This window comes from Dermacentor albipictus, chromosome 7, assembly GCF_038994185.2.
Source record: "Dermacentor albipictus isolate Rhodes 1998 colony chromosome 7, USDA_Dalb.pri_finalv2, whole genome shotgun sequence".
Taxonomy (NCBI): domain Eukaryota; kingdom Metazoa; phylum Arthropoda; class Arachnida; order Ixodida; family Ixodidae; genus Dermacentor; species Dermacentor albipictus.
Window position 1 is genome coordinate 113,222,996 of NC_091827.1, and position 59,884 is coordinate 113,282,879.

The 59,884-nt window shown below is 46.8% G+C and overlaps 1 protein-coding gene across 1 annotated transcript; it reads left to right on the forward strand.

The window, feature by feature from the left end:
• The first annotated feature begins 8,104 nt into the window (after positions 1-8,104).
• Positions 8,105-33,769, forward strand: LOC135907306 (uncharacterized). Its single transcript, XM_065438994.2, has 5 exons — positions 8,105-8,261; positions 13,659-13,813; positions 29,667-29,734; positions 32,223-32,309; positions 33,626-33,769. Exons 1-5 carry the CDS (start codon positions 8,160-8,162, stop codon positions 33,751-33,753), a joined length of 540 nt encoding a protein of 179 aa, XP_065295066.1. The 5' UTR covers positions 8,105-8,159; the 3' UTR covers positions 33,754-33,769.
• The last annotated feature ends 26,115 nt before the right edge of the window (positions 33,770-59,884 follow it).

Here is a 59,884-nt window from a genome sequence, read left to right on the forward strand (position 1 = left end):
CAGGCACAACCTAATCTGGATCCCGGGTCACGTAGGCATAGGGGGGAACGAAAGGGCAGACAGCCTAGATCGAGGCCAAGCGTTCCGGGCAGCGTGGTCGAATGCCCCGGTGACCCACCTACAGGCTTGCGAGGGGGGATACGCAGACACCCTGAACTTACATAGAGGAACTAGAATTTGATATCCGCCACCACACAAAGCCCTCACAAAGGAGGAAGTGACCAGCTGGCGCAGACTACAAACAAACTCCTTCCCCAGCTTACACGTGCTCAATAAGATGTTTCCGACACAATACAGGGCCACCTGCCCTTGGTGTGGTGCCACACCTACACTCTCCACATCAGCTGGGAGTTGCGAACGCAACAAAGCATTCCACAAACACGAACACCCGAGTACGGAGCAAATTGGAGAGTCGGCTCACCACCAGCGAGCGCACGGCCGAAAGGGCCCTAGTGCAGCACGCGAGCGATGCAGCACGACTCAGTGGAGCCTTGGAATAGGGGCCCACCCTTGCTGAAGAGAAGTCTCAAGTCGCTAGCGCCAAGAAGATGAAGACGACCGAGACCTCGTAACCGCGAAACTCTTGAAAGACTCAATAAAAGTTTTCACTCGCTCACTCACTCCTCAAAAATAGCCATCACACTTTTTCAAGCGATCCATCTCGGATAATATGGCTTTACAGCGCAAGAAGGCAATGCTGGAGCACATAGCTTATATATGTATCATGCTGGTTCTCCAACCGCAGTGATCGCTGTGTTGAGCAGCGCCAACGGCTTCATGCAAGAGGCTAGCGCAGACATACAGTGATTTCAAGCCTACTATACTTGAAATGCGTCAGAAGGATGCCGGTGTATCACAAATATTTCATAGCGCCTGTCGCTTAGATGTTTCGGGGTGGCCTTAGGTTGGTCCTACACGAGCATGCGCTCTTATGTTTTATTCCCTACGCCAAGCGATCAGATAGTGAGCACATTTACCATTTAATGCTGGTAATAGGGAGACGCCGGTTCTCTTCATCGAATGAAAACCGATGTACGCAAAATAGTTCACAACACATACAGACAGCGCGGCTGATAACGCGCCTCGCATGTTTGCACCCGCAAGAGAAATTTCCGCGTACTGTAGTTACCGATGCACCAAAAGGCTTCCCTGAAGACCTTATACGACCGGACATTGAGTAAATTTTCCAAAGTACAATCTAAAACATCGAAATCGCTCCGCAGCACGCGACAGCAATACTTTCAAGCAACGACGCGCCGGATCGCCCATGCCAGAGAGGAGGAAAGGCTCGCCGCATACCGTTTCCTCCATGCCCGATGAAGAGGTCTATAACCACGACAGCGGTTGCGGGCAAACTGAAAGTACGCTTCTGGTAAAACTTAAAAATACACGCCATGCTGATGTGTCAAGCTGACAAATGACGCAGGGCGTGCACACGAAAAGCCGCATTAACGCACCGTTGGGTCTATTCTACACTATGGTAGCGGTGGCATGACAAATCAACTCTTCTCTGCCCGCAGCGGTAGCTTTGCAGCCATGGCGCTGCTCGAGGTGGTAGGCTGATCAATTCCAACTGTGGCGTCCATGTTTCCACAGAATCAAAATACAAAAAAGCGCATGTGGGCTTTGATTTATCTGCATGGTAACGAACCCCAGGGTCTAAAAATTAACCAGGAGTCCGCCACTATGGCGTGCCTCATAATCTGATTGTGGTTTTGCTACGTACAGCCCCGTAATATAATAGAAGCTTAAGAGGATTCGGAACCAGTCTTCGGGCTTGGTGAAAGAAACATAGCCTGCGAATAGTATACGCTTCTGTGAACATTTCAGCCAGGTTTTGCTGTTGTACGCGGTGCATGAAGCTCGCAAGTGGAGCGCAATGTCACCTTTTTCTCGAATGGTCTCTTTTCAACAGAAGCCTGCTCCTTACTCTCTTCTGGAGGCTTTATTTCTGGGCGCTTTATAATAAAGCGGATTCCCATACGAGGCTTCTTTTGACCAGCAGCTGACGTCACTGAAAAAGTGTGTTTGGATCACTGGGCTTCTTTCTATTGCTACTGAGTGTATTGACGAAGTTCAATAAACAGGCTGAAATAAGCAAAGAATGCTTTCGAATTACGATAATGACTACACACTTCCAAAGAAGCCGAACATCGTCTGCTTACGCACGCTCGACCCCGGTCGTCCACGAAAGAATTGAGCTTTGGGCACCCTGCTTGTCGCTGTCGTATCCGGCGGGTCTCGCCAACTTCGACTACTTTCGTTTGCTCAACTACCCTCGAACCACGCGAAACTTAGACCAAGCGCCCACTAACCGGCGCCCACTCACGTCTGCCCGCTCCTCGTTAGACGCCTTGGCAGACTAATTGATACCGCTTCGGAAATACACAATTTGGATGTGGATACTATCCGACGGTCAAGGAGGTGAGACAAGTCAGCACCACGTAGCATAGTCAGATTGTAGCATATACACGTGAGAAAGCACTCAAGTCCTGTCGTGCACAAACAAACGCAGCTGCACGTAGTCGTGGTCTTCTAGGTAGCCTGGACACCGCGGCTGCCGCGGTGTGCCGCCACGAGCCCGCTGGCTAAATGTGCGGCGGTTCGCTAAGCACAACCGCGCTTGACTTGCATTTGGCCCGTCAAAATGGGAAGTAGAAGCATCATGTTAAGGGGCCCTTAAATAACCCAGAAGTCGATATTTAGTTTGCACGAGTCTGCAACGAACACGTAGCCGCGAGAATATATTGAAACGGTGACGTAAAAGCTGAGTTATTCCCGTTCGATGATCTAAACGCGACCTTCGCTCGTTTTGCTCTTTCCTTCGCTACGCTCCGTTCGTCGGCTGAGCTCTCTAGGTCGCTCCTCCTGGTCGAGCATTGGGTTAATGTAACCAGCTATGGGGAACCAGCGCTGGAGTTTTCACGACACCTACAGCGCCGCCCTGGCGTTCAGAACGTTCACAACCCAGCCGCTCCTGCGGACGAAAATTGCTACTGGTAGTGGCGTTGCGTGCGCTAAAAGTCGAAAGAAAACAAAAGGACGCCGACGATACTGTTGCGCATACAAGTGCCACAACTACGTCGGGATGAGGGAAAATGTATCCTTCTGCATCTTTCCATCTAAACCCTACGAACAAGAACGGAGGCGGCATTGGATCCAAGCAGTCAGGCGAGCGGAGTAAGTTCCTCTCTTGTCGCCCTGTCAAGCGGTGTCGGGCCGGTTTCTAATTCGAATTTCGCGTGTCTGCTTGGTTTATTCGATAGTGAAGACGGTCAGCCGTGGCAGCCAGTACCAAACAGCAGAATGTGCAGTCGGCATTTCGTCGGAAACAAAATGAGCAATAGCATGCAGCATCCGGCATATGTACCAACCATTTTTCCTTCGCAATACCACCGCCAAGCCCCTTCCAATGCCACCACACGGAGCGAGCGATACGAAAAGTAAATATTATCCATTCATTGCCAAGCATTATGTGGGAGGGAAGCTGCCTTGTAATACGAGTAGTGTGCGCATACTGCCGGCGCACGCGCGACTAAGCCGCCAATGTGTTTTTTAAAATGCGTACGCGGATGAGAACTCGGCGCTGAGATGCATCCGGTAAATTTATGTAATTAGTGGTAAATGTTGCCAGCGTTATGGATCCAGCAGCGGAGCACTCAAACCCTTGCTTGCGCGAGTCAGCTGATGCGATAAAGCTTTCTTCTCCATTGACTGCTGCGGCGAAGTAACATCAGAATTTTTGATGTCTAGCCAGAGAAATGTGGAAAGCCTTCTAGCCAACTAATACTTCCGAAACCATAGCGCAGCCCGACCGGAGCCATAGCTGCTAGATTTGCGAGGCAGGCTGCCCCGCACGCATGGCAACGGCACACAGCGCAACCATTAAAGAAACACACATGTTCGCCGCCACACACTGTGAAAAATGTATCACGCTTGAAAAGCTTCTTTCGTCATTTCTTCACTTGATGGCGCTAGCTTCTTTACGAAAACTGTCCACTTGAAGCGGCGCGAAAACGGAAACATACGAACTATAATACGGCCACGCACGTGTGTGTCGTCTGGTCGAGCGGCTGGGATATGCCGCGTTTCGTCGCCAGGGCGGCGTGCAACGCATTTTTTCGACGCGCCGCCTATCCAGCGCTGGTTCCCCATAGAGGCAAAGCAGGGCCGAATAGAGGGGGAACCGCTAGGGTGCCCGCCTGTTGCTACTCGCCAATGTGGACAGCGCAATTACTATTCAAAGAGCTGAAAAGAAGTACAGGTCATCTTAAGCTTTGTCATTAAAAAACGCATATCTGATGGCTTCATGAAGGTGATGCGTGAATATTAGGTTTACAGAAAGCGCTTGCTAAGTGCGTAATTTATGCAAATCACGATGTACGCGTTTATTCAATAAAGCATGGCGAGAATTTCGGTTTCGAATCTCTGTGTTTTTGGATGCGTTGTAGTTTCGTACAATTAGGTTTCACATGCGATCGCGCGATGACATCAGACGCTATAGCACCGTCGTGCCTTTTCGTGCCACACCCAAGCCCCAAAGGGCTCTGGCCTTTACCTTCACATGCAAGTAAGCGAATGCATCTTCTTGTTGAGAACATCCCTCGAGTAGACAGCTTTTGTAATGCATCAGAATAATGAGAAGCATCCCAACAGAGCATTTTTTTTTACCTATCGCTCTGTCTGCAAAGCAATAAAGAAAGAAGACACTGAACATGCGGAGTGGGGTTTTTATTAGCAGGTTTCCCTTAAGTAATAGGCAATTGCTGTACAGGTGGATAAGCGCAACCGTAATTGTACTGGCGAATCTACAAGCAAGTAATATAATCTGTTGAATTATTGCACTTTTTTTAAGGTTGAATAATTGCACATTCAACTATCATGCTTCTACAAAGGCCACAGATGAAATACATTGAAGCCTGATATTGTGCCCAGTATTTTTGTTCTAGGAAGCAAACAACAGGTGAGTGCCTAATGCGGACGAAATAGAGGGCATGAGCCCACGTAATAATAGAGTAGGCGTTTTAATAATTGTGCGATATTTTGAACACTTCCTTGCATGTCATTGCATGCGACATATCATTTCTGTTCACAAATGTGTGCAGCGAATATATTTGCATGATCGACACCTGTGAGACCTGTCTGGCTCGTGCGGACGGCCTGTGGACCATTCACTTGCACTGGATGCCGAGTCTTTTTCATGTATCCATAAACTGCAGGTACGCACATCAGAGCTCTGCTAGCATTTTCAAAATTTCATTATTTTATACAACACGCACATATGCAATACTGAAATAATCACAAATACCACTAACCAGCTGGGGCACGAATTCTTTACTTGCAGGTAAAATAAGTAGATCATGCGACCACCTCCAGCTCATTTTCCTTAAATCTGTGTGTACAAGGGTTATGCAAAAATAAATTTTGCTCGCGCACCGATTATTTTGCTGTATAAGCCAGAGAACCCACCACAGTAGTGTGTGATATATCGTACATCATACTAATGTGTGCGTTATTTTACTAAGTGAGATGAATTATTTTTCTTAATCATTCAGTCAAATTACACTGCAAGCTGCAGTCATCAACCTTCTGTTGGATTTTGCAAATGTCCAATGAAATATGTTTCCCTGTTATGCGGATATGCAATGGCAAGCCCCACTATGTGTTCCAAAAGTAAAATTTAAGCTCTAAATTAGAGAACGCATTTCTAGTCATAAACAACTAGCAAAATGATAAATGCATAGTATCAGAAGCCCGAGGTGCGGAAATTATGAGAAGTTTCAAATGATTTTAAGGAAAGAATGGTATTTTAATATGCAAGACTCTTTCGTGGAAGTCAAGGAAGAGTCAATATAGGTAGACTACTTTGAGAAATTATGCGAGTAATGAGACAGCAAACAATGGGTGAGGAAATGTGTTGTTTTTTCTGAAAAAAAAAGCTGAGGATTGTCATTACACGAGTCATTTTAGCATCATGAGATTGCTGCTCGATAAATTCGGAAACAAACCGAAAAACAAGCCACACACACAAAAAAAAAAACAATTTAATGCTGCTCTTTCCACATAAAGGTAAATAACAATACTTATCACGTCTAATGTGCACATATCAGACACCTTGTGAAACAATAAAGGAAAAATTCAATTTCGAGCTTTGGAACTTGCCGCATAGCTGCGGGGGGGGGGGTTGCACCAATAGTGATAGTTACCACTGCATTTCGAAATTGAAAGCAATCATGCATACAAGGACGATTGTTTAAAATTTTGGCTACCACTTCCAATGCCTCCACGAAGTATTACAATGCTGCATGCAGCCATACCAAAGATCTCATAGCAACACTTGCAAGTCAAAACTAAGAGCAGTCAAAGTGCTGGTGCATTCTGGACACTATCTTTGGCAACCTTTAGGCAAGCACAGTGCAAGAAACTGACATAAGGACTGCATTTATTTCCATGATTCCACGTTTGAATGGCCTTTTCTTCTTGCGTAGACAATGCCTGCGACTACCCACTGCAGCTCCCTCATGCAGACTCCGTAAGCCAAGACGCCATTCAGGCTCATGCAGGTAAGAGGTACTGACATTCATCCAATTTCTTTCTTTTTCTTACGCTTAGGCAGCCAGCACACCTCGAACAGCCACCTTGACTGCGGGTCTGTCACCCTAGTCGCGAAGGATGCATTTGAGGGAACGCGACAGGCAATGAAAACATCCAGTTCTCCAAGTAAACGATACTCTTTCTCTCGGACGACTCCTACGCCTCGCCACGCCAGCTAAGCTGTGCACACTCCACCAACAAAGATGCCACGGAGCCACGTGCAAGTCGGAGACAAGAAGTAGTGGCACTGGTGTTGACATTCACCCAATTTCTTTCTTACGCTAAGGCAGCCAGCACACCTCGAATAGCCACCTTGACTGCGGGTGTGTCAGGAGGTTCCTGTTGTAGATATACTGATAGTAAACTCGATAAACTTGAACTTGATAATGAACTTGATTATAAACTTGAACGCAAATAGGACATTGATGCATTGCTTTTTTGAACATTTAATGTGCACATACAATATGTGTTATACTTTGCAGCACTACACAACGTATTCAGAAGCTTCCCTCTGTTTTTTCCCTTTATGTATATACTGTGTGGCCCTCAATGCTGCAATTCATGCTTTAGCAGCTGCTTTGTCGATGTATTGGGCAGCATTAGGCAGCCATTATTATTAATATTATTACTAATCATTATTAGCACTGGATACGAAAAGAAAGAAAGGGGGTTGAGGAGTAAGGAGAAGGAGGGGGATCGCACTTGGTGGCGTGCTAGGCGTGGCGGATAGGTGCAAACCCGTACGCGGAGTTATGCCTACCAGTGATCCGCCCAGAGGAGAAAAAAACGGTGGGGGGAACAAAGAGAAAAACCCCGTGAAGGATGCGCAACTCGAACAGTGGCGTAAAGCAACGCCTCATGCAAACACGCCCCCCTGCGTGTTCTTTGCACTACGCAGACAAACGACAGTGGTACATTCGAGGTAACGTTTAACATTAGCTTACCACTCTCGTATTGGACTAAACAGTGAAGACTTAAACATTTGTCGTCGGTATAAGCGTTAATTATCGTCAATGAAAGCAAACAGCACAGCAAGCGTTTTACACTCATATTTTATCGGTCTCATCGCGTCCGATTTTCAAGATATTGAAACAACAGAAGCTTGTGTGCCTTGTTTCTAGACACTGGCCAGTAAAACGCCCTAAAAATGATTAACAAGAGCAAGAAATGGAAACAAGGTGACCTTAGCAAAAAAATAATAGAGACAGGAAACGTGACGAAACAAATGAAATTGTATGCCCGACAGCGCGGCACAAATAGGCAGCGTGTGCACTCTTCTTGAAATGCTAAACCTTAGGACTTCTCGACTTTGCTCCTCAGGAAAAGGAAAACAGCAGTTTTGTGTGTCAGAGTGGCTCCACGCGTAACTGAACTGATAATCTCGGGTCAGGAGCAGAGCTAGAATTCTCGTGCGTTCTCCGCACGTCAGCCCGTGATACTGCAAGCGTTCATTGCACCCCTTGGGCTAATTTTTCAACACCGTGTATCGCTGAATAAAAGGCACGTCGCGAACCCACGAGGCCTTCAGTGTTGCATCTCGCCCTGCTGTGGAAAGGCGCCTCAAAATGGGCTGGCTCAACATTGGAGCATGCGTGACGCTTTCAGTTATAGTCACTGCCAGCGTTGTGACGAACCGCCCCCTTCGCGAACCCACAGACGGATTTAGGGTAAGTCCCACAGTGTTTGCGATCCTTTGCAATCCCGTTTGCAATCCTGTGCGCTTTGCGTTTCATACATAGTGGTATCTACCGGAGGGGGAGGGGCAAGGGGGGCACTTGCCCCCCCTCCACCCTCTCAAAAATCCCCGCCGTAACAAATCTAAGCTTGCGCAACTTGCATCGCACCCAGTTTTTTTACTGCTATATCCGTATTCGAATCAGCTTGCTACATTTAACCTACACTAAGGATAAAATTTTATAATCAGCCACGCCCAACGATTGTGTGCCGTCATAAAGTCATCGGATTATCAAATGCTGGAACTATTTATCTTTGTTCAGAGACAGCCTACATAGCATTGGAGTCTCAGTATCTTATCATCATCAAAAATCTAATATACCTCTTACAGGTATAACTGTCGAATTTCAATGTGTTCACGCGACTTACCATAGATATGTTCCTGCAAATGACGCTGGTTGAACGTGCATAGCCATTTCTATACAAATAGAACACTGTCTTGAATTTCTTCTAAAGGCACGTGTCACTTCTGACTTTGACAATTTCATTTTCAGGCAGTATCTAAATAAGAACACCCTATTACATGTTCCGCGCCAGCAGGAAAACAGCAGATATTTCGCAATTTGGAAAAATGAAGGATGCTTTTTGATGACGTGTGCTGAAAATTTGCACGGTGTAGGTTGCTTATGTGCTCTGAAAACAGTTACTGAACAGTTGCTTTCTACCAATATTTATAAATTGCCATTTAGTTTGCTGCTCCGGTATCCTTAGTAAAATAGGCAGAGAAGGGTATATATATTTATTGGATGTACGAAGCAATATTCTGAGATACCTGCGAGATATGTTTATTTTGTGTAGGTTAATTACAGCCTTTGTAGCAAGTTACTCATTAAAGCGTTCTAGGGTGTCATAATGCCGCTAATCGAAATGGTTCCCACGCTCCCAAAACAACAGCACGACAGACGTTTGAATTCCCTTGAATAGATTTGGCTGATGCTGAAGCTTCACTTTTAGCAGTGGAACGCGATAGCATTCAAAGATCTCTCACTTATTCTCAAGCTCCCCGGCAACTGCAGCTTATGTAACCGTAATGTTAACCGGGAAACGCTAGCGGCAAACGCACTGCACGAAGGCGAGCTTTCTGGTAGAAAGCGTGGGCCAATCTCCTGTTATTGGTTCGCACTTTTAATATTTTGGTCTGGGAAGATCATAAAAGATATGCGTTGTCGGTGTTTCTTTTTTATTTTCATGAAATTTGTTTGGGGGCTGTGATCTTCAAATTTCTGAGGAATAACTTTGTAAAGAATGAAACAGAAGGTATGAGCAACTTTGGAGATAGAAGAGTGATTGCATATGCGTGGTCTGAATGAAGTTTTTGCTAAAAGACGGCCGACGCGGAAGGGGGGACGCTGACGCGGGATATTGTGAGACAGGAGGCTCTGAACGCTATCACGTTTTTCGAAAGAGTTTTAAGCGCAACGCGCAGGGAAACTTTCATTTTCCTGCTTTAAATGCAAATGTTGCATATAATTACTGAACCCCTGTTTTTCCATGTGATTTCATGCATCATACGAGCTGGGCAGTTTGTTTCGTTTGTACTGCCCATCATATACGAGATGGGTAGTAGTGATCGGGGGAAAATTAGGGACCCGGTATGGCCAATGTGTAGGCAATGTACCAAATGGGTGTGTTAAATGAACATCGTCTAGTAGAATATGCATACAAGTGGTCGATAGCGTTAGATCTGTTATACGAAAAGTGTAAAACATGCGGCTGCGCTAGCATAACTACAATTACGACTGAGGTCATATTTTGCAAACATAAGGGTAACAATACGCCAAGTTTATGTGCGAGGGTAAATGCATGTTGAACAAATACCAGGGTAAAAAAATTATAAGAAAACGTTCGAAAGTATCAAGCTGTTGCTATTTGCTAGGTTTCCCGATGTCGCAGCAGAACTCTGCGTTTCAGATACTTCTAATTTGAAGAAATAGCCAGAACCCACCATGGTTGCTTAGTGGCTATGGGATTGGGCTGCTAAGAACGAGGTTGCGGTATCGAATACCGGCCACGCCGACCACAGTCCGATGGGGGAGAAATGCGAAAACACTGGTGTACTTACATTGAGGTGCACGTTAAAGAACTCCCGGTGGTCCAAGCTTTAGGAGCCACCCACTACGGCCTCATTATCAGATCGTGGTTTTGGAGCGTAAAACCCCACAATTTAATTAAGGAATTGTCAGCATTTTAAGTGCAATGTGTCGCGCAGCTTTCACGTTTCTGGCTCATTAATAAGTGGTACGAACACCTATTAAACATTCGCCTTTCTTTTTACTTTTTCATGCGTGATACATTAGTTTCGTCTGGTGTCCTCACTGAGCTCAAGGAAGCCGCTCCGTTATGTTTGGTGACTGTAAGAAGTTAATTGGTAATGTGCAGGGGAGGTTCAAGATAGATGGGTAATTGGGGCTTTCACATTAAATTACTTATGCAAGCAGTTATGCGAGCGTGTCTAACGAGCCGAGAAGGATTTGGCTCGCTGCCCTGGGAGAGCTATGAAAACCACGAAGATAAAATTTAGCGAGAATTGGTGGTAAGCTATGAAAACTGCCTGTGCGAAGACAAATCCGGTTGGATAAAGCAGCCTTTGTAAAAAAAATTATCTGTCAAGTGTTAGAGCGCATGACATGGCCGCTATCAGCTACGCTTTTCAGTGTCCTGATGGCTGTAGGTTACATATGTTTATATATAGCGGAAAAGGAAGGTGAGTCATAGCAAAGGCAAAGTGCAACAAAATTGTTATGTTCCTGGTGCACTTAAAAGCGTTGCCAATAATTATTGAGCCATCGTTTTCCTTTCTCTATATTTCAGGCATCATAACACACTCTAACTTGGTTTCAGCGATGTTCTGGTTGAACTAAACAAGACTTTTCGTGTTTATTAGGCAAAAATGTAAAGCGCCTTATGGACAATATGTGGGTGAACTTCAAAGACAGGGGTATAATTATGGCATCTTCAGTAAATCACGTATGCAAGCGCTCTGGAAAATTATTAATGTGTTTTGCGAACAAGGAATTATGCCGTTGCCTTGAGGAACTGTGAACTCTAGTTTCTAGACTGCGAAACTTGCACGATTTATTCGAAGGTTGTTGAAAGATGAAGAGAAGAGAATGAAGTGATCGAAAAAGGTACATTTCGGAGCCCCTAAATAGGGTCTCTACAATAGTGGGAGGAATCTTGCTTCCGTCGACGTCACGTGACCGGCACAGAGTCTGATTCGTGGAAAGAGGGCCTTTCCTCCTCTGGTTATACCGAGCCTCTGATTATACCGAGCCTGCTGCAAGGAGGAGGGCGTCCCGACTCCGGTTATACGAAGCCTCAGGTCCGGGAATTGCAGACGCTTGTCCATCCCTTTTGGGCGTTACTGGTTCGCGGAAGTTCCCCTGTGGAGATGGATGGTTCGAGGAAAGGGTACGGCTAAAGTCGGACGCACACATACACACAAAAGAGGCTTGAAAACACTGCGGGGCTTCCGCCAAACCGGCAGACACTCGAGATGACCATGGCGAATTAGGAAGTCACGCTTCATTTCGACGAGGCATGGTGGGATAAAGTCCTCTCTGCACGAGGTGCCAACCGTAACAGGAGAAGTCACGCTTCATTTTGACGAGGCATTGTGGGAAGGAGTCTTTCTGCACAAGGTGCAAACCGTAGCAGGAGAAAATACGCTGCATTTTGACGAGGCATGGTGGGAGAAAGTCCTTTCTGCACGAGGTGCTAGACACCAGCCATAGCACCGCCTAACCGGCTCTTCTAATGCCACAAATCATGTCGCCAACGACACCTCTGAATGCTCCCTAACCTCCCGCTTCCCCAACGCCCTCCCATGCCCCCTTCCTTTATTTTTGTTGTTTTTCACCCCCTTTCTTCCCCTCTTGGTGTACCCCCCGTTTTTTCTCGCTCCTTTTCTTTCTTTTCTTTTCTCCCCACCTTTCCACTCCCCCGCTCTTGTCCCCTCGTCTTGGGAACGGCACTCGCAGATGTTGGGCGACAGCGCTAATTACCTCTGAAGTCTCTCCCTTTATAACCAGCCGCCACCGACGACGAACGCACGTAGCGTCACTGCACTGACCCGTTAAATCTAACATGCCGAGGATGACGAGGCCACCTTTGACGAAGATAGGTCCTCCTATCGAAACGTTGGCCAGCTTTCTGAGGCACCTTATCCCTCTTCACAAACTTTCTAAGACAGTGTGTTATTCCATCTGTCAGCCCCTTTCTTAACTTTAGACCATCTATTATGTGCCTTTGACAGTTGTTTCCGTGCTTCTCTTTATTGAAAAAAAATACTTGGGTATGTCTTGCATGCGTAATTCCAATAGAGATAGGCACTTTTTGCCTCAATTCTAGGAGTGGTTTTCTGCGGACTGCTCTGTCGGTGGAGACGAAACAATCCCAGGCTTCGAGTTATATACAGCTTCGCTGCATAAACAAAAGGTGGATGGGAGGAAAAAAATCGACCTGTCTAACGAAGTTCCTTTTACATATTATTGGGTACACAAGCTAAGCCATTTTTTATTTCGTCCAATGAAAGCTGCTGTACAGGGAACATTGAAATGAAAAAGAAAGAAATTATTCAATCACTTTGAGTCACCTCCCGTGACAAAAGGTAAAGCTTCTCTATACGATATCATTTTTATGCGGGCTTCACACCCATAACATCTGCACCAATGCTACAGCAGAGAACACTGATTCTGGATATCGCGATTGCAGCGGCAGCAGCCATGACAGGCTCGCACCCATTAAACGTCTTTGCAATTGAAACAGCTGGCATTCGCGCCTTGTTCGTTGTCTAGCGCGCCGCCTTACCTGTTGCGGAGGGTCCTGAATTAACTTTTCTTTCCTTTTGCACGTAATGGCAATGACTGAAAGCATCTGAATCATCTTTGTAAGGTCTTTTGCTTCTAGCGCTCGGCTTCTTTCCAGGTTAAATGAATGACGCATTCATCGTCTCTTTTATTTTTATTTATTCAAGAGTGGCATGTGGTCTTTTAATGGTGCAGTTCACATATAAACTTTAGAAAAGCCCTACAAATAAACCAGTCAGACGCTAAAGAGTTGTATAAGACAGGTGGCTTAGTCCAGATAGGTAAGAACAGGAAGAAAAGCAGAGTTCTGTCACCTTAATACTTGGCCGCGCAACTTGCTTAAGTGACTACGATTCGTGTGTATTTTACATTTGGAAAGCAGATTGCTCGTTCGTACCTGCGAATGTTTACTGAGATGAACACCACACGGAGCTATCTAGGCTTAACTGCTGAATAAATTTTACTAGATTCCTCATCACTGCTTCGCGTTGTGAAAGTACCAACTCTTCTTTGTGCCTGCAGATGCTTGGTGCTTTTCCCCGAGTAGTGGCAATCTCCTCTTCGAACAACGATACCTCGTTCAAGTGTCTCACCGCTACTAGAACTCATTTCGACCTGGAAGCAAAAAGGGCTACCTACGTATGGCACTTGGGAGGAAGTCGTGCATCCACTGCCAAGTGAGTAAACTTAGCTACATTTATTCATGAAAGGCTAGAGATAATTCTACAAAACAAAGAGTTTGTTCTCTTTCTCTGTAGACGTATTGTACCATGCAGGTAGAGTTTTTTCACAACCTATCCATCCTTGTCGTAAAACTCGAAGAACCCGGCGCGCACTATACGCAAAGCAATGTGCTCTTTTTGTCGAAAGAAAATAAAAGGAAGGATGCAGTCGCCCCATAATTGTGACTGTACACCTTCTCACATAGCATCAACAACAATACAAAATATATATGTAGTAAAAAAAGGAAAAGGAATAACATCATAAGGCCGAAAATCCATAGCGCACATTCGTATACGCACACGAACATATATGTATAAAAGACAAAGGCAAGGCGCAGGACAATTAATTCGTAAACGAACTCACAAAAACACAAACATAAATATTATTAGCCTTTCCACTCTGTGAAGGTGCACGACCAGCTAATCTGTTTAGCACACGACACGAAAGTGACAGAGAATTTTGAGCAAAGGCACGAACATATTTACTGTCCTGGTCGATGGTCAACCTCAGTCAAATTGTAAAGAATCAGAGGGACTATAAACTATCAGGGTCAAAGGCGTTTGACGAATGTTCTGTCACTTCCGTAGGCGCTGAAGCAAGTTGTGTTAATCCAAATGTTAAGCATGTGTCAACGAAATAAACTTCCTCATCGGACTTAACGTTAACGCCGGATCAGCCTAAGCAGTATTAGGAAAATTGAAATCCCCAAAAGATTGATTTGAGCAGTAGGGTGAGCGTAAGAGATTGTATTCTGAATTCAATTACATGAAATACCAACAATACCTGAATTTGTAAACTCAATATTAATAACAAAGCAGCGTAAATCCCTGTGGGTAGCTATGAGCACACCCCTCCCCCCTTTCCCACTGCCGGATTTCGCAGTCCCGGCGGAATATGTTGAATTCGGGAAAATACGATGAGAGTTCAATATCAGAAACTGCCGATTTTAGCCACTTTTTCGTAAAAAGAGCAAGTTTACGTTCGGTAAATTCAATAATACTTCTAACTCAGTCCCGCTTGGGTATGGCACACCTGATACACAGAGGACGGAAATGGGTGTAGGCGTTAATTAGGCGTAGACAGGACGACATGGTGACGGCTAGCATGGAGAAGAAACCACTTTTTGTGGGCAGTGATCGTGCACATATGTGTCTTTATCGATAAGTAATCTGCTTTGAAGCAGTCTTAATTGACTTGCCCTGAGCTTTTGCGAATTCGGCTAGCCTTTTCCGATCAAGGCAGGTGCTCCGTAAAAAGTCTTCGCTAACGCGGTAGTTTGTTCCTTTAACTCAGCCGCGTTTAACAAAATGTGCCCTTTGTCTTTTAAATGTGAAAATCTAATGATTGTAGGCATGTTTACTTTAATGTTTGGATCGGCCTAGGCAATGTGCTCTTCCGATTTATTTATGTTCGATAGATACGATAGATAGATAGATTCCTGACAAACGTCAATTACTAATTTTTGTCGAATTCTGCCCTCGACTCAGTGACGCAATCCTTTAGGCTGTAGAACAACAGATTTGGTCGACAAGCTCGATATTACTCGTCGACTAATCTGGCCGTAGGCGAAGAGGTTACCTGTGAATTTTGAGATGCCAGTGCACGCATGTTTCCTACTTCGCTTCGGGGCAAAATATGAGCCGAGCCATCGGATTCTATTTTAGTTAGCCTTTCCGTGATGTCTTAACTCATTGCGTATAAAGATTTTAATTCGTTCAAAAGTGTCGCCTGACCGGCTTGCAGTTCGTGCAGGGCGGTTAGATCGGGCGGTTAGGTTAGATCTAGTAGAAGGGCCAGGTTTCTGCTTGACATCGCCAGCAAGGAGCAAAAGCTCAAGTATTACAGATGCACAGTCGCATAATATAGTAGCTCAACAGCTGGAACTTGGCAGCGCTAACAATGCCACATAACGAATACGTGGCGCACAGAGCGAGTGGAATTTCTTGACCTGTAGCAGCGACATGCGATGCGGGTAAGTGCCGGCCATCGCTGGTGTGCTACTAAGACTACTGGAGTGCACGCGGTTGACATCTGGCCTTTTATCCAACCATAATAACGTCATGCTCGCCTCAGTGACATGCGCTGAGGTTAGCGTTATTATGCGTACTTAAAACGAAAGGCGGAAAGAACTGTTTTTTTAGGAATGACAACAGTAGACTTACAGAACTTATTGTCAATTACCAGTCGTTGATGGTATGCTTTATAGGCTCTTCCACTTTACTGCCGTAATTTCTTGCTTCAATCATTAATTTACATTCACTACAAACTGGCGAAGGCAGAGGTAAATGCTGCATAAACGCAGCTTGACGTTATATCAGTCCCCATATGACAGCAGCAATGAATCATGCAACACCGAAGCAAATATTACATATTAACATAACATATTTTACAGAAACAGGATGCCGCTGACTGAGATATATGCGTTGCCGTATGACACATAATGGAAGGTAAAATGCTAGATCATAGAAAATTTGTGAGCTGTGATCTTGTGAAGTGTTAAAATACGGGATGCGTTGTGCGAGCGGAAAAGTTGGGGCAAAGCGTTTCCGATCATTTGTTCAGCATACTGTCACGGAAAGACAATTGAAGATGTAGCCGACGTTGGCGAGACAGACAGTTGTACAAGATGGCGTATAAAAAACTCAAGTCGGCGTCCTCAGCATCTACTTCTACTTCAGTGCCCCCCTCTTTCAAAGCGTGCGTTCTAGTCACTCCTTTCTCAGTGCTGGCGCGTGACACCTAGCGGCATTATTCCCCCGCCAAAAGAAAACCATCACCCCGATGCTTACTAAACTACGACACTTACTCAAAGAAAGTGGAAGTGCGGAAGTCGTATGAGATTGGATTGGCACCGCCTTTACACACGAAATACGGTTTCAGGCGAATAACATGCACTATCTCTGAGTGGTGCTGTCGACGCCGAGGTGACGTGGCACCGTTGGGAATGACATCATAGTTCACTTCACTAACGCGGCGTATCACTTTGTAGGGTCTAAATTATCTACTCAGCCGCTTCTCAAACAACCCCTGGCGGCGGATTGAAGTCCACATCCAGACTTGGTCACCTGGCTGGTACTCGACTTGCCGATGTCGAAGGATGTAGCGTCGTGCGTCTGTACTCTGCTGCTTCGCGATGTGTATGCGCGCCAGTTGACGAGCTTCCTCAGGGTGTTGAGTAAGTTGGTCGGCGTCGGAAGTAATTGATGCGTCAGTGTCGTGCGCGAGCATTGTGTCTAGCGTGGTCTGCACCTCGCGCCCGTAGACAAGACGGAACAGTGTGAATCGTGTTGTTTCCTGATTGGCCGTGTTTTAGGCGAATGTATCGTACGGCAGGACTTGATCCCATGTGTTATGGTGGACGTCTACAGACATAGACAGCATGTCAACAATGGTTTTGTTTAGTCGTTCCGTCAGTCCGATGGTCTGCGGATGATAGGCAGTGGCCTTGCGATGCTGCCTGCAGCTGAGCTCGAATATGTCCTCTATCAGTTGGGCTGTAAAGGCACTTTCTCTGTCGGTGATGAGATGTGATGGGGCACCATGTCTGAGGACTATATCATCAATAAAGAACTGGTCAACTTCGTAGGCCGTGGCACGTTGTACATCTTTCGTCTCGGCATAGCGTGTTAGATAGTCTGTGGCGACTATAATCCACTTGTTTCCACTGGATGACAAGGGAAAGGGTCCCAAAAGATCCCTACCGATTTGATCAAACGGCGCTCTAGGTGGTGCGATGCGTTGGAGTAACCCCCCGGGCTTCAAAGACGGCAATATCCTGCGTTGACAGTCACGGCAGTTTTGCACGTAACGCTTCACCGTGGCAGAAAGTGTGGGCCAATAGTACATCTGGCGTACTCTTGCAAGAGTACAGCGCCAAGACCGAATTTGCTTGCGTCGGTGTGCACTTCGGTGTCAGCGTCCTCTTCAAAGTGAGCTAGTACGGGTGATTCCTGCAGGCGCTGCCATAACTCGTTGAAAGCTGCGTCCTGTTCATCCGTCCAAACGAAGAGTGTCTTCTCGCGTGAGGCGTATGAGTGGTTCGGCGATCCGGGAGAAATTAGCTATGAAGCGCCGATAGTAGGCACACAGACCGAGAAAGCGGCGTACTGCGTTCTTGTCACGAGGAGTCGGGAAAGCAACAACAGCAGATGTTTTGTCTGGCTCATGCTGGACGCCGTCGGCGTTCACGACATGTCCAAGAAACTTCAACTCTTCGTAACCGAAGTGACACTTTTCTGGCTTTAGTGTGAGATTAGCAGAGCGGAGCACCTCAAGTACCGCCTCCAAACACTTCGGATGTTCTTCGAAGGTCGCCGCAAACACGACGACGCCATCTAAATATACTAAACAACCGTGTCACTTCGGACCCGTCAGAACAGTGCCCATCATTCTCTGGAATGTGGCTGGTGCAGAACACAGGCCGAATAGAAGTACTGTAAATTCGGACAGTCCATCCGGGGTAAATAAGGCAGTTTTTTTCGTGATCTCGTTCGTCAACTTCACCCACCGTGGTTGCTCAGTGGCTAAGGTGTTGGGCTACTGAGCACGAGGTCGCGGGATTGAATCCCGGCCACGGCGGCCGCATTTCGATGGGGGCGAAATGCTAAAACACCCGTGTGCTTAGATTAAGGTGCTTGTTAAAGAACCACAGGTGGTCAAAAATTCCGGAGTTCTCCACTACGGTGTGCCTCATAATCAGAAAGTGGTTTTGGCGGGTAAAACCCCATCATTTAAATTTTTTTTCGTGAACTTCGATTTGCCAATGTCCACTCTTGAAATCTGCGGATGAAAAATACGTGGTTTGCCGCAGTCGATCTAACGAATCATCGATCCGCGGAACAGGATAAACGTCTTTTTTTGTGACGTTATTCAACTTTCTATGAACACAGAACCGAAACGTTCCGTCTTTCTTTTTGACAAGTACCACCGGCGACGCCCAAGGGCTTTGGGATGGCTGTATGACGTCATCGTCAAGCATTTATTTAACTTCTTCATCACCCACGTTGCGTTCTTTCGCCAATACGCGATAAGGCAATGGCCATGTGTAACGAGAATCGCCATACGTGATTATTCGGTGTCTCATGATGGGTGTTTGGCGTACCATAGAAGAAGATGCGAAGCACTCCTTGAACCGAAGTAGCAACTCGCGCAGCGCTTTTTGCTTTTCTTCCGAAAGGTCTGAATTGATGTCGGTATTGCTGAGTGTCTGGGGTGGGTTGTCCTTTTTCATAGACGCAAATCATTCAGCAACGTCTGCTATGGGCTCAGCAAAAGCAATAGTAGTATGACAAAACAGGTGCCGATGTTCGTGGCAGAAGTTCGTCACGAGGATCGCAGAATGTCCACCTCGAAGCATAAAGAGACTGCGGGCTGCATATACACCATGAGTCAGCATAAGCGAGAAATTGCCATCTGCAACAGCTTCGCCGTCACGCAGATTGTCGCATATGACCGCTACCAGGACACTTGTGCGTGGTGGTAAAAGTACAGTGTCGGCGTAAACTCTAAGTGCGTTACGTCGGCAATTGCCGCGGCTGTTCGCTGCTCTCCCTGTCGAAAACGTCACTCTGCGCTCCCGAAGGTCTATAATGGCACCATACTCTCGCAGAAAGTCGAGGCCCAAGATGAGGTCCCAAGAACAGTCGCGGAGTATAAGGCAGCTGGCTGGAAACGTACAACCGCGAATTTGCACTCTGACCGTGCACATGACCACCGGTGTTACGATATGCCCATCGACAGTACAAATTTGCGTTCCAGACTAAGGTGTGATAACTTTTTTTAGTTCCGTCACTAGTTTTCCGCACAAGATTGAGTAGTCGGCACCCGTGTCCAATAACGCACTAACGTGGCGGCCGTCGAGCACAATAGGTATGTCTAACGAGAGTCTGTCGCTGAGTTCGGCTGCTATCGTCGCTGAATCATGCTGAATAGACCGTGCTCGTGTCGATGGGAGGTCTTCCGAAGGGCAGTTATCAGCGCCCCTGCCCCCGAAGGTCGCTGTTCTTAGTTTTCCCGGCGAGGGCTTGGCGATCGTCCCTGCGCTGCCATTGGAGGGCTTCTATGAGCTGGGGAAGATCGCGGGGGGGACAGTGAGCGTGACTGCCACCACGGGAACAGTGGTACACTCTGCTGGTGCAGGTACTCTTCAATCGCCCTAGGCCATTCGCCATATCTGGGCCTTGGTGAATCTGCGGCAAAACATTGCAGTCCGAGGCGGTGGTATGGGCACTCACGGTATACGTTACCGGCTTCTCCACAGTGATAGCACAGAGGCCTTCTATCCGGGGTACGCCAGTCGTCAGATTTCCTTTCGAGCGGGTGCCGATCCTCCATACGTTGGATTGGTTTCACTGATGGGAGTGGTGGGACGTATGACGCGGCGTAAGACGTGGCGGGGATGAAATGGGTTGGAGCACGGACAGGGACTCGTCCCAAAACTTCCGCATACGACGGCCGTTGCAACTGTGCTGTCACTTGCGGGGCATTGCTGCTTGGAACGGGACCTTGGATCGCTTGCTGCACTTCACTTCTCACGAGGGCAGCAATGGAACCCAGTGTGGGCTGAGGCGGGCAGCTGAGCCGTTGAAGCTCATCACGCACCACAGAGCGGATAAGGTCTCGGAGAACGTCCAGGTTTCCAATGGCAACCGCGTCCGTCAGTGAAGCAGCATTCCGGGTGCCTGTCATAAGTAGCTGAGCGCTGGTCCGAAGGAGAAGTAGCGTTCATTTGCCTTTCATAGAAATCTGAGCACTGGTGTAGCATCTTTTCTATCGTGGTGTCTTCGGTTAAGAACTCAGCCACGGTCCTCGGCGGCCTTCGAGCCAGGCCAGTAAACAGCTGTTCTTTAACTTTCCGCATTAGATGGCGCAGCTTCTTTTCCTCGGACATGGTTGGGTCCACCCGACGGAAGAGGCGTGTCATATCCTCTACGTACGACGTCACGCTCTCATTCGGCAGATGAATGTGGGATTGGAGCACCCGTTCGGCTCGTACGCGGCGATCGGCATTGGTGTATGTCTCCAGCAAAGCACGGCGGAACTCGAGCCACGATTTGAGCAGCCGTTCTCGGTTCTCGTACTAAGTGCGAGCGCCGTCCTTCAAGCTGAAGTAGACGTTTCTCAACTTCGCCGTGTCGCTCCATTCGTTTATCTCGGCAACGCGCTCAAACTTGGGTAACCAGTCTTCTACATCCTCGAAGATATCCCCGTGGAACACTTTCGGCAATCGGAGATTCAGCAGCAACTACTAAGTTGCCGTTGTGGCCGTACCTTGCATAATGGTCGATAGAGACGTCGATGTTCCTTCCATACTGGTCCATGGGGGCATCGTTGTTGTGGCGGAGAGATGATAAAGTTCCTGAGGGAATCCCTGGATTCTCCTGCTGGCCCGGTGAACAGGGGTCTCCACTAGTATAGGGCTGGTACTCCTGCCACCAGGAGGGGCTTGTGGCATCGGATGAACCGTACCCCGCACCTCCACCAGTTTTGTAACGAAAAGACAATTGAAGATATACCCGGCGTCGGCGCGACAGACAGTTCTACAAGATGGCCTACACAAAACTCAAGCCGGCGTCCTCTGCCTCTACTTCTTCTTCAGCGCCCACGTCTTGCCGAGTTCGCGTTGTAGTCACTTCTTTCTCAGCACTGGCGCGCGGCACCTAGCAGCAATATAGGGTTCTTGAATTAGGGGCACTCCTTAACTCATGAATTCCAATACTAAAGTATGCTGCATTCATCACCAAACTGGCTCAAGCGCCATGCTTAGGCTCGGATGCAGCATGTCGGCGTCGAGCTTACGCCTGGAACTGATTGGAAGCTGGGATTAAGTCTAAACCGAATAAGGGTGGATAAGAAGGCATTAGTGGGTGGGCCTTGCAGATCCCACATAGATCTTCCAAAGTGTAGAGTTCATGCTATCTAGTTGGCTGTTGTATTATTTACTAGTGTTGAACAGTGCGTCATCTTACACGAAATCTGCGATTGCCATCGTGATTTCTTCCATATTTCTTTCGATGTATTAGTTTAGGCCATCTTATAAAACAGCATGATTCAATTAGAGAAGACCAAATTAAGTGGTTCGTTACATATGGTCCTACAATGTCTTGTTTAGATTTATGTCTTTCGGTTTGTCTAATCGTCTGCCGAGCAGCGGAAGCCTTGGAATCGTCTCTATTGAACTGAATTGAATTGAGTTTATTTCCATATTGGATAGAGGAAAGTCCGAACTAAAAAGTGAAAGTTAATTCACTTGACAGAAGTTCGGACCCCCTTTGCAAAGCATACAGTAGGATAAAGCAGTGATACTCCTAACATGTCAAACATGACGTCCGCACAAGAAGCGTGAAAAAGAAAATAGCATTCATATTAATATCAAAATTTCAGGCACCCACTAATGTTTCACACATTCTCTGTAGGAAAAAATAGAGAGAATTTCAGGGTTATATACATGAAATGAAATGCTCATAATGAAGTGCATATTAGTTGTCAGACAAGCACATCCACGTAGAACAGATGGTATCATGAATGCGTCACAAAGATTGAGCGCAGTGTGTTTTTGCTGACATTCGTGACATCAATCTCTCGTTCATGAAAAATGTTTAGAAGTACAGGTATACAGTGTTGAAGCATTCGTCCCCCATGTTTCGTTTGACAAAACTGGAATTTCCAATACCCGTTGATACGCGTGCTGTATATAGGTGTCCTGATCTTGAAGTGCGAAAACGACGTTATGATGTCTTACCTAGTAGTATTCATGATATGTTCACACCGTCTAGACTTCAGTTACGGTAGTAGCCAAGCTTACCTTCACTCACAAACTAGATTAGGTTTATGGTAATACCTCTCTGCAAATAACCATAGTGGTACAAACGAGAACAATCCATCACAGCTCTACAAGAAAGTGAGAGATACGTTTTAAGACAATGCACCTAAAAGAAAAAGGAAATAAGTTGATTTTTACGAGCAAGTGAACTAAGCGGACAGTTACTACGCAGGGTGTATACTGGTCTAGAGTTTTGTGAAACTCACCTAAATAATGCAACGTAATTATTTTCCCTCGTGCGCAAGTGAAGCTCAAAACGACCACCTGTGTGCAAAAGGTGGCTAAGCGGTTTCCGTTTTTGCACCACCTGTGTCATTTTGTCAAAGGCAGGTCGCATTTTTCGGAGTTGTAACAGGAGCCCACTCACGGACATTCAGGATATTGTCACGTGTGTATCTTCACGCTGCATGATTGCCCTTTTTCTTGCTGGGAATAACATGCTTGTGGTACTAGTTTTCTTTTGTTGCGATAACCCGAACCTTACAACAGCTACAGTAACAAATGACGTTCACGTCTAATGAAGTTCCACGATTCCCAGTAAAAGGGCTTTAACCTGTTTCCCGCCGCACTCGAAGAGCCAGGGGCACGATAGGAGATTGTTGGTCGAAACGCGCGTTGTTTGTGTTTACTTTCTCCTTACGCGATTGGCCCAGGCCACGCCGAGTCGTCAGCCAAGCCCGAACAACGATCTGCGATCGCGCCCCAAGTGATTGTAGTTGATAGCTTTAGATCTAGCGGTCACAGCCGTTCGTAGTCGGCTTCATTCCCAGCAGCTACCTTGTTATTTCATTTGTGGCCACAAGCTCCACTGAAACAAGTTGTTCTTCGTTCACCTGCATCATGTGCTGCCTTAACGCGTAGAATCAACGATATTTTCTCACAGTATTCCATGAGCGTTGACCGCTATTGGATTTGGCCAGTCACAGTCGTAGAGATGAACTTGACTCTTCGTCGGGACTTAGGCGAGCAGGATTTATTTACATTATTTGCAGTTGAACATGGGATACATTTTCGCAGTCTAGCATGACTCCCCAAGTGGAGCCCGCAAGACGAACAAACAGCACACAGCTTACGAGCTCACAGCTCACGAGTACGTTTCGAGCATGAAAGCGAGCACACACTAGCAGCCGACAATCGCTGCTTATAAGCACTCCGCTCGACGTCACAGTTCGACGTCATTGTAGATGACCCGCCCTTTTGGAGAAGGCGGGCTCTCGACTTGGAGGAGGAGGAGGGCTCAGACACATGCACACACACACACACACTAACACACACACAGGTGCAATGGTCCGGAGCCGACGTCAGAGGGGCTTCGTAGAACTCTAAGCCCACCCGGGTAGCGCGACCGAGTAGCACATTTTCTTGCGTCTTGGTCGGCGCGTGTTAAGGAGCCCTCGTCGGCGTTCCCGCGGTAACTCCCCCACTCATAGCAGAACAGGGTGGCGTGGTCGTGCTGCGCACAAAGCCTGCTTGGCGAACTCGGAGCCGTCCCGGGTGGCGCGACCGGGTAGCCCATTGTCCGGTGTCTCGAAAAGCGCATGGGGAGGTTCCACCAATTACCTCCCCTCGAAAACTCCCCTCAGCTTACCCCTCGCCACGTGGGTGCTGGTTATCCGCAGTTCTCTGAAGTGCGCCACCGTTTCAGTTGTATCGGAGCTCGGCGCTTTTTCCTCGAACTCTCTTTCATGTCGCCTTCTCGCGCCTCGTGCAGGCCGTTACACATTTCCTCGGCCCGGATTGGTCTCTTACCCGCACAGTCTGAGTGATTCTTAACTAAGACACCTCTCTCTTGGCTACCTAGACTGGCGGAGAGCTGCACCGATCCCTGACCAATGCAGTTGTTTTCTCTTGAGCTATGGAGCTCGCAATCCTGAGGACTGCCCTCAACGCCCTCAACTGCGTCCAGCTCGCACATCACTTCGGCACACAGATCTGACTCGACATGGGTGCCCGTGTCCGTCGGGTCAACAGTACCCTGTACCTGTAACGACCTTGCTACCATGAGATGCGACGCACACGCGCGGTAACTGTGCCAATTTGTTCGCAGCTGGCCTAGCTGTCTCTACAGTCCTCTGTTGGCACAGCACCTCGTCCCTCTCACTACGGCCTTCAACGGTCTCTGCTGCCACTAAGGCTTTGTTAGCTGCTAGCACTTCGAGTTTACTTGTGAACGTGCTGCTACTCTCACAGGTACTACTACTTTACTCGGTTTTCGACAAAAATCTGCTATCTACTTCCCACTTCCGCTGCGTGCAGCCTACAGATTTCTCAAGCCGCCGTTGACTTTCTGCGTTTAACTGCTGCAAATCCTGTATCTGTTTCTTCACTGCTGCCATTTCTTTTTCAACCTCTTGCCGTTTTTGCTCACGCTCTTGGCGTTCTTGCCTAATTAAATCCCGTTCCTGTCTTTTACTTAGAATTCGTTTGCCCATTTGCTCGACGAATTTCAAGTCCTTGCCACTTTGCAGAATGGCCTTACGAATCTCTGATTCCGTCAGGTCCTCCACTGCGTTTACCTCGATCACTTCACACAACCACAACAGGTCAGCTCTCGTCAAACACACTAGGACCATGGTCGCTACTTTAAGCTTTGACTCTGCAGTCACTCAATACTTGCTGTGATACCCACGCAAATCAGAATACAAGTAAAAGATCCCAGCGAATCAAATTAAAAAAACACAGAGAAATTGAAGCCAAGTAAATCTTACAGCCAAAACCAAACGCTTACCCACTGAAGCAGCACCATATCACCAGTCCTTTCTGCGCCGTATCCAGTCAGTTGCAAGAGGTGGTCAATTTCAAGTCGCCTCCAACTTGATCAGGATACCGGTCGCTCACCATGTGCCAACTTCCGTGAGCTGCCGTTGCTGTCTCCCGAGTCATAGGCCGATCTACGAGCTGTAGGCCGATCTCACCGCTGCCATTCAGTTATTAGATTTTGCGGTCGTAGTCGTTGGGAGGAACTTGACTCTTCGTCGGGACTTACGCGAGCAGGATTTATTTACAGTTTTTACATTGGAACATGAGATACATCGACAGTCTAGCATGGCTCCCAAATGGAGCACGCAAGACGAACATACAGCACACAGCTTACGAGCACACAGCTCACACACTAACAGCCGACAATCGCTGCTTATGAGTACTCCGCTCGACGTCATAGTTCGGCGTCATTGTAGATGACCCGCCCTTTTGGAGGAGGTGGGCTCTCAACTTGGAGGAGGAGGAGGGCTCACACACACGCACACACACACACACACATAGGTGCAATGGTCCGGAGCCTACGTCAGAGGGGCTTCGTAGAATTCTGAGCTCACCCGGGTAGCGCGACCCGGGTCGCACATTGTCTTGTGTCTTGGTCGGCGCGTGGGAAGGAGCTCTCGTCGGCGTTCCGGCGGCAACTCCCCCAATCGTAGCAGAATAGGGTGGCGTTGTCGTGTTGCGCACAAAGCCTGCTTCGTCGAACTCGGAGCCGTCCCGGGTGGCGCGACCGAGTAGCACCTTGTCTGGTGTCTCGAAAAGCGCATGGGGAGGTTCCGCCAATTACCTCCCCTCGAGAACTGCCCTGAGCTGACCCCTCACCACGTGGCTGCCGGTTATCCGCAGTTCTCTGAAGTGCGCCACCACCCCGGTTGGATAGGAACACGTGCAGCGGGCTGAAATAGCTGCAGGCCGATCATAACACCGCATGCAATGTCGGCCTTACATGCAATGTCGGCCTCCTCTCCCCCTTACATTTGCGAGAGGCGGTGATAGCGTGCACGCAAGAAAAAGCACCTTTCAGTGCAAGCGTCGTCTGTTGCGCTCTTCACTTTACGGATGCGAGCCCGGTTCTTGTAGTCCATGAAACCACGTCGTTAACAAGAATTCTTTACAATACCCTTGCGAGAGCTGATACACTCCTTTTTCTGTTTTCTTCTTCTATGGCACGCGCACAGTGTCAGTATTACGAAAGTAAAGGAAGGTAAGGCGCAGCAACGGCAAGGTCGATTTAAAGAGGCCCTATCTTATTTTTTCACGTGTTCGGCTTTGCACAGATTTGATACGAAATGGCGCATTGATTAAAAATACAAAGGGCATCAGCCGCAGTGAAACGGCGCTTAAGTTCCCGTTGGATGCGACGCCACATCACATGCGCTCATCAATCGAGCACAGCGGATGAAAAAAACAGTTGCTACCGCACAATCGCGGCAGATGGTGCGTGATGCGGGCCGACATAGTTGCGATGCACTTCATCTTCGCTCTCGCAAGCCTGTGTTACCTGCAGCTTCCTTTTGCGCGCAAGTTCTCGCCGGCATTCTAATTTCGCCTCGGTAATTACTATCAGAAATTAATGCATAAGAAGATAATAAGGTCGAAAGGGAAAAAAATTAAAGCCAGTTCCAGGCAGTGAAAGCTGTCAAAACAGCGAAGCTGGTGGTCGTTTTCCCAAATTCGAAGTCGTGCTTAACGCGATTTCCATGAACGTCTTTTGTCTTGTCTTCGTTTTGATAGATTTGAGCTTCAATTCCGGATTGCGCACACTCTTCACTTGCGTGAGGTTGCGATGAAGCCACATTCTATCACACACCTTGCACTTGCGGCCGCACTCACGGACCCGGAATTCTTTTTGAAGCACCCGTCGGCACCCTCTGTGGGACAAATCTCTCTGCGTAGACATCTCTGCTCGGGCTCCTGCTCTGGAAGCTGGGGGTTAGGTTGCTTCCGCCGGCGCTTGGCTTGCGCTCCCATTCCCGATCCTCGGCGGTGGAGGCTTCTTTCCGCCGGCGTATTGCTTAAGCTTCTCCCTCTCGAAGCTCGGGATTTGCGCGACGTCGGCGCTGCCACTCTTGTGCGCACTCCCGCTGCCGAGCGGAAATCGTGGGGCGATAGGGCGCGTGTCGGCGAAACACCTACTCCTATGCCCCTCTCCTCACACCCCCCCCCCCCCCCCCCCTGCCCCGGGGCACCATCTGCCTCCTGCCCATCTGCGTGACAACGGACGCCGGACGGCGAAGGCTTGACTTAGAACAGCTCCGCTGTTGGCAGTGGTCACTTTCAGACCTACGGAGCCGCGCTCAGAAGCCGAGTGCCTTACCCATGGGATAAACCAGCGCCTCCTAGATATCAGGCTTGTGCACTCCGCTTTATCACATCATGGCACTTCAACCGAAATTTCTATTGCCAAGCCCGATGTGACAAAAGCGGTGACGTCAAAGTCACCGCGGCTTAGTCGGGAGCGTTCCCATTAGATTCTATGGCAGTGGAGCAAGGTACCATGACGTCACGGATCGAAGTGCACCGGCCTTGTGCTATCTCGATGCGCCCGCTTGCCCTCGAGGAGTTCATAACTCGAAGAACCCACTCAGTGGCGTTCAACTGAATATCGATGCTTTCTCATTCACAAGTCACAAAAATCCTTAGGTGTTCTCTGATTTGGCGAGTCCAAGTCAATTTACGATTCGTGCGATCAGGGTTTTCATTCATTTTTATACAATTTAAGGCCTTCTAGTGCAAGGACAACGATGCGTCAAGATTAAGATTGGAATGAAAGAGACACACCAAGTAATAGCCTTGATAAAGTTATGTACTCAGCAGTAATATTGCATAAATAGCGAAAAAAGAAAACCGTCATGAAGCCTAGATGCACTCGATCAAACAGCCCATGGCTAAAACCAGGACCGGAAGTCTGCAGTCTAAAATGTGGACTGATCCGGAATGTAGTGCAATCTAAAATGCAAGAAAGTAAAAGAAAGAAAGCAAAGGTAATGAATAAAAGAACTCAATGTAAGAAGAAGATAATATACTAACGCAGGGCAAGGTGATGTAAGTGAAGTTAACGCGTCTGAGCAATGGTTGACATCGAAGAAAGACTAGGTCTTCTGGGAGAGTCTATTTTCCCTCCAGAGTAGCAAACTTGGACATGCCACTAACAAACCAAATGGCACACCACTGCGCCATGGAACACTTCGCCTTCCTTTGTTGTCGATCTCTGTTGGCTCGCCTGTTTTCTCTTTTCAGAACCTTCTCACAGAGTGCATGTTTTCGTGAAATTAAAGACACAGTAGGTGACACTCGCACTCAAATTTACATTGCACTCTTTCTCTATCAGCAGCATCTATTAGCGACATTGACACTCCTCGCCGTTATGAGGAGCCTATGAAAAGAAAGGCACGCGTCCATGCTATGCTAAAAATCTGCCATATTGTACCTGCTGTAGGGGACAATAGAAAGGTCGCAGCTTGCTTTTAGTATATGGGCATTCGGGCTCTTCTTTTCGCCTGAATCACTTGTAGGATTCTCTGGTGATATACTAGGTTTTATTTTTGTTTTTATCTTCAAACGTACAGAACTGCGAAGCTTTACGTACGTGGTAAGAAAAAACGCAAAATAAAGTATAGAAGTGCCGGACAACAGCGGTGAAAGCTCCCAATGATTGAAAACTGCTCGCTTGCAACTTATTACTTGACTGAATGTTTGCCCTGGTATGTGGCTGCTATCTTGTACGCGTCCAAAAAGCCGACGTTCTGTTTCACCTCACGCCATTGTCCAGGCCACCCGAATGTTGCGGCCTAGTTCAGTGCAGGTCAATCCCGTCAGGCGAAACCGAATGTCGACTTTTCGATCTTATACAACATAGCGGTATGAAGAGCCGTACCTTTCACTCCCATAAGCAGGAACAGGCCAACGTATGTACTTGTAGCCTGCAGGATGCCCTGTGATGAGTTTTGCTGATGCGGTAATTGATTCATTGCTCTGTCGGAAACAATATAACAGTTTTCATATTTTGTCCTGTGTGCTACGGCTATAGTTCAAATACCTTATGTTGGAGAAGTACTTAGTGGAGTCAAAAGGATGCTTCTTGAAATTGAATTTCCCAGCAGGTAACAATACATATTGTTACAGTCAGATATAGCGGATAATTGGTACAACAGAAAATATAAGGAAGTAAGCAATCGCAAGTGTGGCTATGCTTTCAGTTAGTTACAACCTTTTAACTTTTCTCCTAGGAGGAACGTCACTTTCGACATACAAGCGGGAAATGCACCTGACCAGACAACCTACTACGTAGACAATGGTATGTAAAGTTTTGTTAATCGCAGCTTTTCGTTGATGAGGAAATAATAGCGCGTTAGACAGTGAACGGCCCCACAAAGGAGGCACAATGGGAGCTGATTGACTTTGCTTGTTTTTGACTTTAATTTCAGTGTAGGTATAAGGCCGTGAGAATACAGATTTTTAGCACATCTTGTATTTTTAACTAAGAACACGCCAGTTTTTGTTGAAGACACAGTATTAACGTTAGTCGTTTATTTATTCTACACCTAAGGGACCGTTATCTTATAACTTCATTTACTGCATAAGTTAAGAGGCAGGTGAATAATTCGTGCCCGTGGAAGCACCCAAATGAGAATGACTGCCACTTAAAAGCACAGAAAAGCTACTTACCATGGCTGTGCTCTTGGAGCTCACTTCTAAGGATGTTTAAATATTCCAGCCCTTCCGTGGGCGTTAAAGTGGAACACTTAAAAAGCGTATCCAGTCACCAACCGAATTAAATACTATTTGTTTGGCCAGGAACGTGCACAAAAAATCTCAGATCAGAGCTGTAACACCGTTTCTTACATAAAGCCTTCGTTAAATGTGCTTTCATTGACAAGTAGTGGCACACGAAGAAATAAAAAGTCGGCAACGTTGAGACGAAACGGCAGTTGTGCCCTGTGCGGTCATATGCTAGCGGTGACATTAAAGCTAAAAAAATATTGTGCTCTTGAAGGCTCGTGTACAGTAAGCTGTTTTCCTACTAAAGTACCTCCTAACTTATTTACATTCGTCTTTATTAATCGTATATCTGCAGTGCCTATCGACACTACAGTGGAGGGAGGATTATAGAGCTAGGAAATAAAGGAGGTAAACACGGGCCGCAATCAGAGATCGTTGTTCGGAGCGCGCGTTCAGTTTGCATTCACTTTCGCCTCACGTGATTGGCCTCGGCCGCCGAGTCCTCAGGATCTCCGATCGCGCCCATTATGTGGAGTTTGCATGCATAAATATTCCGAGTGCACTCAAACACTACCGTCGTGTTTAAGAGATGGAGCTTGCAGTAACAGTAGCGCAGTGTGCACCACTTTACTGATGCTAACATGACGAGGGCCAATATCCAAAGGACACTATATTCAAGAGAGATAGAGTCGATAAACGAACCGACATTTCCAGAACCTAAAAAGAAGACGCACTCAGGTTTACTACAAAAGTAGTGCCATACATAAACAGATATTAATGAATACTTTACACCAGCAAAATGTGCTCTGGAGCGCAATATCTTTTAAACAGCGATCTCGCGAATGGTTCCGTGTTTTCTTGAACTGACATGAAGAGCTCCTCACTGGGCGTTGTGTAAAGTTTATGGTCTGTACTGAAAGTTGTAAGTCGCCGTCCACGGAGAATTCTACGGAAATTATCTTTAAGAGGTACATATTACTTGCCGAGAAAGAAGCCAAAAAAATATTCTAACGAATGGTGCGAGGAGGCGCACTTCCGTCTCCACAGCAGAGTCTCTCACCCACTGCCTCAACCGATGCCGTATTGCGACCTCTTTCTCCCGCTTTGTTCCGATGGATAAGCCAAGCACTCACATCCGTCCCTGAGAAGCCAGCATATGTTATATCCAAAGAAATCACAGGGGAATGCATTTCTTGGTTTAATTAAAACGTAGAAGTGATAAGACAGAGGAAAATTAAAGTGTACGAGAAAGCAACTTGCTGGCCATGGGAGCCACAATGATATATTTCGGAGAAAGGGATAATGTGTCCACGGGTCCAACTTGTTGCGAATATTTTTTTGTTTTGTGTTTGCTATGGATGTGGATTTGGCTTTATTTCGACTTCCATTTCCCTCAGCTTTATCATTTCAAATTCAACAACAAATAATTTCCCGAGCGCTCTCCTTTCCTTCAATATCTGTTGGCTTCAAATGTTTGAAACCAATAAAAATCGAGTCCCTAAGTGGCCGCCATTCTCACCTCTTTTGTAACAATACCTTCGTACCAGCGACATTACCTGCCTTGAATCATTCTTTGTCTATCTTGTCTTTCTTTATCATCGTGGCTCATTTGCCGAGACGGGCTTCGCCCACTGCTTTTTATATGAATCCCATAGTTTGCGCTGCTGCAGCCATTTTCTCGCACTGCAGACGCCATTCGCATGTCGCGGAAGCGCAACGGACATGACACGATTTCATTGGTGGGGCGTGTGCATTTTTCGACAAAATGAAGTGACCTTACCAGTAAAGAAAAATTTTGCTACATTTTCCGTCTGTGCCGGTGGCTATAGCATTGACCATCTCAAAGAAAAGAGCAAGTAAATCACACACAGTACATCAGTATAAATAATAATTTGCTCTATTCTTATGAGATCACGCATTAAGTATTGTTAAAGAACCCATCTTACATATTTAGGGGACATCATTTTGTGTATTGCTGTTTTTGCCCTGAGATGTACGTCTATGCAACTTAAGAATATGTAATTTTCCAGCACTTATTCGTATTCACATTAATTTTTTTTCAGACTTGACTCACCCGTACACTGCTTACTACAACTACACTGACTACGAGACCTGTATGGTCATGATAGTTCCCTACGACAACCATGACCGTAAGTACTCGTGCCAATATGACATCAATGCATGCGATTTGCATCTGTTATACGCACAAATTTTAGTTCTTTAACATCAGATTATGCTCTTGTTGTGCTGAGTAAAAAGTGCGAAGCCATTATAAATCATAAAAGTGGTAGTGACAGAAAATACAATATTTCATTTATAAGGAAGCCACTCAATCCGCAATTAGGACAGGAGACATTCCTACCACATGGTCGCAGTACATAATTACATCACAGTTAAATTTTTACGCAACGTCAACGAAAGGACCACACCGGAGAGTCTAGCCGTTGCGCCTGCAATGCAGCTACATACATAATCATACTCATGAGTATTCCAAAGTTTCTGAAAAATAAGCATATGATAGTCGACGCTTGTAATTTTTGCGCGCAAATTTAGGAAAGTTCGACAAAAAGCGGTGGCGTCAAATTTTTCGTAATTGCATCCTAGTTAAGTGTCACCAGTTCAGTACACGCGCCAAGTGGAGCGCGGACGGGAATTAGGAGTATGTAGCTACAAGCGGGAAATGTTTAATGGTGCGCACATGTTATTACAAACCATTTATTGGTGCGTCACTGTGTATGGTGCCGTACTGGAAGGCATACATACCTGTGTTGCCGAAAGCTGGCTCTGTGCCGTGAGCCAGCGTCCTTTTTATTTATTCCACCCATATCTGCATTCGGTAGTCACGCAGCTTGGTTTTATGCCGACACGTTTCTTCGAACCTAGTCTCTCCCGCTGACTCTATCTTCTCTCCTGTTCAGCAAAGTGCTCAAGGGAAAACAGCGAGAAGGCGGGAGATGAAAATTGAAGACGATGAGCAAAACGAGAACTAGGTGAAAGCGGCAGGCAACGTTTCGACAAATGGGCTTGAAAAAGACGAGTCCACTTGTCGAAACTTTGGTTCCCGCTTTCACCTTGTTTTCGTTTTGCTCATCAGTGGTCTCAACTCTCATTTGGCACAATCTTGATGTGGCTGCGTACGTGATCACTGCTTCCAATGGTAACTGATATAGGTTTTACGCATAGTGAAGCAAAAATAATCATCATAATAATAGGTAAATACAAAAACAGAAATACAGAATTGCTGCCGGGAGGGTGAGACTAGTGTGCGAAGTATCTGAAGAGTGTTAAATGTTGTCGCATTGAATAAGCAATATTGCACATATGTGGCATTAATGCACTTTTACAGTGATGACTTCCATTCCATATGCAGGAACTTAAGATCCGAATAAATTTTCCTGTTGCTTCACTGACGCTCGTTCTCTCGGACTTATTATTACACGTGATCTGCCTGGTTTTTCTGTTGCAGACTGCTTGCTGTGGGTGAAACCTGCCTTGTCACATGATGTTCCGAGGCACTGCTTAGACCACTACGAAGAGATCTGTGAAGTCAGGGTCCCTCAATTCGACAATGACCTCTGCGGCAACCTGCAATAAAGATGTTTTACTGAAACACACTGCTTAAACATTCTGGTCGCAAGAATTATCAACACCCCACCATAAAGTGATTTTCTTTTTGCACCGCTTTGTGTGTAATCCGCCAACAAATTCTTCAAAAAAGAGACACTAAACCTTTATCTTAGCTATGAATGAATGAACGATGATGATTAAGATTCACAGACACGTGTTTGTGAAATCCTAAGCACTTTTTTAAATAATAAGATGCACGATCACCTTTGTCACATTGCTTACGTGCGTTTAGTAAGTCCTAAAATTCAAATTTTTGCGACTATCTTGGATCAGCTGACCAACTTGTGATCCGTCCTCAGCGCAAGCCGTGAAGCATCACGAAATATGAAAAAAAACACAGTGAATGCAAAGCTACGCGGTGAATAACATGTGCATGTGGTTCAGCAGGAACAACTGTTCCTCAGTAATGGCCGATGAATAATTTTAGGACATAGTATTAGGAATAAGCAAGAGAGAGAGAGAGAGAGAGATGAAGAGGAAGTGCAAGGGGGTTAACCACATATCAGTCTCCGGTCTGCTACCCTACACTGGGGTTTGGAGATAGGGCTTAGAATGATGACAGAGAGTAAAACAAGAAAAAAAGAAAGAAAAAAGCCCACACATGGAGGCACACACACACAAAAGGCGTTCCAGTTAAGGATGCTCGCGAAGTAGGGTAGATCGCATAAAGCTAAATAGCGCTTGCACGGCCTTCTTCTGCGGCATTAGGTCCCTTCGGTAGTGTAGAATTCTTTTTTCCGATAGCGGTTGGTCGTACAGTTGGTCAAGTTCGTGGCGAAGGCATTCCCTCTGTGGACTGTACAGCGGGCAAGAGCACAAAATAAGTTCAATTGATTCTTCATGGCCGCAGTGCTCACAGGTTGCGGTGTGCTCACAGTGGTAAAGGCAACACCCAACCACAGTCGATACAAGAGCGTGGCGCCTCCACAGTGAAGCTGTGATGGCGCTCTGAGACTAAATGTCGGATCAAGGGAGGACAGTCACGTATTTCTTAAATGTGGCTCATTCCATTGCGATGCGGTGCACTGCCGACCAAGCAGGTGGAGCATCCGTGCTGCGTCAGTTCTAGAAAGTGGAATTGGTACGTGCTGCTCCTCAATATCGGCTGAGTGGGCAGCTTGATCGGCCCGTTCATTGCCGATAATCCCACAGTGCCTTGGAAGTCATTGGAAGGTTATTTCATGGCCTGCATCACTTGTATGGTGTAACGTCTCTGTAGTGTAAAATATTAGCTGCTCGTGCGGTCTGCGTCGTAAAGGTAACAGTAAAGACTGCAGTGCCGCCTTTGAATCGCAGAATACCATCCTCTTTTGTGGCTGTTCATTACCAATGTAATGAAGGGTAGTAAAGAGTGTTGCGAGCTCTGCTGCCGTCGACGTTGTCGCGTAAGTCGTCTTAAATTTGATTGTTATGGCTGTCGCTGGTATCGATTGCCGCCGCGGAGCTGTTTGGCAAGACAGATCCATCAGCGTAGATATGTGCAGAGTCACGGTAACTCTCATACTAAAATAGTAGTGTGAGCTGTTTAAGGGCTGGTGATGATAGATCAGCTTTTTTTCATGATGCCAGGTATTGTGAGGTTGATTTTTGGCTGAGTGAGGCACCATGGAGGAATCGAAGGTCTCGCAGCCGGAGTGAAACAAGATGGCAGTGATTCATCATGTGTGGTAATCGTTTGGCTGAAAGATGTGCGAGGTCTGTGCGCTGGTAGAGAGGCTAAGTGGTGATGAGGAGTCCTGGTTAGGTGCCTTATATGGGCCCTGAGCACTTCAATGTCAATGTGAGTCTTGACAAGGTGGTCTCCAGCGATTGCTATCGTAGCCACTGTTGATGCACTCCGAGGCAGGCCTAGACAGATCCGGAGCGCTTGAACTTGAACACTTTGTATTGTGCGTAGATTTGTTTTAGCTGTGTTGATTATTGCTGGCAAGCGGTATCGCAGAAAGCCTAGAAAAAGCACCCTGTACAGTTGTAGCATGGCACTTGTCGACTCCATGACCAGTCCCTGTCGATTATGACGCCTAGAAACTTGTGCGATCAAACACGTGGTATTATTTGGCCATTTATCCTTACGCTGTAGTTTTTCATTGGTTTGCGCGTAAATGGCACTAGTGCGCATTTCTCGGAGGAACTTTTCAGGCCTCGGTTACGGAGAGAGAAAGCAGTTTGGGTGGTGGCTCTCTGAATTCTCGCCCGCAACTGTAGGCATGTTACTGCAGACGTCCATATGTACACCACCCTGGGGCACGCCGCGGCAGCTATAATGAAGAGAAGTATGGCCTTCCTCGGTGCTTAAAAGAAAGATCGCATGGAGAGATAGCTCCGTATCCATTGAAACATCCTACCACCCACTGTTACGTCTGCGAGAGCAGAGAGGATGGCTTCATGCGTGACGTTGTCATACACCCCTTTCACGTCGAGGAACAAAGAAGCGCAGAGACGCCCACGGCATTTCTCATGCATAATGTAGGTGACCAGGTCGACGAAGTTATCGATCGATGATCGATCACGTCGAAAGCCCGCCATGGCATCCACGTAGGTGTTGTGGTACTCCTAGTACCACTCCAGGCGTCCTAAGACCATCCTCTCCATTACATTGCTCACACAGCTTGCCAAAGCGATCGGACGATATGACGAGAGTTCCAACAGCGACTTGCCAGGCTTCAGCAGTGGAACAAGGCGGCATGTCTTTCAGCTTGTTGGTAGCGCACCATCTCTCCAAGATTCATTGTGCAGCTCAAGGAGAGCACCTCTCGCTCGCTCACCCAGATGACACAGAGCTGGGAAGGAAATTCCATCAGGTCCTGGCGCTGATGCACAGCCATACAAAGCTAATGCTGCCTTAAGTCCGTGGATGGAAAATGGTAAATCAATGCGGCGATCACGTGGTGGCGGACAACTACTCGAAGGCGTTGGAATGTTGGGAGCTGTGAGTTGGCTGGGTAATCTGGCGCAGAAATTCTCCGCCAGGTCACTCTCCGGCCTCTTTTGAGAAAAGGCAAGAGCCCTGAATTGGAACCGCTCTACGGGGAGTGTCCGGAGACCGCGCACCGTTCTCCATAGTTGCGATAAGTTCTTGCGAGGATCTAGCAGCTCACAGAATGCAATCCAACGTTGCGATTCGAGCTTGTCTAACCGGCGCTGGATCTTCTTTTGCGTGCGTCTGGCGGTCCGTAAATGGCCCACTGTCTTCGTACGTCGGTATCTTCCTTCAGCACGTCGTCGGATTGCTCGAAGTCGTTCTAGTTCCGCATCAAACTCCGTCAGTTTCGAAGAGCATGTGAGAGTGCGCATAGTGTCTTGCACCGCGCTCTTGATTGCCTCTTCGAAGTCGAAAGATGGATTGGCGTCGCAATGTTCTTCCATGACACACTGAAATTTAGACCAATCCACTCTTTGGATCGTATCTCGTATTTTGGAAGGAGACAATCCTCTGATCTTGACGTATGTGGGGATATGGTCACTTCCGTGCGTCTCTGTGTCTGCAAACCACCCAGCACGCCCGACAAGGCTTCGTGAGACAAAAGCCAAGTCAAGACAGCTGCTGTATGTGGGGCCACGGAGAAACGCAGGGCTTCTATCACTCAGCAGCGAAAGTTCATTACTATATAGTTCACTAAGATACCAGAGCTCTGCCTCTCGCGTTGACCTTCGAACTTCCGCAGAGTGTATGATGAGCGTTGAAATCGCCAATGATGACCCAGGGATCGCGAGTTGAGGATAGGATGTCTTGTAGTCTTTTCTGACCAAATCTACTTGACGGAGATAGGTAGGACCCCACAAAAGTAAAGGTGAGTGAGTGAGTGAGGAAACTTTGTTGTGAATGCCTGCAGAACGGTTAGCCTTCCTCTGTTAGAGAGGCGTTACCGTGACGCGGCCATGACGTCTTCGCGGCGTGTGGCGCCTCAACTTCCGCCGCGGCCGCACCATTCCCTATGGTCGACCGCGCCTGCCCCTCTTTTGGGGTGGCAGCCTCCCTCCGGTTTCGCTCGGCCGTTGCCTTTCGAGGGCCGCCAAGATCTGCTGGACGGCCTGGGTTTGGACATCTTGGTCATAGATCCTCGTTGCGGCCTCGAGCCGCGGCGGGATCGTTGTCATTGTCGCAGCAGCTTCCTGCGGATTCTTAGCACAGTCCCAAAGGATGTGAGCTGCAGTGGCTCTTTCCTTTCGGCACACACAACACAGATCACTTTCATAAACACTTGGACACACGTGCCTCATCAGCACCGGGGTGAATAACGACCCCGTTTGAAGTTGTCGATATAAAACCGCCTCCTTACGGGTCAAGCCCGGATGAGGTGGCGGCATAGTCCTTCGCTGTAGTCGGTACCATTTCACAATTTCGTTGTAGGAAGTCATATTGTCCTTGGTTTCCCACAACCATGACGGGTCGGCTGTAGTAGCAGCGGCACGGTTGGTTAGTCCTCGCGCCGCCGCGTTCGCCGTCTCGTTGTGGTTTGCGTTGCCGCGATCCGACGCATCACTGCCCATGTGGGCCGGAAACCACTTTATCACGACACACCGACTTCCACTCGCGAGATCGACCACACGCAACACACGCGTGGCTTCACCACACACCCTTGCCCTGGCGTAATTTTTCAGTGCCGTCCTAGAATCACAGAGCACAGTCGCGCACTCGGGGTCGGCGATGGCCAAAGCAATGGCCACCTCCTCGGCTTGATGCGCCCCTCGAGTCCACACACTCGCCGCTGTTCTCGTTGCACCGGACGATGCCCCGACGACTGCAGCGGCGAATGCCTTTCTGTCATGTGGATACTCTGCCGCGTCCACAAACACTGCACCCCTGTCTTTGGCATGGAGATCGATGAGCGCCTTGGCCCTCGCCGCCCGCCGCTCTCTGTGGAACTCAGGGTTCAAGGTTCCCGACACTGCCGAGCTTCTTCTTTTGGCGCCGCAGGTCACCGGCGATGATTTCGGTAGTCTGCTCCGTCAAAAAATCCTTGATGTACGCATATGTTCTCTTGCCCATGTTTAGCTGGGTCACCTGGGCCAGAAGTAAAGGCAAAATTCTTCTTCCTTAATGTTAGGCATATATACTGATTATCGTCGTTAGGTGGCACAGGCTGATGAATGTAAGTGAGGTCACGGCGGATAAACACCAAAACCTTGCTGTTTTCACCACCAGTTGGCGACATAAACGATTCATATCCAGAAAGCATGATCGGGTTCGATAACTTCAGCTCGCAAATAACGATAATCGGAAAGTGGCCAATCCTCACGATAGGATGGAAGGCAGTCTCCTTTAAACGTTATCCTCACACAGCGTGTGTTACCGAGGTGGCCAACATGCACAATAACGTTGTGTTCACTTGCTAGTTTTATGAGAACTGGGAGGTCTGCGTTGGGTATTTCATTGTCAATGTCATAGATGATTCCTGTTATTGTGGCACCATTCGCTGGCAAAGCGCACGTTAAAATCTATGAGATGGGAAGCGTTTGGAAACTGGTAAACAAATGCTTTACTTCGGGGTGCGTAGCATACGCGGTGATTATTCGGAGAGCGGTGGCGCCTGGGCATATCTTTAGATGACAAACGCAGGCAATGATCATACAGGAGCAGCCCTCGTCATTATCTTTCTTATTCAGGAAGAAACAGCGCAAGTGACGAGTAAAAAAGTCAGACAACATAAGGCAACGACACGTTGTGCTAATACCATTACTTCTGTTCAAGATGTTCAGAAGGTGCCGGCTTTTGCTGTTGCCTCAACGGCCAAATGAGCACCAAGAGATCTAAGAGTTTCAAACAAAGAATAGAGACAAAGCATTGCTACAAAATCCAGGAAAGGGGAATGCTCGAGGGAGGTTGGTATGAGCTGCCAAACTGTATACACATAAGAAAGCCACTTATAAGCCTGGGCTCATGGATGGTAAGTTTCCCAATAAATTACTGCAATTCCTACGTGAGAATGGCCTACACACAGTTAGGAGTAAATATTTTCAGCCGCAGATGAAACGGGGCAACAGGGCAAGTAAGCCATGTAGGAGGAGGAGGAAATAACTTTATTGTGTGTCCTGCGAGATGGTGAGGGGGGCCAAAGGTCCCACCTAGGTGACCGCCACGAGTTTGTGGGTCCTGGCCGCTTCTTCGGCCCACTGGACGGCATACAGATCGTCTTCGAGGACAGGGCTGAGCAGCGCGGCCTCCCAGCGCATGCAAAGCCTGTTGCTAGAGATTTCGTTCTCGTTATTGTTACATATGCCTCGGCATTCCCATAACATATGCTCCAGAGTGGCTCTGGATTCACATTTGTTGCATTTGTCCATTTGATATATATCCGGATATATGAGGTGCCAGAGCGCATGGTTCGGATACGCCCAATTTTATAACTGCCGCCATGCGACAGACTGTTTTTATTTGTCGATTTTGGGTGAGGCCGTGGGAATATGCCCCTCTGTAAACTACAGTGTTTTGTTATGTCATTATACTTGGTTTTTTTGTCTGTCCTCCCATTCCTACTCATCTACCTTACCGTCACGTCCGGAGGGTGCCGGGGCGTCACTTGCGACCGCGGCACGGTCCGTCAGCCCTCGAGCCGCGTGGTGTGACACCCCGTTGTTGCAGGTCTGCGCGAGGGCGTGAGCGGTTGTCCATGCCATGCACATCTTTTGAAATGTTGACCTCCTGCGAGGAAAATGCGTAGTGCATCTGGAGAGATTCGGCCGTTGGCAAAGCTTCATACTGCCGTCTGACAGTCGCTGACCATCACGGTGGCGTTAGTCGGAGCTACTGCGAGCGCTATGGCTACTTCTTCCGCTGTCTCGTTACTTGAGGTGCGTATCGTCGCGCACGTCTTACAGTGTTTCTCGCTATCCATTACGGCTGCCTTAAAACCACGTATGCGATTCTATCGAGCCGTGTCCTTGTCGCTGCCAAATTTCTTCTGTATCTCCTTCGCTCTGTTCTCTCATCTGTCCTTATTGTGTTCTGGGTGCATGTTCTTTGGTAGGGGGAGTATTGCCACTGTTTACTTCGTCTCTCTCGGTATGTCCACGTTGACACCTGGCTTTGTGTGGTAACCTATGTCTCTCTAGAATGTGTCTGCCTGCAATAGTCTTAGAGAGGCGTTCGTATTGTCCCGTACATTGCGCTTCAATGCGCTCGTCTATCGCATTGTGTAGGCCTAAGTGTAGCGACCTGTCCGTGCTGATGTTGATCGGTAGCCCTATGGTTAGTTTGTATATTTTCCGAATCAGGCATTCTAGTTTCATCTTTTCCGCGAACTGCCATTTCAAGTACGGCGCTACGTATACTATTCCACTTCTGAGGAAGGCCTGTATTAATCTGATCGTTTTTTCCTCTCTCATGCCACTGTGTTTGTTTGCTATAATTTTGATTAGCCTCATGATTTCCGCTACAGTTTCCCCCAGTCTTCTGAGGGTTTCTCACCTGTTGCTCTTGGCTTCGATGAGGAGCCCCAATACGCTAAATCTGTCTACCTTGGGTATGGGTTTCCCATCGGTGGTCTCTAACTGTATATCTTCTCTATGAGTGAGATCTTCCCTGCAGTTGCTTGGTTTACGACCTCTGCGAGTCGGTCTGCACAGGAAGAGCTCTGATTTCTCTGCCCAGCAGGTTAGCCCTGTCCCTTCAAGATTTCGTTCGACTGTTTCGACCACTGTTTGAAGTGTTTGTTCTATTTGCCCTTCAATTCCGCTTTTCACCCATAGGGTGATGTCTGCGTGTAATGCATGATTGAGTCCCTCAATTTGTTGTAGCTGGATCGGCAACTTGATTAGCGCCAGATTAAATAGCATCGGTGATAATAGCGAGCGCTGTGGTGTACTTATGCTGCCTATCTCGATCTCGTCCGAAACTAGGTCGACTATCGTGATCTTTGCCTTTCTGCGCGTTAGGAAAATGCGTACGCTACCATACGTCCGTTTTCTGAGTCCTAGTTCTCCTATTCTATCTAGTATCGTTGCGTGTGTTACGTTATCGAAGGCCTTTATTAGGTCAACCCGAAAATCGTCTTTGTCGATCTGCACGGATCTTCCATGATCTGATGTTTTAGTTGTAACATAGAGTCCTACGCTGAGAGGTTTCTCCTGAATTCTATCATAGTGGGTGACAGCACGTGCCAGTCCTCTAGGTAGGTAGTTATCCTCGCTACGACCACGCGCTCCATGAGTTTCCCCACGCAAGAAGTGGGGGATATGGGTTTCAAGTTCTCAATCTGCAGTCGCTTGCCCGGTTTAGGTTTTAACACGATTTGTGCAACCTTCTATTGCTGCGGAATCTGTTTTGCCTGCCAATATTCGTTAATGTATTCTGTAAACTTAGTTATCCTTAGCGTTTTTATTCATTATCCATTCTAGTCCAGGCGCCAACTTGGTATTGAGTTTCTGTGGGGCTGCCTTGACCTCTGGCTCACCGATTTCGTTGTCTGATTCGTCATTTGCCTTCCTTGTGTAGTCAGGGTGTATAACGGGCATCGCTTGCGAGATCTTTTCTTGATTTCCTTGAGGAAGTCCTGCTCTGTCCCTTAGCACGCTTGCACTAGCCGATTTGTACTTTGCATATGCGGCGACTCGGTCCCGTCCAGCTCTAACAAATGTCGAAGGATATTCCGTGTTTTTGACATTCCTATCTGACTGCCCATGTCATTGAATTTTTCCTTCCACTGTTGTCTGCGTAGCATCTGGTCGTACTGTTCTATGTCAGTGTTCAATTCGGCTGTCCTTCTACAAAGCGTCCGCTTGTGTTTTTGTTTTTTACATCTCAGTTGCGATCCTGCCTTAGCTTCGATCGGACATGTACAGAAGCCTATTTTCTACGATCTCTAACTGCGCTGCTGGCGGGACCATTTTTCGTAGCTGCTGCTACGTGTTCCTTTAGTTTTAGGCCCATTCCTCAGTATTTTGTGTCATGTTGTCGGCCTCCTCTCTTCTTTTGCTGAATTTGTCCCTGTCGACAATTTTAAGGTGTCTACCGTTTTTCTTGCGCAGTCCTGCCCTTTTCGTTATTTCTAGCATATTGTGATCACTTCCAAAGTCGGGTTGCGTATTTGTCCACTGCGTGTCCCCTATGTTCTTGGTGAATGTTAAATCTGGCGTAGTATCTGTGCAAACGCTGGTAACTATTCCTGTGGGAACCGATGGGCCAGTCACGAGGGTAAGGCCTTCCTGTTGCGTGCCTAGAACAGGGGTTTCTGCATTCTTGAGTTTCGATTCTGTAGCACCATGCAACGTGTTGGGCGCTAAAATCACTTCAGATCACTACCGATGGGTTGTCCGCTGTGGCTAGGGTTTTTCTAAAGAGCATTCGAAATTTATGGTGTCCGCGTTTTTGGCAGCTCTAAATATGTAATTCAAAAAGATTCTCATTCGTTTCCCGCGTGGCTATGATTTCTGGGAGAATGTGATCGACTGACTTACCCTACGCGTCCTGTGGCCGACCGTGTGATTTCGTTTTACCAATGTCGTTGCCGCTTTCGTCTCAGTTTTCGCCCTACCAAAGACATGTATCCAGACAATTTTGCCAATCCATGCGTTTCCTGCGTCATTATAATATCCGGGTTTTCTTTGTCTTTAAGGTGTTGTGGCTGAATGTATCGTTTGCGATCATGTCCTCTACAATCCCATTGCGAAATAGTGTATCTATTTCGTCTGTCCCTGGCAGCGTAACAGGTTTTCCAATCCCTTGGTGGGTACCGGGGGCCAAGTGTATGGCTTGATGGCCGTCATAACCAGTCCTCCCCCCCTCTCCCCCCCCCCGGTTCATCGCGGTCCTCATATTGCTGGTTTCGCTTCGAAGTCAGCCATCATTTCTTGCACTTGCTGAAGTACTGCCTTTCCTAGTGCCTCTTTTTGCCTCTATCTTTGACTCAAGTTTCGCTTCCAGTGGTTCTAGTTCAGATTCAAATTTGGTTTCGTTCTGTTTGATGTTGGCTTCAATTTTCTGTTCAAATTCCTCCTCTCTTTCTTGGAGCATCGTGGCTGGCTTGGGTTTCTTTATTCCGGTTTCAATCGGTGCATTCTTGGTTTTAGGTTTAATGGGGTTGAGTACTACGTCTTCTTTCATTACTGTGCCTTTTCGTCCCGTTATAGCTCGCGAGGTCTCCTCGGTGCGTGGCACTTTCCCGTTCCTCAAACAGTCGTCCTCTTTCCGGAGTTTTCTCATTTCATCCTAAAACGCACCATCGCTCTACCTGATTTGCGCCAATTCTTTCTATAATGTCTTAACTCGATTTATATAAGCAACCTCTGCCTCCGCACGTGTCATGGAAGCCGCGTCCACCCAGCGCACCCATAAGGGTCCCACGGCACCGTTGACGCTGCTCTTTACTTTTGAGCTCTGGGATCTTCCTTCCCCCTGTGCTCTGGGACACCTTACTGGTCTTGAGTCTAGATCTTGATCTGGACCGCGATCTTGATCTGGTTCTGTTGTGGAGCGGCCCCTTTCCCATGCTGGAAGCATGAGGAAGTCTTCCGGTCGGGATCCGTCCCTAGTACGATGTTCCGACCAATGTCAACAATCTTCCCGTCCTGGCCTGAACTCTTTCTGGTGCCCTTGCGTTGTACATCGCTTCTTCTTCCTCTCGTCTGGCTTGCTCCCAGCAGCGCCTCTTTACCAAGTACGGCACCTTGTATCTGGCTTTATATCGGTGATCCACCGTAGGATGATCTTTGTCGCAGAGGTGGCACTTCGCACTCGTGGTCCTGCGGCGGGGTCTCCATCCCGCAGCCTCTGCATATCCTGCTGTTCGGGCTCGGGCAGACATTCGCTCTGTGACCGAGGCGTCCGCACTGGTAGCACACATCTATTTGTTCCGGTATAGTGAGCACTTGACTAGTGCCCTTCCATATCTCTCGTAGTTTGGAATGGAATGCCCGTCAAAAAGGATGATAACGTTCGTGGTGTATTCCGCACTATTGGCCATGAGGACCGTCGGATGTCTTGGTGTTACTAGTATGTCCACAATTTCTCTAGGAGACACCTGGTGCGTTACTCCTCTTATCACTCCCGTATATGTATCTTCCGGAGCAGATTCGTACACGTTGGCATCGAACTTCTTGTCTGCCATCCTCAGTCGAGTGATAGTCCTGTATTCTTTTTCGGCGCGCTCCTTCGACGGGACGTTGATCACTAGAATTTTCTATTTGTAGTTGGCACGCACCGTGTCATTATCTGATTCCTCTCTGGGCATTCATGCGGCGTTGGCGACGAAGCATTCTAGGCAATTGATCACATAGTCGGTGACCTTGAAGCCGTCACGTGGGCGCGCTATTATCTTGTACTCTACCTTCGTCAATCTCGGCATCCTGTTTGCCGCCATGATTTCTCTTGCTCTCTGTCCCTTGCTTCACCTATTATTGACTGCTTTCTCGCTTGAGAAGCGCGCTGCCTGATCCTTTGTTCGGTACGATTTGTTCTGCTCCTTGGCACATCCTCCTCTCTTCACAACGCGTCAACCTGCGTCGTCCTCTTAATCTTCTTTCGTGATATCCTCACCTTCCACGCACACCGGTGCCATCTTGCAGCGCTAATCCGAAAAGAGGCGACCTTGCGGGGGCTCAAGCGGCCCTGTCGGCGTTGCGTTGTATAAAAGTGGCGGATGTGCCGAACATAAACGGTCCACCTACTTTAGAATGACATTAAGGTGGTCCATGGAATTTCCACTTTCTTCTCGATAATAAGGCTTCGGTGAATTCTTCGAATGTTTGCCGAGAATCATTCAAAATCTGTGGAGCCGATGCGACATGCATCCGCATTTTCCTTCTTCTTCTTCCCTTCCCACAGTAGGAGAAAAAAAAAATATTTTTGATATTCCTTCGATACACGTGGTATCCAAGAGATGTCAATATATTGCGTTCTGGATAAAGCGTAGATTAAGGTTTACTTTGGCTGATTGCCCTTGGTGAGTCAACGCATCATGCTATAGCTGCTATAACTGAAGTAGCGTTAACAGCAATACGATGATAGAGTGTAGGATTTCTGAGCGCATCACGGCAATACGATGCGACAGGGTTTAGATGTAGCGCGTTGCAGTTGGCTACGACACAAGCCGAAACCTGTTTCTGGCGACTGCGCTTGGCCTAATGCTTAAGCAGATCAGGCACCGGCAACTTCCTCACTTTCGCTCTCTCCATCGATGCAATGTGCAAGGGTTTCCATGTACCGCTGAGACGATTGACGCGTTTCGACCCGTCGTCTTCTGGCGCATTATTACCATGATCAGCTTTCCTGCGGCATATTATTGCTTACGTGGATGTGAAGCGCAGAAACGCGTTGGTATGTGCTGCTGTCACATTCATGTAAACGCGGGTCAACGTAAGAAAAAATCTGGTGGATCGTATCGCTTATTAGCTCATGGAGACAACACGACGTATCCGTGGCTTGCCACAAATTACGATGTGTCTCCACTTATTGGTGCTGCGAATAAGCTGTAACTCGTCAGCTTTATTCTACGCCCTGAATAAATGACAATTTAGGACTTTTGCCGGAACGAAGCTAATAGTTGCTTTGTTGTGTAAAAAAAAAAACATTGGTGTAAAGCTATACTGTGCTCATTGGAACTCATTCGTGTGTGATAATAACGAAGTGGTCAAAACGTTATTGCGGCCCGGAAAATATACTATCACGTTTACACGTGTAAGCCTGACTTCTCTGCCATAATATCTGTTTTACAGACAGCTTGTGACCTTTATGGTGCCGTGACCATCGGTAACTGTAATGTAGACAAGCCACAGTGCATTGCACCTAATAAATTTTTTACTTGGGAACTGTAGTCACAATGACTGATTATGGATTTGACAAGTCGTAAAAACGCTTTCATGACTATATGTTGCTGTTGCAATAAATTCGCGAATTTGTACACTAACGTATGTTAAGCTCAGACGTCACTGCAAACAAGCCGCGGAGGCCTCCGGAGTCGTAACATGTCGGCATCAAAACAGATGGCCATAGTAACCATGGCAAACCAAACCTCTAGAGCTGATTGGTTCATGAGCAAAAAAAAAAAAGGTTGATTATAGAATATTCTGGAAAGGAACATACTAATATAGAACGTCATGTCACAGCCTTGAAGCCTAGTCATAAATGTATATATACTTATATGCGGAACCCAAGCGCTGTGTTGCTGGGTTTAGACAAAACTGTTTTCGTTGTTTACGAGGAGTGCTGCAGTTCTTTAGCAACCAATTGCAACTACGGAGCCTTAGCGACACTTTGCATGCCACTTCTCCGGCCGGCACCAGCCGGCTATGGCAAGACAGGACCTTGTACTATGACTTTATACATCTGTCAGGGGAAAAAAAGCTATGAAGCTTTACTAACAAGACCATCGACGTACCACAATGTGAATATTGTCCCTGAAGGTGGCTGTGTCATGTACACAAATGCAGCTGTTTCAACGAGAGGACCAGTTGCCACGTTGAATCCATCTCGCCCCGCCCCTCAATCATTCCTCCTCTACGAGATAGAAATGCCGGACCCGTAACTACTTCAATCGTAAGTCATACTATGCCATCAATTTGAAAAGTATATGGTAACCAACAGCACGACAGTCGTAGCTTCGATTTGCAGTGGTTGCAAGAACGTCCCTATGCCGTGCTTTTTCTGCCCAATAAAAATGCTAAGGTACTCTAAATGAAAGCGGAGTTTTTCATAGGCCTATCATGGTTCTGGCATGTAAAACACAAAATTGATTTATTTTAATACAGCCGTACTTACACAGACTCGCACTAAACCACATCGGACAAAACAGCGCTCGCAGGAAATGACGGGTTCACGTATTCAAAATTAGAGGCACTCACTGCAACTCACGCACTCACGAAGCCACTGTGACTCAAGCTGAGTTGGGCTGACAATGACGTCAGAAATAGGACGTCACGCGCAGGAAGTAGCGACATTTCCTTCAGCTTCTTTTGCTCGCGTCCACGTGGCGTGTCACCTCAAAGAATTTAAAATTCCCGCCATGGCGTTTGCCAGGACGCGCAACCAAAAAAAGAAAGAAAAGAAAGAGAGAGAGAGAGCAGCACACCCTGGAACTTTCGCTTGACCTCGGTACTTGGGAATGATTGCGCTTATGCGTCAGACTTATCTCGAACACTGTCAGCTACTTGCTCGACTGGCAATCACACGACTATTTCCCTAGACATCTGGCCAGACAGCTCGTCAGCATTCGGGATGAGATGTCTGGCCGAGATCCTTCTCCTGCGAAGCTTCCACTGGATATATTTTATTCTTTGGGGCTTTTCTCTTTTTATTGTGCACCACTGTGGCCGCGGGCTCCTCATGTATGTGTTAGCGTTTTGTTTCATGGGTTTCTTAGAAAAGGCGTGATGTATTATTTTTTTTATTTATTTTCATTTAGTTTCAAATACTGGTGGCCGTGTTGGCCGTAACAGGGTGGGTACAGCAGGTTTGCACATAGCGTAAAAAGTGTAAACACTTTACAAACGTAAATAGGACATGAGGCAATGAATGCTGGAAATACAATTCAGAACAAATAACGAAATACAAATACAATAGTTTGGCTAATACATGTTTCTAACATTGCGACAGTGATATTGGAAGCAGCATAAAAGAAAGACTATTTTATGTATTTCTAGAATAGTGTGACAATGTTTGCACGGCACCACTAAGATTCAATTTCATAAACGGTTTTTAACGCGTTCCTCAAAGATTTTAATGCGACTCGACTGCAAAACAGACGCCGGCAAACTGTTCCATTCCTTAATCGCTCGCGGAAAAAATGAATCAGCGTACATGTCCAGATATGCTTTTGGAATCGAGAACATACGATGATTGCTTGATCTGACGTTTCTAGCCTGCCTGGGAGCAAGATAGGGTGTGGTTTCAATATTGAAGTGGCCTTTTGATAACAAAAAAAGAAATTGAAGCCTAGCCAACTTCCGCCGTTGAGCCAGTGAAGGTAAATCAAGCAACCGAAGCATTTCGGAAACAGAGTCAGTACGATAATACCGGGAAAGAATGAACGTTGCAGATTTTCTCTGTATCTTCTGAATGCGGTTTATTAATCCTGATTGAAACGGATCCCAAATGACACTGGCATACTCCAACGTTGGTCTAATGTAAGTTAAATATGCAAGTAGTTTGACGGGTGTCGTTGCTAGCTTTTATTTTCGGTGAAGGAACCATAACTTTTTTTCTGCAGCTCCACAAATTTTGTCTATGTGCGATTTCCAACTTAAGACTTTTGAAATGATTAAACCTAGCTATTTTATCGTTTCAGCTTCGGTTAGAATTGTTGACTTTATCTCATAATTACACTCAATAACATGCTTTGTTTTGTTTGTAACTCTGAGCATGACTGATTTAGATTCGTTAGTTTTCTTTTTACCTTTTGTGGCCCAGACTTCTACAGCTTTAAGGGCTTGACTAAACGACGCCTGATCGCTTTGGTTATTTATTTCAAGATATAATAAGCAATCGTCTGCAAATAACCGGATGGTTATGTCATTACTTATGTTATGAGCAATATCATTTATGTACACTAAAAAAAGAAGTGGTCCTAAATAAACGGATCCCTGTGGAACGCCTGAGGTTATTTTTAATTGGTTAGATTTGTTACCATTTATTTCAACGTATTGTGTCTGATCTGTAAGATATGAGCGGACCCACATAACAACATCATAATTTATGTTTATTTCCATCAGTTTTTTTAATTAATTCATTATGTACGACAAGATCGAAAGCCTTCGAGTAATCTAAAAATATAGCGTCGACCTGCTTTCTATTGTTCAAGGAAGCTGAAAAATCGTTGATCTTTTCTATCATCTGTGTGACAGTCCAAAGGTGCTGCCGAAAGCCGTGCTGGTTGGGAACAAAAGCTTTCTTCTCTTCAAGGTAGGTGTAGATTGACTTTGAAACAATGTGTTCAAGCAGCTTGCAGCATACACACGTGAGTGAAATTGGCCGATATATAGTTTCCAATATGTTGCCTTTCACCAGACTTGTGAACTGGAACCACTTTTGCGACCAGCCAGTCATCTGGGACCCGTTTTTGTTTCAGCGAAGAATTAAAAATGATCTCTAGATAGTGAGCTATCCCTTCCGCATATCTGCGCAGAAAGGCATTTGGTATGCGGTCTGGACCTACAGATTTCTTATCGTTAATTTAAAGCAAAAGAGCTACAACGCGTTCATGCGATACCTGAATATTAGGCATTGGCGATGTGTGCGGGGATTCTAGAGAGAGGGGAGAAAGACCATCTGCAGAAGTGTCAGTAAAGACAGATTGAAGAAAATCATTAAAACATACTGCCATACGCGAGTTGTCCGACACAGGTTCGCCATTAGCGACAATGACACTTGGACCTTCGTTATTATGCGACGAATGACGCCAAAAACGGTGCGGATCGTGCTTCATAAAATTAGTTAATGTCACGTCACAGTAATTTGTTTTAGCAGCAGCCATATTTGTGCGCAATATAGAGCTTAGCACCAAAATTTTATTATGATCTTTGTTTGACTTCTGTCTCTCACGGTTAATTTTCCGCTTTAAATATATAATTTCACGCGTTATCCACGGGTTCCGTTTATTTATTTTCTTCTTCCGAGTTGGCACAAATCTGTTTACGCGGTAAAAAACAATATCTTTAAGTGCAATCCACATCGCATTGATGTCATCCGTCGAAGTGAATTCATCAAAACACAGCGAAAGATGATCAATAATGCTTGTGTCATCGGCTCTATCGAAGCACAGAAGATGCGTAGTACTACCAGCCTTCGGGTACACAGCGGTAGACTTTATCTCCACATAAACTAGCTTATGATCCGAGAGCCCGGTTTCAACCGATACGCCGTAGTCTTCCAATCGCCCGTCTAGGAACACCAAGCCTAATACAGATCTTGATTTCCCAACTACGCGTGTGCACTCATGAACTACCTGTCGTAAATCTTTACTGAAAGCTATTTCTAGAAGTAGTTCACAATGGGCATCTCCGCGAGGCTGAACGCTAAGCGTGGACCAATCAAGCCCTGGCAAGTTGAAATCCCCAGCAATGATTACGCGACAGCTGTGCTTTTTAAAGCTTTCGAAGTAAAGCTGCATATCTTCAAGATAGGAAATGGGCGATTTAGGCGGTCTATAAACAGTTCCAAGAATTATCCTTGTTTTATCTAGCTTATTTTCACACCAGATGCTTTCATGTGTTGGAATGCCAGTAATTTGCACACAGTCAATATGGGCCTTGAATACAATAGCAACTCCGCCCCCACGAGCATCGCGGTCTCTTCGTATGATTTTGTAATTAGGTGGTACGAGCTCTTGGTCTTGTATTTCGGGCCGTAGCCACGTTTCGGTTATTGTAAGCACATGGGGATCGTAATTAGCCAGGATATATTCTAAGTCTCCAATTTTGTTTACTAAACCTTTAGCGTTCAAATTGATCAAGCGGAAGGCGTTCGAATCACATTTTTTGTTCCGTTAGTCACCCGTACCTGCAGTAGGAGGAAACTTTATAAACTCGGGCCTATCTGCGATGCATGCTACTAAAAAAAAGGAAACTTATCTATGGTTTTATTCGAAAGCCTCTGAGCTGCTTTGAACGAAATTTGTTGCACCGACGGAGAAAGATGTATTTGAGGAATCTGCTAGAGGGTGACAGCGTGCGCGGGCGGCCCGATCAGGCATGGTTGGGCGAGTAGGAAATGCCCTTTTCGCCTCAGCACGACAGATAATGCGGCAATGCGGCACGTTGGTATAGTTTGCATGTTCAGAGAACGCCACGCACAAAAATTGCGATGTCGTCCCATCTATATTAAGGTCTCCCAGATTTCATACTGTAACGTCAATAAATGGAAGCGGCGGACATTTTAGCTGCAGCTATTGATGAACACTGTCCTAATTACATAGAGCACTGAAACGAGCTACTAGTCGTAATACCGGAGCAGACGACGTCTGCCGACGACGCCACATATCACACGCTGGCAAGTGATATGGGTGCATGCGTAGGTGACACTAGGGTCGAAGAAAAGCTCCCAATTTGGGCATGCAGGCTGTCGCGGTTTGTTTGGCGATCTGCGAGCTTCCCGCCTCTATCAGAGCTATTGCGGGCTTCCGCATTGCGCCGGGGCGCCCTGGCTTCTCAGACTTTGTTCGAGCTTTGCACGCTGCAAAAAAGGTGAGCGCTTTCTATCCGTGCTTTTCTTAGGACGGGGCCGAAATGTGTCGTGCCGAAGTGCAGCAATGGCTACGCATCCAGTCACCCGGTGCGGTTGGAATTGTGGGCTTGCGCAATTCCAAGGAAAATCGAGAGCTCACGTCTCCTGAATATGTTTGCGAGAATCACTTCTCGGAGAGCGACATGGAGTGGCGGTGGTATTATGGTGAGTTTTCTGGCGAAGTCCTTTTAGACAAACATAAACGGCCTCTTATGCTACCAGAAGCCGCGCCATTAATATTTCCGCACTATGCCCGCGACTTGTTTTCTGTTCGCGAAAAGAGAAAGGCAACTGTATCTGTCGTGAAAGTGGCTAAAGCTCGCCAAGACGCAGACTTCGGTTGTTGAAGGCACGAGCATGCACACTGACTGGGTGATAAAGATGAGACGGTGTGGCCTGTTGCCTCCAACGTTCGCCCTCGCTTTCCATCCCGCGTTTAAATAAAACACAATTTCTAGGAATGGCATTCTTAAAAGAGTACATCACGCAAGTAATTGCTTTGTAAGTCACGCAGCTTTTTCGATAACTTTCAAGGCATTTAGAGCCGGCGAAGAGGCGCGAGGAACACTAGTGGCTAAAGCGCTAGTGGCGAATCGCCACCGAGCCGCCTTGAACCAGCGAGTCCTTTCAGAAAGCACGCCGTGCGCGTTATGCCTTGTCGGCGAGCCAACTCACGACAGAGGGCGCATCAGCGCCGTGCCCGATAAGGGACTTTAGTGCCTGATAAAGACCGTAGCGCCATTCTTAGACCTTTCCGCCACCCCGCTCTTCCCGGCGTTTCCTCCTCCACACCTCCTGTCGGCCCATCCTCCTCCGCTCCCCCATTGGCCAATCTGTGTCACGTGGAAACGCGCGTCGCGCTTTTGTATAGTTTTTCTTTCCAGCAAGATCCCACCGCCATTGCCGACCCAGCGCGACGAAAGTACGTGCAGACGGATTGATCGCGGGATCAAATGGCAGCCGCGGCGGCCGCATTTCAATGCGGGTGATATGCAAAGGCGCCCGTGTCCTGTCCATTGGGGGCACGTTGAAGAACCCAGCTGGTCAAAATTAATTCGGAGTCCCCCATTACGGCGTGCCTACTATCAGATCGTGGTTTTAGCACGTAAAACTTAAAATCATTGTTTTCTCCGTCTTGTGTACGTTGAGTGCTCCAGTTAAAGCAGCACTGCTTCGCTGCGAAAACTTCCAACGCAAAAGAATACAGACGCACGTAGTATACAGATACGAAATGAGCACATACACGAAAGTGTTACTGGTGCTTATGAGGGGGGGGGGCTATTCACAGCATGTTTGCAGGAGGTATTCAGAGACCTGGATTGGGAAGAAATGGGGATAAAAGTTAATGGAGAATACCTTAGTAACTTGCGATTCCCTGATGATATTGCCTTGCTTAGTAACTCAGGGGACCAACTGCAATGCATGCTCACCGACCTGGAGAGGCAAAGCAGAAGAGTGGGTCTAAAAATTAATCTGCAGAAAACTAAAGTAATGTTTAACAGTCTCGGAAGAGAACAGCAGTTTACAATAGGCAGCGAGGCACTGGAAGTCGTAAGGGAATACATCTACTTAGGGCAGGTAGTGACTGCGGATCCGGATCATGAGACGGAAATAATCAGAAGAATAAGAATGGGCTGGGGTGCGTTTGGCAGGCATTCTCAGATCATGAACAGCAGGTTGCCATTATCCCTCAAAAGAAAAGTGTATAATAGCTGTGTCTTACCAGTACTCACCTACGGGGCAGAAACCTGGAGGCTTACGAAAAGGGTTCTACTCAAATTGAGGACGACGCAACGAGCTATGGAAAGAAGAATGATAGGTGTAACGTTAAGGGATAAGAAAAGAGCAGATTGGGTGAGGCAAAAAACGCGGGTAAATGACATCTTAGTTGAAATCAAGAAAAAGAAATGGGCATGGGCAGGACATGTAATGAGGAGGGAAGATAACCGATGGTCATTAAGGGTTACGGACTGGATTCCAAGGGAAGGGAAGCGTAGCAGGGGACGACAGAAAGTTAGGTGGGCGGATGAGATAAAGAAATTTGCAGGGACGGCATGGCCACAATTACTACATGACCGGGGTTGTTGGAGAAATATGGGAGAGGCAGGCCTTTGCCCTGCAGTGGGCGTAACCAGGCTGATGACGATGATGATGGTGATGAGGGGGGGGGGATTATTTTCGAAACCCTTGTCCAGTTGTCCCAGCAGGTTCATTCTTGCTATCAAATTCCAACCAATTACGCTATACTAAATAAAAAAAACTATTTCACGTGCTGGTACGTTGTTCAAATTATCAATGCTCTCTACGTGTGAAAACGTTGCTCATGGCCACCACAACCCATGCATGAGCTCCACACATCTGTAAAAGGCGCGGAACAGAAGCAGCCCTGTTACTAGGCATTGCTGGCCCCAGACAGTTGGAATCTCTCACGCACCGGCCGAACAAAATATCCTGCAGGTACATAAATAAACCTCCAAAGCCACGTACATATACTTTCACGCAGTCAAAACATGAAAGTGAGGTAATTACGTGCGAGTTTGAGCCCATCGTGTGCATGCGTCGTGTATCAGCAACACGAACTCTCAAAGTGCAGACACTGTTCATCTTAAATAATGGTCATTTTTTTCTATTTTGACGAAGCAAAATCTGGCTTGAAAACCTGCTCCGCAGGGCTCTAACGAACATTTCCGCGGATTTCCTCCAGTAGCGTGTTCCCCATCGTCTGCTACGACAGAGCCAGCATAGGGGGCGTCACTGTCGAAGCCGCGCCGACCGCGGAACTGGAGAGGAGGAGGAGGAGGGAAGTGGTTGGCGCTGCTTCTGGAGATTGCGGGGTGTAGCGCCCGATAGTGGCCGAAGTGCCCGATGCCGTGACTTTATTGGCATTCCCGAACGAGCGGTGTCTCGCCTCTTGAATAATTCTTGCGCCGTGGTTGCACGTGAGAGAGAAACTTCATCCACGGTGACTGCAGCAAACAGAAGCATGGATTTTTAAAGCGAAGCTGATTATGCGTACCCTGTGCCTTCGTTGTCGGACTTCGCTAAAAAGGGGCCAGTGACCTAGCGGGAGAGGGAAAGAAAAGCTCAACAGGGGCAAAAGGGTTGGAGAGACAACTTTCCGCCTGTGAGAATGCTACCTCATACGCCAACCTTGCAAGGTTCTCGCACGGCGCATTTTCGTCTACCGAGCCAGCTTGACATTGAATTTATCGACGATTGATTCCACCCTGCGGCGAAAGAAACAAATGTTATTCTGGCAGTTTACAACCAGTGAACAGTGCCCAGCGTTTGAAACGCGATACTAGGGGCGCGTGGCTGCCAGCACATTTTGCGCCAGCTAGAAGTGCCGGCAGTCACGTCAGTTGTCATATCAATCGAACCAATTGTCAAAAAGGCTGCAGTGCCCGCTTACACAATGCTGGCCCTTGCGCCCAGTATACGGAGCTATGGATTGGTGGGTCTGCCCATTCCGTCTAAGCTACAACTATGGCAAGACCACGAGTACTGCGTACTCTTGTGGAAAAAGCTGCCTGCCACGTGCGGGAGCGAGAATTGGCGCGTGAACGGGCTCGTCATCATAGGGCCTCTTTCACGGGCAAACAAAGAAAAAAAAACACTTGAAGAACCGCAAAAAAAGAGAGAAGCACTCCTAAAGAATGCTCACCACCCGAAGCACGCAAAGGCGAAACTTAAATGAAAGAATGGTGAAACAAAACATTTACAACATGGACTACTTGCGAAGTTTGACTCGTTGTAACCAACACCTAGTAGTCCGCTGTTCGACCACGGACTGGAAGGCGCGGTGATATTTTTTTCTAATAATTGCTGGGAATAGGCAATTAAAAAAAAGCACGAAGTTAACAAATTCATAAGTAAGCACCAAAAACAAATACCTCACTCCTATAATCTGCATCCGTTGAAGCATTCAATGCAGACAGTTTTGATGTATGAATGTACAACTTGTGAGAATTCGTTCTAATATTTGAAAAGCTGTTGCAAATGTCATTACATCAAATTACGGTATATTTCAGCGCAGCGTGTGGTGTATAATATTTGTCCACTCTAGGTGTAATATAAGGGGGATTCTACAATATCACCACATCCTTTCAATAGCTGAAGTAAAAAGTTGTATGCTTCAAAATTTGTTTCTTGGAACATTTGAAATTTTTTTTCCATGTTTGCAACAAAAGTTAACAGCTCAATAAAATCACGTTTTCGCGGTTACACTTTCACTTTTCCTTTTAAAGTAAACCTAACTGATCACTTTCGGTGCAATGGTCTCGCCGAAAAAGGATTGCCTATTTCCCATGTAGTTAGGCAGGGCCCCCGAGCTGAAGTTTCCCCTTACGTTAGAGCTAGAATAATATATTTGTTCGTAGGACGTGTGTGTAAAGATGGTTGGGAAGTAAATAGAGGAAAGAAAGGTAGAACGCAAGTATGTTAATCAGAAGAGAGTCTGGTTGGCGAAAAATGGCCAGATTATTGTTTTCTGTAATGGTTAGACTGATCAATTAAGAAGGTGCTACTGCCGTCTGCACTGAAAAACTTCAAAGCGGTACGCTACAAGGTGCATTAGGTCTCTAACAATGTTAAATATAGGGCTTCAATATTATCAAGGCGCAATATGAAAATATGAAGAAACGCACAGCTTATGCGCGACCTTACAGAATCCAGTAAAATTTAGAACGAAGCTGTTTCTTTCGAATATTTGCAGCAGGATTTTAATTGTCTATGATTGTGCCACACAGCATAAAGCATTATTAGCAGGCTGCGACAACATCAGTAGTGATATACTGAAATATGTAATAACAATATATACTAAAATAATCTGCCTAATATTTAGCAAGCCCTGCAAAACAAAGAAAGTAGGTAAATTTGTCAGAATTTAAAAATCTGCAACAACGAACTTGCCCCCAATTACAGACAACTTTCTCTGACTAGTGTTCCAAATTATTTGAACGCATAATTGCTTCCGACCTAACAGTACACTTCGAATCGATTAACTTGCACCCGCCGCAGCATGGTTTCCGCAAGCAGCGATAATGTGAAAATCTGCAAAACCCACACACAATTTGCAAATTATATGAATGAGCTCCTGCAGACTTTGCGAAGGTATTCGATCTTGTATCTCACAATCATTTTCTTATTATCGTCTCTTGCCTCGGTATCAGTTGAAACATAGTTTGCTGGCTAGAACGCTTTCTGAAAGGTCGAGTTCAGTTGGCTACTGCTGCTAATAGCAGTAACTCTAAATTTCCTAGCGCAAGATCAGGCGTTCCTGGAGGTGAAGGTGTAGCACTCCTGTTATTTTGAATCTATATCAACCACCTTCGCGCTAACACAAAATCAAAATTATGGTCTTTCACCGATGAATGCGTTATTTATATCCCGATGCATAACTCTGACGACACCACTACACTGCAACATAATATCTCTGCATGGTCTAATCAATGGTTCATGCCCTTAACCTTGCCAAAATGGAAATTAATATCCTTCTCGCGCAATGGCAATTCCATAAACCACACGTGTCACATTAATTTCTCCCCTATCAGCTCGGCCGAAACCTATGCATACCTAGGAGTGTACTTAACGCCATCACTATCATGGGTATCTGATACCGAAACCACTTGTTCTAAGGCATCACGTACACAGATACCTACGTCGCAATATTAAAAGAAAATAGAGACGGTGGAATGATTTTTTTATTAAAAAAACAATTATGCATTCATTTTAGCCTCTAAGCGATTTGTTTCTTACGTTGCAGGATTTTTCATAGATGAATAGAATCATCAAATTTTTGCCAGGCACTTTTTAAACGTTGAAACACAGTTATCCACTTTTGTAGGACCTTAGTTTAACATTTGAGGGATGGAACCAAGTTTGAAGCGCCATTGTACAAACGTCTGATAACAGATCATCTTTAATTTGTTAAAGAATAAATATAAGTGGCAGTTGTGGCTTTTGAAAATATAAAAAAAGTTACGCTGTAAAATGGCACCGATCCAGCACCCGAAGCAGTCTGCTGGCCCCAGAGTTTTTGCTGGCTACCCGAGCTGTATGCAGTTGCAGATACCTAAAGTCATCAACAAAAGTTGCAGGCTGGGGATCCTCTAAAAAAAAATCTGCGCTGGCTCGTCAGTCAGATGGCCCTCCTTTTAGCAGATAGAGCTCGAATGCCTTCTCTCGCTTGTATGCTGTCCATTGGCATTCTCTGCTTGAGCACGCGGAAGTAATTTTCCCGCAAACTTTCTCTCTCGAGTGTACTCTCTTCGGGCAGCATGATCGCGACAGAGGCTGGAGCGCAAAGAAAAAAAAAGTAGCGACAGGGGCCAACCATGCTTTCGTGTGGTTTTTGCCCCACACAGCTGCTCGTGGTTTCATACAAAGGGATATCTTTAAGGTGGCGCGAATCATCTCGCGCGCAGCCAGAACAAGAGAGTCGGGGCATGGAGGTGCGCGTCGCGTGGCGGCGAGAGCACCGAAACGCCCCTTTCCTCAATTACGCCCTCTCCGTCCGAATGAAATGGTCGTAACTGAAACCCCTTAAACTTCGTAAAGTAGTGACATTCTCTTCCTCATTTCTCCCCTCTTTCACGCTCCGTCCTCGACCCTAGCGCCACATACACCACTCAAACGTAGCAAAGCTCCGACGAAGCAAAGCTTTCACGCTCCGTCCTCGACCCTGCTTCAACTACTTTACCGCACCGGAAGCCAGCGTCCGAGTGTAAACAAACTAGATCCTACTCCGTAATACCTGCACGCCTAGGGACAAAAGCCTACAACACGCGCTAGAAGTCTCCTCCGTATTCAAGGAGCAAAAGCTCCCAGATTTTCTCTCTCGTGCCCTCTCATACTCGCGCCTGCGCACAAACGACTGGCGATCCCTCAAATGAACGCATCGTGCCAACATGCGCTACTGGCGACTCCGTAGACGCTTCTCGAGCTAAAATGGCACTGAAGCACGGCGCGAGGGCCCACGTGATGCTATTAGACCAATAGCGACGCGGCGTTGGCCAGAGCGCGTGAGGAGGAGGCGGCACTCTTCAAAGCGTGGCGTTACTTTAGAAATTTTAATGGACTTTAGCCGTAACAACCACGCCGCGTGCGCCGATCCAGGCGGCCATGCGCAGACAAATGCAGTTGCGATTATCGATTGCTAACAGCTATGCTCACAAACGCTAAAGCAGAAGCTACCGACACAATAAACGAAGCAAGTTTATTATTCGTGGCAATTAGAACAGACCCATCAGGAAGAACATTAGGGTCTTGCCGGCTAATTTAATACTAATAAACGGGAAATCAGACATCTGCCGGTTCGTAGGAAATGCTACAAAGGAAACCCTCTTTCTTTATCTTTTTTTCACATTTACCAATTTCACTGTAATTTTTTAGTTTTCCTGAAAGCCTGGTTTCACAAAAAGTAGCTATGTCATCTGAGCACGCCTCTATGCGAGCTGATAAAGTTGTTCGCGTATTAAGAACACTGCGTGCATTGGGGAAAATTGACGCGCCGTTGGCATATCAGGTGGTTTGCGAGTCAAAGCTGGACGTGCTTCTCTAGGCATTTCAGTTCACTGACAGCGTAATCCACTTCGCTATATATGTACGTTTTATTGTTGGTGACAACTTTATAGAGCGATGTAAAGACGGCTGGCCGCTACGTTTGCCAAATTCGTCAAGCTTATTGCGTGTTAAACGTCTAGCCCTGCAGAAATCTTCGCCGATGGAAACACCTGCCCTGTTCAGTTTGGCTTTCTTCGACAGAGTACTCTTTTTGGTTTTGAAGGAAAGAAAAGTCCTGATGAATGGGCGAGCGTTGCATGAAATATGAGCACCCTTTCTTTGCGCTCTCTCCGCCATGCCATTTATGAGACGCAGATTTAAATGAGCAATTGCCATCCGCAATGCCAAAGAAACAGAAAATTATCTCTTCGTGACCTATCCTAT

Bases quoted from the DNA above. Each gene is read 5' to 3' on its own strand.
- LOC135907306 (XM_065438994.2), top strand. From the start codon at position 8,160: ATGGGCTGGCTCAACATTGGAGCATGCGTGACGCTTTCAGTTATAGTC. The intron at 8,262-13,658 runs GTAAGTCCCACA...TTGTGCCTGCAG, and splicing joins AACCCACAGACGGATTTAGG to ATGCTTGGTGCTTTTCCCCG. The intron at 32,310-33,625 runs GTAAGTACTCGT...TTTCTGTTGCAG, and splicing joins TCCCTACGACAACCATGACC to ACTGCTTGCTGTGGGTGAAA.